This window comes from Coffea arabica, chromosome 4e (assembly GCF_036785885.1).
Source record: "Coffea arabica cultivar ET-39 chromosome 4e, Coffea Arabica ET-39 HiFi, whole genome shotgun sequence".
NCBI classification, from domain to species: domain Eukaryota; kingdom Viridiplantae; phylum Streptophyta; class Magnoliopsida; order Gentianales; family Rubiaceae; genus Coffea; species Coffea arabica.
The window spans coordinates 45,401,433-45,473,521 of record NC_092317.1 but is presented as its reverse complement, the minus strand read 5'-3'; the positions used below and the strand labels follow the sequence as shown (position 1 = coordinate 45,473,521).

At 33.9% G+C, this 72,089-nt stretch overlaps 3 protein-coding genes and 1 pseudogene across 3 annotated transcripts; all 4 read right to left on the bottom strand.

Moving 5' to 3' along the window:
- Window positions 1–34,242: 34,242 nt before the first annotated feature.
- On the bottom strand, window positions 34,243–38,332 carry LOC113741061 (galactoside 2-alpha-L-fucosyltransferase-like). The gene is made up of 2 exons (XM_027268549.2): window positions 38,149–38,332; window positions 34,243–35,714 (listed from the first exon to the last, which is right to left on the bottom strand). The coding sequence occupies exons 1-2, from the start codon at window positions 38,330–38,332 to the stop codon at window positions 34,243–34,245; spliced, it is 1,656 nt and encodes a 551-aa protein (XP_027124350.1).
- A 6,461-nt stretch (window positions 38,333–44,793) lies between these two features.
- On the bottom strand, window positions 44,794–47,102 carry LOC113741060 (galactoside 2-alpha-L-fucosyltransferase-like; annotated as a pseudogene).
- Window positions 47,103–59,330: 12,228 nt separating this feature from the next.
- On the bottom strand, window positions 59,331–62,061 carry LOC113741995 (galactoside 2-alpha-L-fucosyltransferase-like). Its single transcript, XM_027269676.2, has 2 exons — window positions 61,741–62,061; window positions 59,331–61,164 (listed from the first exon to the last, which is right to left on the bottom strand). Exons 1-2 carry the CDS (start codon window positions 61,982–61,984, stop codon window positions 59,651–59,653), a joined length of 1,758 nt encoding a protein of 585 aa, XP_027125477.1. The 5' UTR covers window positions 61,985–62,061; the 3' UTR covers window positions 59,331–59,650.
- A 2,744-nt stretch (window positions 62,062–64,805) lies between these two features.
- On the bottom strand, window positions 64,806–67,931 carry LOC113741059 (galactoside 2-alpha-L-fucosyltransferase-like). Its single transcript, XM_027268547.2, has 3 exons — window positions 67,850–67,931; window positions 67,676–67,762; window positions 64,806–66,290 (listed from the first exon to the last, which is right to left on the bottom strand). Exons 1-3 carry the CDS (start codon window positions 67,929–67,931, stop codon window positions 64,816–64,818), a joined length of 1,644 nt encoding a protein of 547 aa, XP_027124348.2. The 3' UTR covers window positions 64,806–64,815.
- Between the last annotated feature and the right edge of the window lie 4,158 nt (window positions 67,932–72,089).

Sequence of the window (72,089 nt, the reverse complement as noted above, 5' to 3'; positions counted from 1 at the left end):
GTCTAACAGGTCTATTGAGACCTCTAATATTCCAGCATACGATTCTCATTAAGAGATAAGCAGTTTGTCAACATTTTCCTTAACTTTACATTTTTTGAACTTTTTATAGTGTTGTCATTATCAACATCCTCCCAACTTGATAAAGAAGAATAATTATTTGTAATTGGTAGTGCAATTTTAATACTATTGATAGGGATTGACCTCCCATTGTATCAACGGCTAACTCACTACAACCTCTCCTTGAATTACTCTCTGGAGTCGTATTGTTGTAATTATTTAGCAAAGCAATTTCCACTGTTTTTTTTCTTCCATCACACCTTTTCATTTATCATGATTTTGCTTACACTCAATAGTAGGCTCAGTACCCTCTGCAACAATCATTCTCTCTTCCTTTTGGATAGTAGGTTTATTGTCCTCTGCATCAATCACTGTCTTTTCTTTCTTCTTGGGCACCCGCTTCTTAACCACATAAGGAACAGATGGACTACTTAACCACTTATGATCATTGAAGCATACTAATGGAGAACTTCTTGAGATCCAAAGAGTATTGGCCGGTTGTTGAATCTGGAGTAGCAAAGTCGAAAGTCAAAGTGGTGTTGTCGAAAACATAGAAATTGGAGTTAGAAGTGTTGAAGCTGAAGGACTTTAGGTCTAAAAACTATCATTTTCAAGCTATTGATTGAGGAAACTTGGAGACAATTCTTAGCAAAAATATCTCCAAGCAGATTTAGAACTCCATGAAAAAGAAGTATCAAGGGAATACGAAGGCAAAGTGAGTGTAGTTTGAAGAACTTTAGATTGAATTTGAAACTTTATGCATGAAGTCGAACGAGTCAATTACAGATTTTTTTTGTAAGAACGATGACAATCGCCCACAAGATAAGGATCCATAAAGAGAAATTGGAGGACATCACCATTATTGAGAAGATTCTTCGATCAATGACATCAAAAATTTATTTTGTTGTATGCTCTATAGAAGAATCAAAAGATATTGACGCACTTTCAATTGATAAGTTACAGAGCTTTTTGTTGGTTCATGAGCAAAAAATTAACCAACAAGAGAAAGAAGAGCAAGCATTGTAGACCTCAACAAAAAATCACTTGACATTAAATGAGGATAGAAGACGAGATAAAGGTAGAGGTAGAAATAGAGGAAACAATAACCGTGGCAACCAACAACGAAACTACCAGCACCAAGAAAATCAATTGCAAGGAAGAGAAAGAGGATGAGGAGGTTATCACTCAACTCATAGGCTAAAATCAGTATACAAGTCTAATGTTGAATGCTACCAATGTCATAGGTATGGCTGTTATCAGTCAGAATGTTGAACTGATTTGAATAAGCAAAATGGAAAAAGAACTAACTTTGTAGAAAAAGAAAAAGAGAAGTCTCTTTTGATGATATGTCTCATGAATGAAAAATCACAATAGAACATGTGGTGTTTAGATACTAGTTGTAGCAATCATGTGTGGAGATAAAAAGGCATGTTCTGAAATGGATGAATCATTCCATAACACTGTTAAGTTTGGTATTAACTCCACAGTTTTTGTAATGGCAAAAGGAAAGTTAACTATCCAAACTAAGGAAAATTCTACCAATGCTATCTCTAATGTTCTTTTTGTCCCAAATTTAAAGATCAACTTTTTAAGTGTGGGTTAGTTGCTAGAAAAAGGAGGAATGGGATTTCGATCAAAGATGGAGTTGTCGAGTTTGTGATGCTAAAATAGGCTTAATTGCTCAAGTTAACATGACAGTAAATTGTTTGTTTCCACTTTATTTGCACAACATGACTCGTTCATGCTTCTCAGCAAAATTGAAAAATATGGCATGGCTATGGCATTTTCAATATGGTCATCTAAACTTTGATGAATTGAAAACTCTGTAACAGAAAAATATGGTGACTGGTCTTCTTCAAATTTCAGTTCCTTCAGAAGTTTGTGAAAAATGTATTGTTAGAAAACAACGTCGAGACCAATTTCTAAAAGGAAAATTATAGAGAGAAAAGGAAGTAATGGAGCTAGTTCATTCTAATTTATGAGACCTATTAATCCAACATCTAATGGTGGTAAATGTTATTTTATAACATTTATTAATGACTATAATTGAAAAACTTGGTTTTATTTTTTGAAGGAGAAGTTTAATGCTTTTTCAACTCTTTAAAACTTCAAAACTCTTGTTCAAAAGGAAACAGGCGACTCTATAAAGATTCTTCACAGTGATCGTGGTAGAGAATACAACTTACAAGAATTTGTAAATTTTTGTGAGAAGCATGGAATTCAAAAGCAAATTATAGCAACCTATACGCCATAGTAGAATGGTGTTTCGGAAAGAAAGAACCATACAATCTTGAATATGGTGCGGACAATTTTGACAAGAATTGTTATGCCAAAAAACGTTTGGCTTGAAATTGTCAATGGAAGCATTCATAAACTTAATAGAAGTTCCACACTTACTATTAAAAACATGATACTTGAGAAAGCTTGGAGCGGATGAAAATCGACGGTAGATCAATTTGGAAATTTTGGATGTGCTGCCTATGTTCATATTCTAGACCAAAAGTGGACAAAACTACATAACAAGGGAGAGAAATTCATTTTTCTGAGTGTTAGTGATTAATCAAAGGCTTATTAGCTTTATAATCCTATCACTAAACAATTGTTATTAGTTGTGATGTAATTGTTGATGAGGAAAGCTTTTTGTCATGGAACAACAAATACCTGTGGATTTTGATGGAGTTAACAAGAGGAGAGGCAATAGGCAATAGAACCAATTCGACAAGACAGTCTAGCAGATGTTTCAAGCTCGCCAATAGTAGCAGAAAATGAAGGATGGCCTCAACATGTTAGAGGAAGATCTACATGGATGGTGATCATGTGGTAACTAGAATTGACCAATCTGAGGATCCACTTACACATTTTGTTTTATTTTCGACCGTGATCCTAAAGCTTTTGAAGAAACTATCAAAGAATCAAAATGACAAAAGACGATGGATGAAGAAATTGTAGCTATTGAATGAAACAACATATGGGAGTTGATTGATCTTCTAATAAAGGCACAAGACAATTGGTATCAAATGGGTGTATAAGACAAAATTGAAGAAGAATGGAAAAATTGACAAGTTCAAGGTACAGTTAGTAGCTAAAGGCTATAAGCAAGAGTTTGGGGTGGATTATAGAGAAATTTTTACTCGTATTGAAAGACATGATACAATCAAACTAGTAATTGTATCGGCAACGCAACATTCATGGCCTATCTTCTAATTGGACGTAAAATAAATATTTTTGCATGATGATTTATTGGAACATGTATTTATCAAACAACCTTCCGGTTATATAAGTTTGGAAATGAAAATAAGGTTCATAAACTCAAAAATATACAACCTAAAATAAGCCCCATACACTTGGTGTAGTCATATAGATGCTTATTTTAGAGGGATTTAAAAAATGTCCATGTAGACATACACTTTTTTATAAAGATTGGAGATGGAGAAAAATTGCTTATTATTTGCTTATATGTGGACGACCTTATTTTCATTGGATATGATACTGCCATATTTGACAAATTTAAAATCTATGATGTCCGAATTTGATATGTCTAATCTTGGAAAAATGCATAATTTTTTGGGTATTGAGGTGGTTAAATCTGTAGTTGGAATTTTTATTTCTTAAAAAAGGATGTGCAAAAAATTCTGAATAGGTTTCAAATGAAAAATTGTAACTCTGTTAGCATGCCATTTGAAGTGGATTTAAATCTCATAAAAAATCCTGAAGGAAAGAGAGTTGATAGCATCCTTTTCAAGCAAATTGTGGGAAGTCTTATGTACTTGACTGTCACAAGGCCTAATATTATGCATGCTATAAGTCTTTTTAGTATATACATGGAATGCCTAAGAGAGACACGTCTTCTAGCTGCCAAGAGGATTTTTCAATACTTGTAAGGAACCATTGAATGTGAGTTGTTCTACAAGAATAGTGAAAAGTCAGATTTGTTTAGTTTTACTGACAGTGACTATGCATGTGATCTTGATATTAGAAAGAGTATGTCTGGCTGTATATTCATGATGGGTTCAGAAGTTGTTTCATGAAATTTAAAGAAGTAATCAGTTGTTACTTTATCAACAATCGAATCAGAGTTAGTAGCTGCAACAGCCTTTGCCTATCAAGTAATTTGGCTAAGGAATATACTTGAAGAGTTGCATTTTTAGCAACAGGGAGCTATGGCAATTTATTATGACAATAGTTTGGCCATCAAACTCTCTAAAATTCTAGTCCTACATGGAAGAAGCAAGCACATAGATGTGAGGTCTCACTTTCTAAGGGACCTTGTGAGGGATGCAATAATTGAATTTTTTTTTCACTCCAAAAATGAAGATTAGATTGTTGATATAATGACCATGCCATTGAAGTTGCCTGTGTTTCAAAAACTAAGGAAGCTGCTTGGAGTTTGTGCACTTGATAAATCTTATTAAATCGAAAGCGTAACCTTATGTATATGAATATTCTTTTTAAAGTCTTTCATCTCTCTTTGTAAGGTCAATGAATGAAAATGCTTGTTCAGCTTTAGTCTTTATTCGCGGAGTAGCACTTCAAAGCTCGTAAGTGACATAGCTAGCCTTGAGGCTTAAAGAAGGACTGAGCACCTTGTTTTCCAAATGTTTGAAAACTTTCAGATGGAGGTATTGTTAGATATATTTACTCAATCTCTTAATTGACCATGCCAATTTGGAGTTTTTTTTAGTTTGTTTTGGTTTTACTTGGTCTCGTGGAATCTATTGCTTGTGTGAGCACTCTATCAGTAGTTAGTGGCTACACTTCCTAGATTCATGCATTTTTTCATTGGTTTTAACTCTATAAATAGAGCAACTTTATGTTATGAGTTAAGCATCAAATTTGCAAAGTGATAAAGTTCAGTTCTTTGTTTCTCTTTTTTTTTTTTTTTTTTGTCTTTTTGTCCTCAATACTTGTATCAGAAATCCAGAAAAACAAATAAGCACTTGTAATCTTTCACGAAACAAAGAGATAAAAAAGCAATGCAGTTTTAGTAGCCATAAGGCAGCAAAATAGACTTAAAAAAGGAAAAGATTCCAACAGCCCTTACAGATATTGATGTTGTCTTTATCAACTCATGAGTACCTAAAAAAACACTTATGAATACCTATTTCTATTTTAAATTCTATACTATTTTGGTCTGTACTATTATAATCATTTAATCTAATCCATGTTGAAGCCAAGCATTTATATATTGGCATTGAAAGGAATGTATAACTGAACCTTTAACTCTCCTACCAACTTTTACCTAAACAAAACAAATTAAAAAAAAAGACCTTGCTATGTTCACACAAACATTATTGATCACATTCCACAGATATTAAAATGACCATATAAACTACAACATTACTACTAAAATAAGAATTAATTTTTTATACACTGACTGTATATACACCATCACAATTGGATGTATGATAACTCGTTTAAATTTAAATTTGAATTTCAAATTTTGATCATGTGTTATATATCTAACAATAATAGTGTCTATACTATCAGTGTATATAAAATTTACTCTTAAAATAAAAGAAAAGGTTATTGACCAAAAGGAAGGAAAGGAAAAGATTCAAACTATTGTGTTAGCCCTATGTTTCGATAAGTGGGCGCACAAAATCTTTGAAGGAAAAAAAATTGAAAAGTACAAAGCTTCTGTAACCCCCTGATCCTCTCCTTGAAGACAACAGGTTTGATCAATCTCCCCTTTAGACTTAAAAAAAACTCCTTTGATCTTAAAAATTTTAAAAAATCTTTTTGATGCATTCCATTAATTTATTTGATTTTACTACCGTGGTATAAAACATATGTAGTGCTTGTATTCTAGTTTTCTATTGTAAAACTGGCTTATTACTATGGCCTTTGACAAAAAATGACTATTATATACAACTAAGAATATATACAAAGTAATCTAACTGAAATACAATGCTAATCTGTATCTATATATATCGCAGAGGGGGTTTTGGATAAGAAACTTCCAAAATTATCAAAAGTCTGAATGCTATTTTAATAGAATTTTACATTTTTACAATTAAGAAATGTTTATCTCTTAACTAATCCTATAACCGCTCCTACAAATTTTATAATCATGCTTACGTTTTTCCCACATTCCCCCTCACATTTCCCACTCTAATTGCCCTTGGAAACAATCTAGTACTAAAGTAATATGCTTTATCAGATGGGCAGCCACTCAGATAACGTGCTAGAAATTAATAAGAGCATGCATGCTTCAGTCTTGACGGAACCTTTTAAAGAGCAACTTACGAGCCCATAAAAGTCCCTCCCCCCAATGTTTCCCACTCCAATTAAGAGTCCTCCAATTTAAAAATTATACTCCAATTAAAACTCCTCCAAAACAAAGTAACCTCATTCAACTTTCTTACATGCTCATTCCTTATCTTTTGGTTAACGAAAACAAAAATTTATTATCTCTTTCAACTTTTTTATGGTATCGATCTTAACCCTTAATTTAATTTCACTATGAAACATACCCGTCTATAAATATTTCAACGATAGCTAAATTTCAAACTCGCAAGATTGCAAAGGAGGAAACATTTGCTTAGAAAATGAAACGTACACCGCAACGATTCCATACACCAGTTCAAAAAGTTTCAGCAACTTTGCATTGACGAAAGAGAAATCTCACATTAAATTCGAAGGACAAAATCCCAGCTATACCGATTAAAACGTCGCTCACATCAAATTAGAAATTTTGGTACTGTTTTTTCTTTAAATATTGGCATTTCCATTGTAATTTCAAATATTATTCCCAGTATTGTAATATTTTCGATTGATTATTGCTGTTACTATCTTTCGTCTTTATATAGAAGGGAAATGTTACGTAATAGGTTATAGCTCTAGACTCATTTTCTCATGATTCAATAACAACTTATTACAAATTGCAACAGTTAGAACAAAAATTTATTTTATGGTCAGAACAATAGATGTTCATCACCATTTTTATGCGGGTTAATTCCACTTTGTCCCCCCAAACTTTGGACGATTATCCACTTAAATCCCTAAACTTCAAAATGGGACACTTAAGTCCTTAAACTTATAAATACCTCCCACTTAAGGAAAATTGTTAACAAATCCTGAATGCCGTTGGTGGTCGAAGTGTCCCATTTTATAAGGGTTTAGGGATTTAAGTGTCCCATTTTATAAGTTCAGGGACTTAAGTGGGAGGTATTTATAAGTTTAGGGAATTAAGTGTCCCATTTTGAAGTTTAGGGATTTAAGTGGATAATCGTCCAAAGTTTGGGGGGACAAAGTGGAATTAACCCTTTTTATGCCATCTTTTTTCCTATGGCACAAGTATTGGTATTTGACTTCCGATGGAACCAAATTCCCTCCACATACAAAGATGATGGAAGTTTTCATAAGCCGCTTAGCAATTTTATAGATTATATTGTTAGATGCTATTTAGAATTAGCGTGGCGGTTCCTCAAGAGCACATAAAAGAAAGTAAGTCAACCAACTCTAAACTAGACTATTACCACCGAGTACTCTTAACTCTTGGACTTGCTTCGGTTACGGATACTAGAGAAGGATAAGTAACTGTTACTCCATATTATGGCAACTTATACTTGCCTAAAGGCACCGAGACTTTCTAAAACAAAATACAATTTGAACGCAAGTGTTTCTTACTTCTTCCCTCACAACTTAGACAACAATAAATTGTTGGAATTCTTTTATAGATTAGCAATTTTTCTATATCTATATGTATTGTAAAGGGGGATTTGGATAAGTAGCTTTCAAAATTGTTAAAAGTCTGAATATTATTTTAATAGAATTTTACATTTTTATATTTAAGAAATGTTTATCTCTTAACTAATCTTGTAACCGTTCTTACAAATCCTATAATCATACTTACGTTTTTCCCACATAACCCCCCACGTTTCTCACCCCAATTGCCCTTGAAAACAATCAAATACCAAAATAATATACTTTATTAGATGGACAGCCAATCGGATAACGTGCTAGAAATCAATAAGAGCATGCATGCTTTAGTCCTGACGGAACCCTGAAGAGCAACTTACGAGCCTATAAAAGTCCCTCCCTCCCAATGTTTCCCACTCCAATTAAGAATCCTCCAATTTAAGAATTCTACTCCAATTAAAACTACGCCAAACACAGCATTCTCATTCAACTTTCTTGCATGTTCATTCCTTATCTTTTGGTTAACGAAAACAAAAATTTATTATCTCTTTCAACTTTTTTTTGGTATCGATCTTATCTCTTACCTTAATTTCACTATAGAACATGCCCGTCTATAAACATTTCAACGAAAGCTAAATTTCAAACTCACAAGATTGCAAAGGAGGAAACATTTGCTTAGAAAATAATGAAACGTAGACCGCAACGATTCCATACACCAGTTCGAAATGTTTCAGCAACTTTGCATTGACGGAAAAGAAATCTCACATTATATTCGAAGGACAAAATCCCAGCTACACCTATTAAAACTTCGTTCGCATCAAATTAGAAATTCTGGTACCGTTTTTTCTTTAAATATTGGCATTTCCATTGTAATTTCAAATATTATTCCCAGTATTGTAATATTTTCGATTGATTATTGTTGTTACTGTCTTTCATCTTAGAATAAAAATTTATTTTATTGTTAGAACAATAGATGGTCATCACTATTTTTATGCCATCTTTTTTCCTATGGCACAAGTATTGGTATTTGACTTCAGATGGAACCAAATTCTCTCCACATACAAAGATGATGGAAGTTTTTATAAGCCGTTTAGCAATTTTATAGATTATATTGTTAGATGCTATTCGAAATTAGAGTGGTGATTCCTCAAGAGCACATAAAAGGAAGTAAGTCAACCAACTCTAAACTAGACTGTTACCCCCGGGTACTCTTAACTCATGGACTTGCTTTGGTTACGGATACTAGAGAAGGATAAGTAACTGTTACTCCATATTATGGCAACTTATACTTGCCTAAAAGCACTGAAACTTTCTAAAACAGAATACAATTTGAATGCAAGTGTTTCTTACTTCTTCCCTCACAATTTAGACAACAATAAATTGTTGAAATTCTTTTATAGATTAACAATTTTTCTATATCTATATGTATTGCAGAGGGGATTTAGGATAAAGAACTTTCAAAATTGTCAAAAGTCTAAATGCTATTTTAATAGAATTTTACATTTTTATAATTAAGAAATGTTTATCTCTTAACTAATCCTATAACCGCTCTTACAAATCCTATAGTCATGCTTATGTTTTCCTCACATTCCCCCCCTATGTTTCCCACTCCAATTGCCCTTGGAAACAATCAAATACCAAAGTAATATGCTTTATTAGATGGACAACCAATCGGATAACATGCTAGAAATCAATAAGAGCATGCATGCTTCAGTCCTGACGGAACTTTGAAGAGCAACTTACGAGTCTATAAAAGTCCCTCCCCCCAATGTTTTCCACTCCAATTAAGAATCCTCCAATTTAAGAATTCTACTCCAATTAAAACTACGGCAAAACATAGCATCCTCATTCAACTTTCTTGCATGCTCCTTCCTTATCTTTTGGTTAACGAAAATAAGAATTTATTATCTTTTTCAATTTTTTTATGGTATCTATTTTATCCCTTACCTTAATTTCACTATGGAACATACCTGTCTGTAAAGATTTCAACGAAAGCTAAATTTTAAACTCGCAAGATTGCAAGGAGGAAACATTTGCTTAGAAAATGAAACGTATACCGCAACGATTCCATACACCAGTTCGAAAAGTTTCATCAACTTTGCATTGACGGAAGAGAAATCTCACATTAAATTCGAAAGACAAAATCCCAACTACACCGATTAAAATGTCGTTTGCATCTGATTAGAAATTCTGGTACTATTTTTTCTTTAAATTTTGGCATTTCCACTGTAATTTCAAATATTATTCCTAATACTGTAATATTTTCGATTGATTATTCCTGTTACTGTCTTTCGTCTTTATATAGAAAGGAAATGTTATGCAATAGACCATAGTTCTAGACTCATTTTCTCATGATTCAATAACAACTTATTACAAATTGCAACATTTAGCATAAAAATTTATTTTATGGTAAGAGTAATAGATATTCAACACTATTTTTATGCCATCTTTTTTCCTATGGTACAAGTATTGGTATTTGACTTCTGATTAAACCAAGTTCCCTCTACATACAGAGATGATAGAATTTTGGTACTGTTTTTTCTTTAAATTTTGGCATTTTCACTGTCATTTCAAATATTATTCCCAATACTGTAATATTTTCGATTGATTATTGCTGTTACTGTCTTTCGTCTTTATATAGAATGGAAATGTTACGCAATAGGCCGTAGTTCTAGACTCATTTTCTCATGATTCAATAACAACTTATTACGAATTGCAACAGTTAGCATAAAAATTTATTTTATGGTAAGAGCAATAGATATTCATCACTATTTTTGTGCCACCTTTTTTTCCTATGGCACAAGTATTAGTATTTGACTTTAGATTAAACCAAGTTTCCTCCACATACAGAGATGATAGAATTTTTCACAAGCCGCTTAGCAATTTTATAGATTATATTGTTAAATGCTATTTATAATTAGCGTGGCGGCTCCTCAAGAGCACATAAATTGAAGTAAGTCAACCAATTCTAAACCAGACTGTTACCACCGGGTACTCTTAACTCTTGGATTTGCTTCGCTTACAGATATTAGAGACGGATAAGTAGCTGTTACTCCATATTATGACAAGTTATACTTGCCTAAAAGCACTCAGACTTTCGAAAACAAAATATAATTTGAACGCAAGTGTTTCTTACTTCTTCCCCCATAACTTGGACAACAATAAATTGTTGGAATTCTTTTATAGATTAGCAATTTTTCTATATCTATATATATTGCAGAGAGGGTTTTGGATAAAGGATTCCAAAATTGTCAAAAGCCTGAATGCTATTTTATAGAATTTTAAATTTTTATAATTAAAAAATATTTATCTCTTAACTAATCCTATAACCGCTCTTACAAATTCTATAATCATACTTACGTTTTCCCCACATTCCCCCCACGTTTCCCACTCTAATTGCCCTTGGAAACAATCAAGTACCAAAGTAATATATTTTATCATATGGGCAGCCAATCTGATAATATGGTAGAAGTCAATAAGAGCATGCATGTTTCAATCCTGACGGAACCTTGAAAAGCAATTTACAAACCCAAAAAAAGCCCTCCTTCCAATGTTTTCCATTGCAATTAAGAGTCTTCCATTTTAAAAATACTACTCCAATTAAAACTCCTCCAAAATATAGCGTCCTCATTCAACTTTCTTGTATGCTCGTTCCTTATCTTTTGATTAACGAAAACAAGAATTTATTATCTCTTTCAATTTTTTTACGGTATCGATCTTAACCCTTAAATTAATTTCACTATGAAACATGCCCGCCTACAAACATTTCAACGACAGCTAAATTTCAAACTCGCAAGATTGCATAGGATGAAACATTTGCTTAGAAAATGAAACGTACCCCGATACGATTCAATGCACCAGTTCAAAATGTTTCAGCAACTTTGCATTGACGAAAGAGAAATCTCACATTATATTCGAAGGACAAAATCCCAATTACACCTATTAAAACGTCGTTCGCATCAAATTAGAAATTCTGGCACTATTTTTTCTTTAAATATTGGCATTTCCATTGTAATTTCAAATATTATTCCCAGTATTGTAATATTTTCGATTGATTATTGCTGTTACTGTCTTTCGTCTTTATATAGAAGGGAAATGTTACGCAATAGGCCATAGTTCTAGACTCATTTTCTCATGATTCAATAACAACTTATTACAAATTGCAACAGTTAGCATAAAAATTTATTTTATGGTAAGAGCAATAGATATTCATCACTATTTTTATGTCACATTTTTTCCTATGGCATAAGTATTGGTATTTGACTTCTGATTAAACCAAGTTCCCTCCACATACAAAAATGATAGAATTTTTCATAAGCAGCTTAGTAATTTTATAGATTATATTGTTAAATGCTATTTATAATTAGCGTGGCGGTTCCTCAAGAGCACATAAATTGAAGTAAGTCAACCAATTCTAAGCCAGACCGTTACCACCGGGTACTCTTAACTCTTGGATTTGCTTCGCTTACAGATACTAAAGACGGATAAGTAACTGTTACTCCATATTATTGCAAGTTATACTTGCCTAAAAGCACTCAGACTTTCTAAAACAAAATACAATTTGAACGCAAGTGTTTCTTACTTCTTCGCCCACAATTTGGATAACAATAAATTGTTGGAATTCTTTTATAAATTAGCAATTTTTCTATATCTATATATATTGCAAAGAGGGCTTTGGATAAGGGACTCCAAAATTGTCAAAAGTCTGAATGCTATTTTAATAGAATTTTAAATTTTTATAATTAAGAAATGTTTATCTCTTAACTAATCCTATAACCGCTCTTACAAATTCTATAATTATGCTTACGTTTTCCCCACATTCCCCCACGTTTCCCACTCTAATTGCCCTTGGAAACAATCAAGTACCAAAGTAATATATTTTATCATACGGGCAGCCAATCGGATAATGTGGTAGAAGTCAATAAGAGCATGCATGTTTCAATCCTGACGGAACCTTGAAGAGCAATTTACGAACCCAAAAAAAGCCCTCCTCCCAATGTTTTCCACTGCAATTAAGAGTCCTCCATTTTAAAAATACTACTCCAATTAAAACTCCTCCAAAATATAGCGTCCTCATTCAACTTTCTTGTATGCTCGTTCCTTATCTTTTGATTAACGAAAACAAGAATTTATTATCTCTTTCAATTTTTTTACGGTATCGATCTTAACCCTTAACTTAATTTCACTATGGAACATGCCCGCCTACAAACATTTCAACGACAGCTAAATTTCAAACTCACAAGATTGCATAGGATGAAACATTTGCTTAGAAAGTGAAACGTACCCCGATACGATTCCATGCACCAGTTCAAAATGTTTGAGCAACTTTGCATTGACGAAAGAGAAATCTCACATTATATTCGAAGGACAAAATCCCAACTACACCTATTAAAACGTCGTTCGCATCACATTAGAAATCCTGGTACTATTTTTTCTTTAAATATTGGCATTTCCATTGTAATTTCAAATATTATTCCCAGTATTGTAATATTTTCAATTGATTATTGCTGTTACTGTCTTTCGTCTTTATATAGAAGGAAAATGTTACGTAATAGGTCATAGTTCTAAACTCATTTTCTCATAATTCAATAACAACTTTTTACAAATTGCAACAGTTAGAATAAAAATTTATTTTATGGTAAGAGCATTAGATATTCATCACTATTTTTATACCACTTTTTTCCCTATGGCACAAGTATTGGTATTTGACTTCTGATTAGAGGTGTCAAATAAAACCATTTAACTAATTTTACCCATACCCGCCCATTAATAATTGAATATGGGTATATTAAATTTTTATATATGAATATAAATGGGTTACCCAATTATACCCATTTAATAAATGGGTATAATTGGGTAACCCATCTAACCCATTTAACCCATTTAACTTACATTCCCAAACCTTTTGTATTTCTCGGGGTGAAAAAGAGCTGGCACCACCTCACCCAACCCCAACTTCCAGACTTTTTCTTTGACCGACAATTAACCCCGTCAAATCACCCATTTCCTTCCCTTCATTTCGTCTTTTCTACTTAACCAAATGCTTCTTAACTTTGACAAAAAAAAAAAAAAAAGCTTCTTAACCATGGGAAAAAAAAAAGGCTGTCAAAAATTATTTAATTATTTTCTTTTTTTTTATAAAGAAAAGGTATTGAATTTAAAACTTCCTACTCATAATCTCTTCCCATGTTCCAATCAAATCCTCCCTGCCCTGTTCAAAATTATTTGCATTTGGAGTTGGATTGCATGTTTGTTGCTAGTCTAGCATAGATCATTGCGGACTGTTTTTCCTTTGAATTTCGGGGATCAGGTTAGAAACTTGCACCACTTACATTATATATCCACTTCAACTTTCATCGAAAACAAGTAAGTAATATTATTGAAAGTGTGTCCAAAAAATAAAAATCACAAATACTAGGGGTTCAAAGTTTTGGATTAAATTTTTTTGTTAACTTTCATATTATTTAGTCCAAAATTTTAGATTCTCATTGTTCAATTATTAAATAATATGTAATTTTGCGACATGGCATGCGGATGGAAAAAAAATTGATAATTAGACTTATTTGGCATAATAAGTAAATATTTAAAATTAATGATGGGTGTAAAATGGTATAAATTGATAATTTAGTTTAAAAATGAATTTATATGAGCTTGTAAAAATTTAGAATAAATGGGTTATAAATGGATAATTGGGTTACCCAACTCATTTTTTGACTTACCCATTTATACCCATCTAATTAAATGGATATAAATGGGTTGACTCACTTATACCCATTACCCATTTTACCCAACCCAAACCCGCCCAAATCACCCATCTTGCCACCTCTACTTCTGATTAAACCAAGTTCCCTCCACATACAGAAATGATAGAATTTTTCATAAGCCGCTTAGCAATTTTGTAGATTATATTGTTATATGCTATTTATAATTAGTGTGGCGGTTCTTCAAGAGCACATAAATTGAAGTAAGTCAACCAACTCTAAACCGGACTGTTACCACCGGGTACTCTTAACTCTTGGATTTGCTTCGCTTACAGATACTAGAGACGGATAAGTAACTGTTACTCCATATTATGAGAAGTTATACTTGTCTAAAAGTACTCAGACTTTCTAAAACAAATTACAATTTGAACACAAGTGTTTTTTACTTCTTCCCCCACAATTTAGACAACAATAAATTGTTGAAATTTTTTTATAGATTAGCAATTTTTCTATATCTATATGTATTGCAGAAGGGGTTTAGGATAAAGAACTTTCAAAATTGTCAAAAGTCTGAATGTTATTTTAATAGAATTTTATATTTTTATTATTAAGAAATATTTATCTCTTAACTAATCCTATAACCGCTCCTACAAATCCTATAATCATGCTTATCTTTTCCCCTCATTCCCCACCCCATGTTTCCCACTCCAATTGCCCTTGGAAACAATCAAATACCAAAGCAATATGCTTTATTAGATGGACAGCCAATCGAATAACGTGCTAGAAATCAATAAGAGCATGCATGTTTCAGTCCTAACGGAACCTTAAAGAGCAACTTACGAGCCCAAAAAAAGCCCTCCCCCCAATGTTTTCCACTGCAATTAAGAGTCCTCCATTTTAAGAATATTACTCCAATTAAAACTCCTCCAAAATATAGCGTCCTCATTCAACTTTCTTGTATGCTCGTTCCTTATCTTTTAATTAACAAAAACAAGAATTTATTAACTCTTTCAATTTTTTTACAGTATCGATCTTAACCCTTAATTTAATTTTACTATGGAACATGCCCGCCTACAGACATTTCAACGACAACTAAATTTCAAACTCGCAAGATTGAATAGGAGGAAACATTTGCTTAGAAAATGAAACGTTCCCCGATACGATTCCATGCACCAGTTCAAAATGTTTCAGCAACTTGGCATTGACGAAAGAAAAATCTCACATTATATTCGAAGGACAAAATCCTAGCTACACCTATTAAAATATCGTTCGCATCAAATTAGAAATTCTGGTACTATTTTTTCTTTAAATATTGGCATTTCCATTGTAATTTCAAATATTATTTCCAGTATTGTAATATTTTCGATTCATTATTGCTGTTACTGTCTTTCATCTTTATATAGAAGGGAAATGTTACGTAATAGGTCATAGTACTAGACTCATTTTCTCATGATTCAATAACAACTTATTACAAATTGCAACAGTTAGAATAAAAATTTATTTTATGGTCAGAACAATAGATGTTCATCACAATTTTTATGCCATCTTTTTCCCTATGACACAAGTACTGGTTTTTGACTTCTGATGGAACCAAGTTCCCTCCACATACAAAGATGATGGAAGTTTTCATAAGCCGCTTAGCAATTTTATAAATTATATTGTTAGATGTTATTTAGAATTAGCGTGGCGGTTCTTCAAGAGCACATAAAAAGAAGTAACTCAACCAACTCTAAACTAGACCGTTACCACCGGGTACTCTTAACTCTTGGACTTGCTTCGCTTACGGATGTTAGAGAAAGATAAGTAACTGTTACTCCATATTATGGCAAGTTATATTTGCCTAAAAGCACTAAAACTTTCTAAAATAAAATACAATTTGAACACAAGTGTTTCTTACTTCTTCCCCCACAACTTAGACAACAACAAATTGGTGGAGTTCTTTTATAGATTAGCAATTTTTCTATATTTATATGCATTGCAGAGGGGTTTTGGATAAGGAGCTTCCAAAATTGTCAAAAGTCTTAATGCTATTTTAATAGAATTTTATATTTTTATGATTAAAAAATGTTTATCTCTTAATTAATCCTATAACCGCTCCTACAAATCTTATAATTATGCTTACGTTTTCCCCACATTCCCCCCCACGTTTCCCACTCCAATTGCCCTTGGAAACAATCAAATATCAAAATCTTATGCTTTATCAGACGAGCAGCCAATCGGATAACGTGCTAAAAATCAGTAAAGGCATGCGCGCTTCAGTCCTGATGGAACTTTGAAAAGCAACTTACGAGCTCATAAAAGTCCATTCCCTCAATGTTTTCCACTCCAATTAAGTGTCCTCCGACTTAATAATTCTACTCCAATTAAAACTCATCCAAAAGATAGCATCCCCATTCAACTTTCTTGCATGCTCATTCCTTATCTTTTAGTTAATGAAAACAAGAATTTATTATCTTTTTCAAATTTTTTATGGTATCGATTTTAGCCCTAATTTAATTTCACTATGGAATATTCCCGTCTACAAACATTTCAACGTCAGCTAAATTTCAAATTCGCAAGATAGCAAAGGAGTAAACATTTGCTTAGAAAATGAAACGCACGCTACAACGATTTCATATACCAGTTCAAAAAGTTTCATCAACTTTGCATTGACGAAAGAGAAATCTCACATTAAATTCGAAGGACAAAATCCCAACTACACCGATTAAAACATCATTCGCATCAAATTAGAAATTCTGGTACTGTTTTTTTTTTTAAAATAATGGCATTTCTACTGTAATTTCAAATATTATTCCCAATACCGAAATATTTTCGATTGATTATTGTTATTACTGTCTTTCGTCTTTATATAGAAGGGAAATGTTACGTAATAGGCCATAGTTCTAGACTCATTTTCTCATGATTGAATAACAAATTATTTCAAATTGCAACAGTTGGCATAAAAATTTATTTTGTGGTCAAATCAATAGATGTTCATCCCTATTTTTATGCCATCTTTTTCCCTATATCACAAGTAACAGTATTTGACTTCTGATGGAACCAAGTTCCTTCCAAATATAAAGATGACGGAATTTTTCACAAGCCGCTTAGCAATTTTATAGTTTATATTGTTCGATGCTATTTAGAATTAGTGTTGCGGTACCTCAAGAGCACATAAAATGAAGTAAGTCAACCAAGTCTAAACCAAACAGTTACCACAGGGTACTCTTAACTCTTAGACTTGCTTCGGTTATAGATATTGGAGATGGATAAATAACTGTTATTCCATATTATTGTAACTTATACTTGCCTAAAAGCATTGTGACTTTCAAAAACAAAATACAATTTGAAAGCAAGTGTTTCTTACTTCTTCCCCCACAATTCAGACAACAATAATTTGTTGGAATTCTTTTATAGATTAGCAATTTTTCAATGTCTATATGTATTACAGAGGGAGTTTTGGATAAGTTTCTTCCAAAATTGTCAAAAGTCCGAATGCTATTTTAATAGAATTTTATATTTTTATAATTAAGAAATGTTTATCTCTTAACTAATCCTATAATCGCTTCGACAAATTATATAATCCTACTTACATTTTCTCCACATTCCCCCACACTTTTCCCACTTCAATTGCCCTTGGAAACAATCAAGTACCAAAATAATATACTTTATCAGACGGGCAGCCACTCGGATAACGTGCTAGAAATTAATAAGAGCATGCATGCTTCAGTCCTGACGGAACCCTAAAGAGCAACTTACGAGCCCATAAAAGTCCCTTCCCCCAATGTTTCCCACTCCAATTAAGAGTTCTCCAATTTAAGAATTTCACTCCAATTAAAACACCTCCAAAACATAGCATTCTCATTCAATTTTCTTGCATGCTCATTCCTTATCTTTTGGTTAACGAAAACAAGGATTTATTATTTCTTTCAACTTTTTTATGGTATCGATCTTAGTCCTTAACTTAATTTCACTGTGAAACATGCCCGTCTACAAACATTTTAACGACAGCTAAATTTCAAACTCGCAAGATTGCATAGGAGGAAACATTTGATTAGAAAATGAAACGTACACCGCAACGATTCCATGCACCAGTTCAAAATGTTTCTGCAACTTTGCATTGACGAAAGAGAAATCTCACATTAAATTCGAAGGATAAAATTCCAACTACACTGATTAAAATGTCATTCGCATCAAATTAGAAATTCTGGTACTGTTTTTCTTTAAATATTGGCATTTTTACTGTAATTTTAAATATTATTCCCAATACTGTAATATTTTAGATTGATTATTGCTGTTACTGTCTTTCGTCTTTATATAGAAGGGAAATGTTACGTAATAAGTATAGTTCTAGACTCATTTTCTCATAATTCAATAACAACTTATTACAAATTGCAACAGTTAGAATAAAATTTATTTTATGGTCAGAACAATAGATGTTCATCACCATTTTTATGCCATCTTTTTTCCTATGGCACAAGTATTGGTATTCGACTTCTGATGGAACCAAATTCTCCCACATACAAAGATGATTGAAATTTTTATAAGCCGCTTAGCAATTTTATAGATTATATTATTAGATACCATTTAGAATTAGCGTGGCGGTTCCTCAAGAGCACATAAAATGAAATAAGTCAATCGAGTCTAAACCAGATTGTTACCACCGGGTACTCTTAACTCTTGGATCTGCTTCGTTTGCGGATACTGGAGAAGAATAAGTAACTGTTACTCCATATTATGGCAAGTTATACTTGCCTACAAGCACTGAGATTTTCTAAAACATAATACAATTTGAATACAAGTGTTTCTTACTTCTTCCCCCACAACTTAGACAACAATAAATTGCTGAAATTTTTTTATAGATTAGCAATTTTTTTATATCTATATGTATTGCAAAGGGGGATTTGGATAAGGAACTTTCAAAATTGTCAAAAGTTTGAATGTTATTTTAATAAAATTTTACATTTTTATACTTAAGAAATGTTTATCTCTTAACAAATCTTGTAACCGCTCCTACAAATCCTATAATCATGCTTACGTTTTCCCCCCCACGTTTCCCACTCCAATTGCCCTTGGAAACAATCAAGTACCAAACTAATATACTTTATCAGATGGGCAGCCACTCAGATAACTTGCTAGAAATTAATAAGAGCATGTATGCTTCAGTCCTGACGGAACTCTAAAGAGCAACTTACGAGCCCATAAAAGTCCCTGCCCCCCAATGTTTCCCACTCCAATTAAGAGTCCTCCAATTTAGGAATTCTACTCCAATTAAAAATCCTCCAAAACATAGCATTCTCATTCAATTTTCTTGTATGCTCATTCCTTATCTTTTGATTAACGAAATTAAGAATTTATTATTTCTTTAAACTTTTTTATAGTATCGATCTTAGCCACTAACTTAATTTCACTATGGAACATGTCCATCTACAAACATTTCAATGACAGCTAAATTTCAAACTCGCAAGATTGCATAGGATGAAACATTTGCTTAGAAAATGAAACGTACCCCGCAACGATTCCATGCACCAGTTAAAAAAGATTCAACAATTTTGCATTGACGAAAGAGAAATCTCACATTAAATTCGAAGGACAAAATCCCAACTACACCGATTAATATGTCGTTCACATCAAATTAGAAATTCTGGTGCTGTTTTTCTTTAAATATTGGCATTTTCACTATAATTTCAAATATTATTCTCAATACTGTAATATTTTTGATTAATTATTGCTGTTACTGTATTTCGTTTTTATATGAAAGAAAAATGTTACGTAATAGGTCATAGTTCTAGACTCATTTTCTCATGATTCAACAACATTTTTTTACAAATTGTAACAGTTGGCATAAAAATTTATTTTATGATCAAAGCAATAGATGTTCAACACTATTTTTATGCCATCTTTTTTCCAATGGCACAAGTATTGGTATTTGACTTCTGATGGAATCAAATTCCCCCCACATACAAGGATGATGGAATTTTTCATAAACCGCTTAGCAATTTTGTAGATTATATTGTTAGATGCTATTTAGAATTAGCGTGACGGTTCCTCAAGAGCACATAAAATGAAGTAAGTCAACCAATTCTAAACCAGACTGTTACCATCGGGTACTCTTAACTCTCGGACTTGCTTCGCTTACGTATACTAGAGAAGGATAAGTAACTGTTACTCCATATTATGGCAAGTTATACTTGCCTAAAAGCACTGAAATTTTCTAAAACAAAATACAATTTGAACGCAAGTGTTTCTTACTTCTTCCCTCACAACTTAGACAACAATAAATTGTTGGAATTCTTTTATAGATTAGCAATTTTTCTATATCTATATGTATTGTAAAGGGGGATTTGGATAAGTAGCTTTCAAAATTGTTAAAAGTCTGAATATTATTTTAATAGAATTTTACATTTTTATATTTAAGAAATGTTTATCTCTTAACTAATCTTGTAACCGTTCTTACAAATCCTATAATCATACTTACGTTTTTCCCACATAACCCCCCACGTTTCTCACCCCAATTGCCCTTGAAAACAATCAAATACCAAAGTAATATGCTTTATCAGATGGGCAGCCAATCTGATAATGTGCTAGAAATCAATAAGAATATGCAAGCTTCAGTATTGACGGAACCTTGAAGAGCAACTTACGAGACCATAAAAGTCACTTCCCCCAATGCTTCCCACTCTAATTAAGAGTCCTCCAATTTAAGGATTTTACTCCAATTAAAACTTCTTCAAAAGATAGCATCCTCATTCAATTTTCTTGCATGCTCATTCCTTATCTTTTGGTTAATGAAAATAAGAATTTATTATTTCTTTCGACTTTTTTATGGTATCGATCTTAACTCTTAACTTAATTTCACTGTGGAACATGCCTGTCTACAAACATTTTAACGATAGCTAAATTTCAAACTCACAAAATTGCATAGGAGGAAACATTTGTTTAGAAAATGAAACGTACCCCGCAACGATTCCATGCACCAGTTCAAAAAGTTTCAACAACTATGCATTGACGAAACAGAAATCTCACATTAAATTCGAAGGATAAAATCCCAACTCCACCGATTAAAATGTCGTTCGCATCAAATTAGAAATTATGGTACTGTTTTTCTTTAAATATTGGCATTTTCACTATAATTTCAAATATTATTCCCAATATTGTAATATTTTCGATTGATTATTGCTATTACTGTCTTTCGTCTTTATATGGAAGGAAAATGTTACGTAATAGGCCATAGTTCTAGACTCATTTTCTCATGATTGAGTAACAAATTATTTCAAATTGCAACAATTGGCATAAAAATTTATTTTGTGGTCAAATCAATAGATGTTCATTGTTATTTTTATGCCATCGTTTTCCCTATATCACAAGTAACGGTATTTGACTTCTGATGGAACCAACTTCCCTCCAAATACAAAGATGATGGAATTTTTCATAAGCCGCTTGATAATTTTATAGTTTATATTGTCAGATGCTATTTAGAATTAGTGTTGCGGTACCTCAAGAGTACATAAAATGAAGTAAATCAACCAATTCTAAACCAGACTGTTACCCCCAGGTACTCTTAACTCTTGGACTTGCTTCGCTTGCGGATACTAGAGAAGGATAATTAATTGTTACACCATTTTATGGCAAGTCATACTTGCCAAAACGCACTGAGATGTTCTAAAACAAAATACAATTTGAATGCAAGTGTTTCTTACTTCTTTCCCCACAATTCAGACAACAATAATTTGTTGAAATTCTTTTATAGATTAGCAATTTTTCTATATTTATATGTAATGCAGAGGGGGATTTGGATATGGAACTTCCAACATTGTCAAAATTTCGAATGCTATTTCAATAGAATTTTACATTTTTATAATTAAGAAATGTTTAACTCTTAACTAATCCTATAATCGCTTCTACAAATCTTATATTCGTGCTTACGTTTTTCCCCACATTCCCCCCACGTTTCCTACTCCAATTGCTCTTGGAAATAATCAAGTACCAAAGTAATATGCTTTATCGGATGGGCAGCCACTCGGATAATGTGCTAGAAATTAATAAGAGCATGCATGCTTCAATCCTGACGGAACTCTAAAGAGCAACTTACGAGCCCATAAAAGGCCCTCTCCCCCAGTGTTTCCCACTCCAATTAAGAGTTCTCCAATTTAGGAATTCTACTCCAATTAAAACTCCTTCAAAACAAAGTATCCTCATTCAATTTTCTTGCATGCTCATTCCTTATCTTTTGGTTAATGAAAACAAGAATTTATTATTTCTTTCAACTTTTTTATGGTATCGATCTTAATCCTTAACTTAATTTCACTATGGAACATACCCGTCTACAAACATTTCAACGACTGCTAAATTTCAAGCTCGCAAAATTGCATAGGATGAAACATTTGCTTAGAAAATGCAACATACCCTGCAACGATTTCAGGCACCAGTTCAAAAAATTTCAGCAACTTTGCATTGACAAAAGAAAATATCTCATTAAATTCGAAGGACAAAATCCCAACTACACCAATTAAAATATCGTTCGCATCAAATTAGAAATTCTGGTACTGTTTTTCTTAAAATATTGGCATTTTCACTATAATTCCAAATATTATTCCCAATACTGTAATATTTTCGATAGATTATTACTGTTACTGTCTTTCGTTTTTATATGGAAGGGAAATGTTACGTAATAGGTCATAGTTCTAGACTCAATTTCTTATGATTCAACAACATTTTATTACAAATTGTAACAGTTGGCATAAAAATTTATTTTACGATTAGAACAATAGATGTTCATCACTATTTTTATGCCATCTTTTTCCTTATAGCATAAGTATTGGTATTTAATTTCTGATGGAACCAAATTTCCTCCAAATACAAAGCTGATGGAAATTTTCATAAGCCGCTTAGCAATTTTATAGATTATATTGTTAGATGCTATTTAGAATTAAGGTGGCGGTTCCCCAAGAGCACATAAAATGAAGTAAGTCAACCAACTCTAAATCAAACTGTTACCACCGGGTACTCTTAATTCTTGGACTTGCTTCGCTTGCTGATAATAGAGAAGGATAAGTAACTGTTATGCCATATTATGGCAAGTCATACTTGCCAAAAAACACTGAGATTTTCTAAAATAAAATACAATTTGAACGCAAGTGTTTCTTACTTCTTCGCTCACAATTTAGACAACAATAAATTGTCAAAATTTTTTTATAAATTAGCAATTTTTCTATTTCTATATGTATTGCAGAGGGGGATTTGGATAAGTAGCTTCCAAAATTGTCAAAAGTCTAAATGTTATTTTAATAGAATTTTACATTTTTATACTTAAAAAATGTTTATCTCTTAACTAATCCTGTAACCGCTCCTACAAATCCTATAATCATACTTACGTTTTCTCCACATTACCCCCCACGTTTCTCACTCCAATTGCCCTTGAAGACAATCAAATTCCAAAGTAATATGCTTTACTAGATGGGCGGCCAATCTGATAATATGCTAGAAATCAATAAGAGCATGCATGCTTCATGACGGAACCTTGAAGAGCAACTTACGAACCTATAAAAGTCCCTTCCCCCAATATTCCCCACTCCAATTAAGAGTTCTTCAATTTAAGAATTCTACTCCAATTAAAACTCGTCCAAAACATAGCATCCTCATTCAATTTTCTTGCATGCTCATTCCTTATCTTTTGGTTAACAAAAATAAGAATTTATTATTTCTTTCAACTTTTTTATGGTATCGATTTTAGCCCTTAACTTAATTTCACTATGGAACATGCTTGCCTATAAACATTTCAACGACAGCTAAATTTCAAGCTCACAAGATTGCATAGGAGGAAACATTTGTTTAGAAAATGAAACGTACCCCACAACGATTCCATGCACCAGTTCAAAAAGTTTCAGCAACTTTACATTGACGAAAGAGAAATCCCACATTAAATTCGAAGGAGAAAATCCCAACTACACCGACTAAAATGTCGTTCGCATCAAATTAGAAATTCTGGTACTGTTTTTCTTCGAATATTGGCATTTTTGCTGTAATTCCAAATATTATTCCCAATACTGTAACATTTTCGATTGATTATTGCTGTTACTGTCTTTCGTCTTTATATGGAAGGAAAATGTTATGTAATAGGTTATAATTCAAGACTCATTTCCTCATTATTCAACAATATTTTATTACAAATTGTAACAGTCGGCATAAAAATTTATTTTATAATCAGAGTAATAGATGTTCATCACTATTTTTATGTCAACTTTTTCACTAAGGCACAAGTATTGGTATTTGACTTCTGATGGAATCAAATTCCCTCCACAAATAAGGATGATGGAATTTTTCATAAGCCGCTTAGCAGTTTTGTAGATTATATTGTTAGATGCCATTTAGAATTAGCGTGGCGGTTCCTCAAGAGCACATAAAACGAAATAAGTCAACCAACTCTAAACAAGACTGTTACCACCGGGTACTCTTAATTCTTGGACTTGCTTCAGTTACGGATATTAGAGACAGATAAGTAACTGTTACTCTATATTATGGTAACTTATATTTGCCTAAAAGCACTGTGATTTTCTAAAACAAAATACAATTTGAATGCAAGTGTTTTTACTTCTTCTACCATAATTTAGACAACAATAAATTTATGAAATTCTTTAATAGATTAACAATTTTTTTATATCTATATGTATTGCAGATGGGGTTTTGGACAAGGAACTTCCAAAATTGTTAATTCCGAATGCTATTTTAAAAGAATTTTAAATTTTTATAATTAAGAAAAGTTTATCTCTTAACTAATCATATAATCACTACTAAAAATCCTATAATCATGCTTACGTTTTCCCACATTCCCCCGTGTTTTTCACTCCAATTGCCATTGGAAACAATCAAGTACCAAAGTAATATGCTTTATCAGATGGGCAGCCACTCTGATAGCGTTTTAGAAATTAATAAGAGCATGCATGCTTCAGTCCTGACGGAACTCTAAAGAGCAACTTACGAGCCCATAAAAGTCCCTTCCCCCAATGTTTGCCACTCTAACTAAGAGTTCTCCAATTTAAGAATTCTACTCCAATTAAAACTCCTCCAAAACATAGCATTTTCATTCAATTTTCTTGCATGCTCATTCCTTATCAATTTTGACCATTTTATTAGTTATCCTATTTATCAATTTTCAGCAATTCGATTTTCTTAATTACCCATTTTTTCGATTCTTATAGAACACCCCTTACACAACACACTACTTCCAATGTTTCGAGATAACAAATTTACATTACATCATTGACACATTGATAGTTATACGCATCTAATATACAATACTTACTTCACTAACCAATTACATTAAATAGGTCCAAGATGATGTCCATATCGTGTCAGAAGAAAATGGATGTTTGGTCCAAGAATGGTTATCTGTTAGAAATGTCAATCTCTAATGTCAGTGGAAGAAAGAGTTAGAAATACTACAAAACAAGATCCGAAATACAATTTGTTTTGTCAAGATGGAGACGTTGTTTTACCTCTACTACCTGAAACTTCTCAGTTTCTAGAATGAGTACTTGCTACTCCAAATTTGAAGAAAAAAATTCGATTGTTGAACTCCCTATTTGGATTTACATCTATGGGAGGTAAAATAGATCATTCAGTAGTTAATTTTGTTGGACCATATTCATTTTGAATTAGTGAAGAAAATTATCATTTAATTGGATCTCTCTTACCACCTGTTGGAGAATTAGGTAGATTCATACAATTGTATATTTTTTATACCGATAATGAGTTACAAAATCGTATGAATCTTTTAGATAGTCATGATGACAACCCAATTGGAGTTGATGCATCTGTAGTTGAGAGGTTACAAAATATGTTAGATGAGATCAATCCATATGTACAAGTATTTCGGAATGCTAGAGACATGCTCCGAAATCAAAATGTTTCGAATCTTCAACTACAAATAATTTATACTCGAGGTGATAGACAATATAACCAACCAACTGCTAATGAAGTTACTGTTTTGATCGTAGGTGAAGATAGTGGGCATATTACATATCGTGATATTGTAGTTGTTACTCGAGATGAAAATTTGAAAAGAATCAAGGAGACTCATCCATCTTACATGTCACTATAATATCCTTTACTATTTTCCTACAAAACAGATGGATGGTGATGTGGCATAAAGTTTTCACGCTCTTCTACTATGAGGAGACAATTTGTTTCAATACATGAATTTTATACTTTTCCAATTCAGTTTCGATACAATGAAGGTCACACACTTCTAAAATGTGCTAAACTATTCCAATAATTTGTCGTTGATTGCTAGGTACCAATTGAACACGATAGATTAAATTTCATGAAAATCTATCAATCTACATTGCGGGCTGATGTATATCAAGATTTGAAAGATGTCGTTGTTGCCGAAGATACGGATGCATCGGTAGTTGGAAGGAGAATTGTTCTACCACCATTATTTCGGGTGAAATTTGAAATATGGTACAATATTTTTGAGATGCAATGGCAATTTGTAGGAAAATTGAAAATTCAAATCATTTTATTACATTTACCTACAATCCAAATTGGCCAGAAATTAAATAAGAGTTGACAAAAATATCGGGATAAAAAGTTGAAGACGGACCCAATATTACTGCTCGAGTTTTCAGAATAAGACAAAAAATTAATGAATGTTCTGAAGATCAATAATCTATTTGGAAAAGTACTTGCAGGTAACAATTTCACTTTATTTTAAATTAAATTTTTTTCTCATTTTATTATTCTTATATATACTAAAGAACATCTCTGTATACGTGTAGACATTTCTGTCATTAAATTTCAAAAACATGGTTTGCCACATACTCATATTACTCTGACATTAGCTTCAAATGATAAACCACTTACTCCAGAACAAATTGATGACATCATTTGTGCTGAAATACTAGATAAAGATGCTGATCCACTTGCTTATAATACGGTTATTAGGTGTATGTTTCATGGATCCTGTGGTGATGCTTATCCAAATGCTTCATGTATGGCGAATGGAAAGTGTCCTAAATACTATCCAAAAAAATTCTGTAATGAAACTACAATCAATGAAGATGGATTGTGTCATACAGGCATCCAGATAATCCATCTAAGAGGGTGACCATCAATGGTTTCACATTTGAAAATAGATGAGTTGTTTCTTATAATCGAGATTTAATTGTCATGTTTGATGGCCATATCAACGTGACTAAAGTCGCACGACTGGAGATCAATAAATTTCTATACAAATACATGAATAAAGGGGTTGATAGAGCAAATGTGCAGATTGAGAATAATGTTTTTACACTCAAATGAAGGTGGGTATCATCGTTATAGAAGTGCTGACAAGATTAAACAATATCTCGATTATCGATATTTATTGCCAATTGAATCATGTTGGAAGATATTTGATTTTGAAATGCAAAGGTAATATCCATCTGTGATTAGATTGCAATATCATCTTCCAGATTATCAATTTGTGATTTTCAATGATGATGATCATTTTTATGATGTTCTTGATCGTGAAAATATACATGACACCATGCTAACCAAATGGTTCGAAACAAATACAAATAATATTTCGATTAGAAATTTAACATTTGTCGAGTTTTCAAGTAAGTGAATTTGGAAGCAAAACATACGACACTGGGAGCTCAAATTGAGTGATAAGTGCATTGGACGACTATCAGGAGAATGCTACTATTTGCGAATGTTACTTCATAAAATTCATGGAGTTCAAAGTTTTCAACATATTCGAACTATTGATAGATTTGTACATCCAACTTTTAAAGTAGCATGTGCAGCACTTGGTCTTCTTGATGATGATAATGAGTGGAATGAAGTTTTGACTGAAGCATCTATATGGGCATCCGCAAAAAAGTTGCTAAGCATGTACCATACTATACTTATGTATTCTGAAGTAAGTAACCCCTTCAATATATGGCAATGTCAATGGAAAAATATGATAGGTGATTTACTTTATCGGATCAGAAGGGACATGAAAAATCTTCAAATTCGTATTGGTGACGATGAGTTACAAAATTTGAGATTAGTTGAAATTGAACTTATTTTAAACAAAAGTAGTTTCTCTTTACAAGATTTTTCACCGATGCCATTACCATCTTTTCAAAATGCTCAGTTCTCCATGAATAGGTTGATAAGAGAGGAATTTGATTATGATTTTATATCAGAACAGCAGTTATTCGATGATTTGTATGCTAGATTAAATGAGGATTAATTAAATGCATATGATATTATTATGCAATCCTACACACAAAATCGCGAAGGACTTTTTTTTTGTATATGAAAGTGGTGGGACCGGTAAGACTTACTTATGGAGAACATTGATTGCTCGAGTTAGATCTCAACGAAAAATTGTTCTTTCGGTTGCATCGTCAGGCATTGCTACAATACTGTTATCCGGTGGAAGAACAGCACATTCACGATTCAAAATTTCCGTTAATTTGGATGAATTATCCAGTTATTCGGTTAATAAAAATTCTGATTTGGCTAAACTAATTAGAGAGGCATCTCTAATTATTTGTGATGAAACTCCAATGGCATATCGATACAGATTTGAAACTGTGGATTGTACATTAAATGATATTCTGATATTCGATGATAATCATTCTGAGAATCAGATTTTTGGAAGAAAATTATTTATTCTTGGTGGTGATTTTCGGCAAACATTACCTATTGTTCCCAAGGGTAGAAGAGAAACAACAGTATTAGTTACCATAAAATAATCTCCTATTTGGAATCACTGCACAATGTTGTATCTCAAAACAAATATGCAAGTGATGGGTTCAAATTTTTCTCAAAATATGCGCAGACAATTAACATGATTTCCAAATTGGTTGCTGTCAGTTGGTGAAGGAAAGATACGAGGAATTTCACTTACAGAATTTGGGGAGGCAAATTGGATACAGATACCATCTCAATTTCTCATAAAAATGACAGTGAATCTTTAACAAAGTTAGTAGATTCTGTCTATCCTAATTTGAGAAATTCATATAATGATAGCAGTTATCTCAGAGAACGTGCTATTTTAGTTCCAAAAAATAGTGATGTTGATAAATTAAATGACAAGTTGATGTCAATGCTTCCCAGTCAATTCCGCACATACATGAGTGCTGATACTTTTTGTGCCATCGAAGGAGACATTGTTGAAAACATGAATCCTCCTGAAGTTCTGAACTCATTGAATTTTCCTAGACTTCCAAATCATCGTTTGGAACTGAAAAAGGGAGCACCAATAATTTTTTTGAGAAATCTTAATAAGTCAAATGGTCTTGCAATGGAACGCGACTTATCATTACCAGGTTGGGAGATAAAATCATCGAAGCAGAAGTTATGACAGAATCCAATATTGGAGATTTAGTATTTATATTTTGAATCTCTTTAACACTTCAGAGTATACACACTCCGTTCCCAATTAAAAGGAGGCAATTTCTAGTGAAAGTAGCATTTGCAATGACTATTAATAAAAGTCAGGTCAAACATTGAGCAATATTGGCGTTTACCTTCTTGAACCTGTTTTTTCTCATGATCAACTTTATGTTACTCTTTCCCATGCTACTTCTCCATCTGGATTGAAAATACTCATTGTTAATAGAGATAGTGATCCATGAAATTACACAAAAAATATTGTATATCGAGATGTTTTTGAGAATCTTTCATAAATTGTACACATTATTTTATAATAAAAATTTGTACTATATTGCCTTAATATTTTATGTATTGTAAATAAATGACACTTTGATATTTAGTTTTAACATTTGCATTTTATTTTACTGTCTGCATCAGCTATAGTTTTTAAATAATTAATCAGTATATTATATAATATTTAAAGATATTCGATATACACCTCTGATTTCTCTGGACCTTCAAAGATGTACATGGAATAAATAGGTTAGATTTTTTAGATTGATTGATATGATGATATCTAGAGTTCTTCAGCGTTCAGGGTGCATCAAAATGCTTTTTGTTGATGATCAGGTAATCATTCAAATCATATCTTACTTATTATGTTGAGTTTTAATATTTACTAATTTTTTTTTAAAAATTATCAAAAATTTGTCATGCAAGGAATAATAAGAGCCGGTAGTATGTCCAGTATTTTCGGAGAATACCTCCGTGAAGGTAAGATATATTTGTTTCAGAATATACATGTAATCTCAGCAAATACCGAGTACCGGATTGCACCACATCAGTGCCAGTTGTCATTTGAAAATGATACAAAAATAGTGAAGATTTTAGATGATTGTGCAACCATCCCCCGTTTCAAATTTAATTTGGTCAAATTGAGACATATAAAACAATACATGAATAATGATCTGCAATTGATAGGTACGTCCTTACAATTAATATCATTTGTATTAAATCTATGCATTTCAAATGCTATTAATTAAAATTTTTTACTTATTACAGATGTGATTGGTTTAGTTGTATCTGTTGGTTCATACGATTAGACATCTACTAATAACAAAATTGATCGGGAGATACTATTAGTTGACAAAAGGTTAGTTAACAAATCCCAACTTCTTTAAAATATTTTTTTTTTAGAGAACTTAAATTTACACTTAACAAAATTTTGTTAACACAGTTTGAGAGTAGCTCGATTCATATTGTGGGATAAATTTGCCTAATGATGATGGTGAACAATTATATCAGTCTGCTACAAAAAATAATATGTGACTAACATGTGATGTTTGTGTACGGAATTTCAGAGGTAAATCAATTGCTTTTAGTTATACTCTATATAATTTGAATAGTTTTTGAGCAAATATAACCATACTATGCAAGACCATCACTTTGTATAATTGGAGCTAACAAATTGTATATCAATCACAATTTAGATTTTGCTCGATACCTGTGTGAGTTCCATCAGTAACACTCTATCAAATTATTAATGTTGTTTTATACTCTTATCAACATGTATTTTTAAAAATTGTAGGTTTGAAAATGATACATGTGCTCGAAAGTTAGTTACGTGGTTGAGGTTAACCAATTTTACAACATCACAAGCATTGTTGATATCAAATTCAAAGAGAATATGGATATCCAAATATACAATCATGCCTACGGTAAACTTACTCCATTTTAGTTAATTACTGAACAATTTTTTTTAATTTATAATCATAACTTAAATCTTCTTTCATTCTTACTAGGTTAAATATTTTCGAATACTTACTTACATTCAGAGCATTAACATAGAAAACATGTTCTATGAGCTATGCAAAAATTGTGGACAACTATGTAAAGGTCATTTTTCCAAAACAGTGTGTATGCATTGTAATGACGTGGTCGACACTGTTGTTAGGTAATTAATTTCATGTACCTTTAATTTCAACATATTTTTCTGTATTGTATATAACATTTTATTTGTCAAACAGGTACAATCTTAACATACAAATCAGAGATTCCAGTAATAACATGCATCTTAATCTACAAGATAGACATGCATGATTCGTATTTTGTTGTAATGCTTCTTATCTCAGAGAATTACAAAGGAAGGTAGAATTTCTTGATATATATTTATTTTTTATAATACTATTTATAAACTATGTAAAAAAAAATACAATTTTGAATTTCGTACATACTTAATTCTCAGGAAAATTGTGATAGATTGTTCAACCAACAAATCAATTCATGCAAAGATTGTACATTTTCATTTGTAGTATGCACTCCACAAAATTCAATAGAGTTAATTAAATCATCAATTTTGGCTTTCGTACTAAAAATTGATTGGTGTGAAGAGTGTTCGCACCTTCATGCAAGATTATCAAATTGAATGCATAATTTTTGTAAGTATTTCAATTTAACAACATTCAATTACATTCATTTTTATTCATATATCATTCATTTTCTAATATAAATTTTATTATTTTTTCAGGATCTATCTTCCGAAAAAGGCAGTTCTTGAATGATATACACATTCTATCATATTTCAAGCTATTGTTGGACAGATATTACATTTTAATTGTGTTGGTACAATTTTTTAACCTTTTTTATTCACCCTTTTATTTTCATTTTTTTCAATAATGTCAACACCGTGCGTAACATGGATATTCACACTAGTTCTATGCTTATCATACAACGTTAAATTTATCCTAATCATATAAGAATACAAAACTAATTCTATCCTAGTTGTACAAAGAAAAGATAGGGACATAATTAATGCGGCTCATGCTCTTAGATTTCAAAATAACTTGCCCGTTAAAAGGGGGGGAGGAGGGGGGGAAGGGGGGGAATGTGTTTTACTTGCTACATATATCATCAATCCTCTTCCCAACTTAGCAGTTGGAAATAAAATCCCTTTTGAAGCATTTTTTGGCAAAAGCATAGGAGAGAAAAAATAGGAATGGTATACGCTAACAGCCTTAGTGCAATCCATTATTTTAGAAGAGAACGAAATTCCGACTAGATTGCTTTAATTTTTTTTTATTTTTAAAAAAAGGATGTTCAAGAAATACAATTTTGACTAATTTGATTTGACACCTTTCCCCCATCTTCAAAACGCTAGATATGGGAACAAGCTTAGCTATGTCAATCTCAAATTAAAAATAAATAAAATAAGGACCATTTTTCTAATAATAAATTCATGTTGTGCAAAAGCTTCTTAATTTTGTTATTACTTTCTTAACTTGGCTTGGTAGTACATGTTTCTTAATGCTCAAAATTAAGGACCTCGATTCCCCTCAAAGATTCATGTGATCTGGATCTTATCCTCTCATTTGCTCGACTAAAATAAGGATCATATCATCGTACTAAAATAAGGATCTCATTTGCTCATAAGGATCATATGTGGAGATTGGTTAAATCATACTCCTTTTGACTTTTAGCGCAGTTGGAGCATCAGTGAAATTTTTAAAGAAAAGTTGCAAGGTAGAATTTATAAACTTTCAAAGGCTGTATTGGATAAGACAGCAAAAGTAGGGATTTCATGGGCAAAGAGCTCGACAGGACAAATGCTAAGTTCTCAAATGAAAAGATAATCTCCAATGTGCTTACACTCTCAAAAAATTCAATGCATCATTCTCGTTTTACTATTAATGCATCAATTTCATTATGACAACTTGAATTTTATAGCTGAATGCTGATCCTTAATGTGATTGTGATTTTCGAGCCTGTTTGAGGCCTGTTTCCTTTGTTTGCCAGTTTAAAGTACTACAGTTCCATTACTCAAGTCTCCAGCACATGAATCCCTCCTTAAAAAAAAAAAAAAAAAAAAAAAAAATTAACGTAGAACACTGGTTGCTTGATTAAACTATATAACAACAACCAAATCGTACAAACATTGCAACCATACCTGCCCTAGTTCTGATCTGGTGGAATATGATTCTTAGACTTGTAAGGCGTTAAACATTCAAGACTTTTTCTCTCAGGTACAATGTTCCCAGACTTTGGGAACGCACCGAAAAGCATGCAAATCTTGGCATTGGAAGGCATGCAAAACTAAGCCCCTGACTCTTCTATCAACTTTATTAATGCAAAACCTCCTCCATGTGCACTCAAAAACTTTTTATTACACTAAATGATTTTTTAAGCAAAATAAATAAATTAACTAAATGAATATATGAGTTAAACAACTGGTAGCCCTATGTTCCAATATTTGGGGCACATGAAATCAATTTGAAAAGGATAAAGGTCCTATGTTCCTGGTTAGAACATGCGTAATTTATAATTATAACTAAGAGTTCCTACAGTCTATTTTATACAGGCATGGCTTACTAGAATGGGTTTCAGACGACCCATATTAAAAGAAGCGAACTAAAATCCTACTAGATTACTGTAAGAAACCTGAATATAAAGAGTGAGCATTCCAGAGTTAAAATGTTTTCTGATTGACTGATTGTGCCAGGAATAAACAAAATGGTCACAAGTCTTCATTTCTATCAACAAGTTTTATGCCCTTCTTCCTATCTTCACAATGCTGGACATGTGGAACAAGTTTTCCTGTGTCAATGCCTTTCTTCCTTTTGCAATCGTAAGATGGAGGGGAGTGGAAACAAGGTTCCAATGACACAGCACGCTGACACGGTGGATCTGGGGCCTTAAGCTTTTCAGGCCTATAAAGAATCCATGGCTTCAGACCTCCAAGACTCTGAGCTACATAACCGAAAGTCGAACAAGCACTTGTAACCAACTTATCAGAGAAGCTCAATAGATATATTTCTGCTAAGGCTTTCCTGTCGTGCATCTGCTTCCCAGTTTGTTGATATTTTTCTTGACTTGGCTGGTGTACTTGAATCACTTCTCCTGTGACTGTTGGATGTTGCAAGTACATGTTTCTTATTTGTTCGGAGTACCAAGAGGTTAAAGATGTCATCAGCACAGCTTTAGTCTTGGGTTTTTGATCGTCAAAGGGAATGAATATGGATTTGCTTTGATTGATTCGTGGTAGAAGATGCTCCTTTCGTACACAAGCCAAAATCTGATCTAATACGTAAGGGCCATGATTGCGCCAGTTAAAGATTCTTATCTGGATGCCTATCCTTTCATCTGCTCTGGCTAAATAAGTATCATAATTTCTGGTGATGAGCCCCCAAACAGAGTTGGTTGGATGGTAGAGATATCGACCCAAGTAATGGAAAACCAATTCTTTCTCAGGAAAGAGATTACTTAATTGTTGCTCAAACGATGGGATCAGAAAAAGAGATGGGACAAAATAGATATCTGATTTTATAATCAGCCAAGTTACTTTCTGCAGAATAGATTGGTGCTCATCACAAAAGAAAAGCTGGTCATAATCATTATAGCCACCAACTAGATTGAGAAACACATAAGGTGGAAGGGTTGAAGTTGAATTACCAAGAATGTTGTTTTTCAGCATATTCCCATAGCTCTGAGGAGAGTTCTTACGGAAGGCATTGAACTGACGAGATGTTACAGGGAAATTAGAGGGAAGTGACCAGGAAACCTCAGGAAATGGTTCGCACAAAAGATCAGCAATCTTAGCTCCAGGATCAATGAGTAAGACTCTGTTTGTGAGGAGAGCATAAAGAAAAGCAGATGCCAGAGTAAGTAATCTGTTTCCTAAACCATGAATTGCAGTCCACACAACGTACTTACAATCTGTGGAATTGGTGTATTTGCCTAACTTCATATATTCCAAGGTTCTGTTGTAGGATTCTGTAAATGGTCCACATTTTCTATGCAGGGATTCATATTTTCTTAACCTGTGGATGAGATGGGAAGAAGGCCGGCGCATTTGCTGTTTTTGATACATGACTAATTGATACCTACTTAGACATGAGTTTTCATCTAATCCTTCAGGCAGCAGGCCAGCAAGAAGCTTATCCTTCGGTACCTCAACGCTCTGGGAAGAATTGACTCCCAAAGCATCGTCTGGCAAAAGAAAATGAATCAAAAGAGGAAAAATGAATGAATAAGAATATAAAGCTAAAATCCCAGTAAATGGCTCTAATGTATCACTGTTAGCAAGTTACGTTTGAAGCATCTGATCTCTCTAAACAATATTGATGCTGTTAAACATGAAAGCAAGAAGAAGAAAAGAAAAGAAAACAGGAACCATGAATTTCCTCCAGAAAGACAATCAGATTCATTGATCTTCTAAGAAAACAGAAGTCCTGAATTATAGAAAGCCTAATTGAGTGATTTGTAAGTTCAAAGCAGTTACATCTTGGGTATGTTTTCATAGATTAGATTTGAAGGTTTGATGCATTTGTGACAGGTTAACGGTTGATTACTTAACTAGAGGGAGGTCAAGTTAGACGCTGGTAACAAATCAAACTACTGGTTACTTTTTTGTAAATTATACTGGGGCCCCATAAACTTTGCCATCTGTTACTTCCAAGCCCCCCAAACTAAATATCCAAAAACCTTGCCTCTATATTCTATACCCTATATTTTGTTTGAAATCTTCCCAATATAGCCTATCTTTCATTTTTATTCCCAGTATCACCTATGTTTTTGGCATGACTTCTGTGAAGCAAGATGTAAAGCTAATGTTTTAGGCTTATGCTATTTCCTTGTATAATTTTAGATGTATGGAATTTTAAGAGGCAAATAGAAATGGAAAAGAAACTGAAGAAAGCAAAATCAGAGAAGTAACTAGACAAAATGGACAAAAAAACTAGAAAAATGGAATAGAAAAGGAAAAAATATAATAGTTTGATATAAGCACCATCTGAGATCATATCAAAGTTTTTCATGCAAATGAAAAATGCCTTCATGAAAGCTTGACGGTGTTATCTTTTGTTTTACTTTTTACTGCAATAGATTACTACTATTTTTACTGCAATAAAGTAATATTCCAAGTAAGAAAAGAGATGATGTCAAGATGTTTTTAATAATTCTTTTCGTGTTCAATATATTTGCATAATTGATTTTTGTTAGTTAAGTTTTAAAAAATGGATGCAAATGCACAAAAAGAAAGGCAAAAAAAAAGATGGGGAGAGAAAGGTAAAATACAAAAATAAAGAAAATTTTTTACTATCAACTAATTCAACATATCAAAAAAAATTATAATAACTTTAACTAAGATATCAGGATAACTTCTCCTTAAATACACTAGTATGTAGCAACTTGGTCCCTCTAAAATTTGTTAGGCATGCAAGGACATCAAGTTATAAAAGCTTTGACTTTCATCAAAATTCTATATATAAAAATCATAGAGTTTCTTCCTTTTCCTGTGAAGTGACTTATTAGTACACTTGAAAAACCTTAGCGGATAAATAACAAATAAACTGACCAAACTAGCGCCAGATTCTTACCCAACATTTTCAAATTTGTAGTTCATTGCTCCCTTCAACTTTGTGAAAACACCCTATTTGCCCCCATCTCCCCGTTAAATTTCTCACATTGACCCCTTCAAAATTTAGGAAGTTCATGTCTTTATTACTTTTTCTTTTTGGTAAGTAGAAGGTCTTGAATACAGGATCTTTGACTTACAATTTCTTTTTCTTACCATCCAATCCAATTCTTACTCCCTTACTTCTTAGTACTATAGTATTATTTTTCTTTCCTGTATGTAAGAATTCTAGTACTTTTTTAAAAAAATATTATGGAATGTATTCTAAATTAAATATAGATGTCACTATATGGGGGAAAATGTTTCAACTTTTCTGAATACAGATAGGCTAATTAACTCTATTAGTGATCTACAAGTTAACAATCGCACCCTCAATACGTTGAGTCCATTTCTGGCATGAAGGTACGTAATTCTTGTGTTGCTATGTTAAAGGATGTTAGCCCTTACAACCCAGAATTACAATTTCTTGTTAGCCATTGAACTTATAGATGCAGCATATAATAGAGTAGTATCAATGTACCTGGCCTCCATTCAACCAAAGAAAAAAAAAACACACACACACACACACACACAGAGATCCTAAATCCATGTAACGATGCATACTGCTGCACAAAGTTATAGTATATACACTATATATAATTTTTCTATCCCTCTTCGTATTCTTAGAACTTTTCTAGCTAATTTCATATATAATTTCTAGTATATATAAGATTAACTCTAGATTCTATCTCCTCAGAGAAGTATATGCTTACAAGCTTCTGTAGTTAAAGTTGAAGAAATAATTTGTCTAATACAAGCAGGCAAAAAAAAAACCCTTTGAAATAGAGCCTTGGTTCTAAGAATCAAAGTAAACCTTTTCCTCCATAGTGGAGATGCAGTAGTCAAACACAAGTAGGTTGGAGCCACAATGCAAGATCGAATTGAAATCAAGTGTTTGAGCATCAACATATGGCCAATCAAAGAAACAAAATGCATCTAGTAAGTAGCATATGAAGAAAAGTGAAGTACCATTCTGAGAAGTACTTGTAGAATCAAGACTCCATAAACTATAAGAATACGGGACGCCCTTGAATGCTGAAAGCAAAGCAAATAAGGCGATGAAGAACAAAACGAAAATCCCAAGTGCTTTGATTGGATTGTCGACACATATAGCCCCTGCAGGAACCCTTGAATAAACTGTGTGGCTCGTCATCTGTCGCAGATACTTAGGCAGCTTTTCTATCCAAAATGAAAAATATGGTTCCAAGAGAGATGCAATTTCTAATGTGAGAATAGTATACTTGGTAACTTTTTAAGATGATGAGGTGTTATGAGAATGAAAGATGAAGAAAATCAACCAAAAATTGGGAGAAAAAAGAACTTGCATTCCTGTTGTTCAATTTCGTCTGTACAATCAGCCACTACTGAATTCTATATTTCAAATGCAACATTAGTTTCGTTATTACACCTATTCTATTGATGCCGCAAAATTGAAAGCGTGATCAATGTTGTCAACTAGCTAGTGCGGCTATATACTACTAACACCCCATCAAATTTTTGGAATATTTTTCTACGTGGAGTGATTATGTGGATTTTATTATCTTTCCTACATAAAATAGATAATGAAATCCACGTGGGAAAATTTTTAAAAATATATATTATTTTTTCCATTTTATGGAATAATGACAGGGCAATTATAGTATTAAATAAAATTATTTTAATGAAATTTATAATGCTTAATAATTCTTTCTGATCTCATAAATACTCCCTATAAAACCTCAATTAAAATTTGACTTTTGTAAATTTCTGGATTATTGACTTGTCACTGATTTAAGATATTTCTATATAGGCTTATGGTTAGTGTATTTTGGAGCTAATTATGTTGGTATTTTGCCTGAAGATCAAATCAAATTAAATATACTTGGCACCTGTTTCAAAAGTAGTTGTATAATATGTAGACTTAATTCATCTGATTGTTAAAAATGCCTATTTCATATCAAGTCCTAAGGAATTGGAGTCTCTCCCTTTGAATAAAAAAAATAGAAATTATGCTTTGAAGAGTGCCTGTCACATTAAAATGACTAACTTATATACAATTCGAAAATGAGTACTTAACTTCTTTTTTTTTTACCAATTTGATTTGAAATAACATTTATTTTTGCACAGTAGTGGTCTTAATAGTGGTGTTATATATTTCAAGGAATGGTACTAATCAAAATTGCTCATATCAATAACATTATTGTCTAGTGGTCTGGTTACTGTCTTATTAACGCTATCAACTATTCATGCCATTTCTCAACTTGAAATAAAGACACCAATAGATTACAAGGAGCAAAGTCATTAACCATTAAATCTTAAAAGAAATAGCAAAGAATTTATATAAATAGCAAGCAAAGAACACTGTACATTGGCAGAGCACCACTAAAAGAAATTGACTAAGGTGCAACATACAAAGAGTCTTAAATCCTTAGTGACCATATCCACCTAATAAGATTTGTTCAAAGTGGCCAAAACAAAAACTATAAAAAAAAAAAAAAAAAAATTCTGTTTAAGAGTACAATTATTAGCAATTTCAAATCAAAGATTTCTTGTGTAATAAATTTCTTCATCAACACCAATATATGTGTAGAGTTCTGACAATACGAAAAAATGATTGAATAAAACAAAGCAAAAGCTGTAAACTTTAACCAGCTGCAAATGGAAGAATTAACTAGATCCCTAGATCCTTTGTTAGCACTTGCTTTTGAAGTGGAGAACAATTCTATCATAAAAGAAATCCCTTTAGTGAATAGGGAATGTTTAAAAAGCACCAAATCTAGAAGATAAATTCGAAATTGAAGTCGGTATAGGAGTTCACTACATTTCATGGAAGAAGGTGGAGTGGTGGATGGTTGAGGCAATAGATGTATATAGGACTTTTCTAAACTACCATCCATACGTACAAAATTCAGTGAAACTAGAAAATTTTTAAATCCAAAATTGAAAAATGCATTATTTAAATTTGAGAAAACAGTTATTAACATGTAGACATCCAGGTAAGAAGTGACACACAGTCGTATCTATCATTATTCCTAAATTAATAGGATAGGGACCATGGATTTTTTTGGCAAAATACCTTACTCCTAAATTAATAGGATAGGGACCATGAGAATTATGGAGAGGAACAAAATTCCTTCGGGAAAAAACTGACGCCAGTACCTTCTCGCAGGGAAAGGATAACTTTCACTCAACTAGGAGGGGTTCACCGCGAAAATGCGCGGTAGCTAAATGCCCAGTTATACCCATTTAATTTGTAAATTGTTATAACAGTAGTGGATATGAATGATAAACAAAATATTCAGAGTTGAGTGAAATCTCATACTTAAAAAGCATTTATATTAACATATTTGCATTGCTCAACATAATTCAAATAATGGATCTGCAAATAATCAATTATAAAGCTCTCAAGCATGTCACGGACAGATTGCTACAATAAAGGTAGATTAGCATGGATCCATATGACCATATCCAACTTACTTGCAATCAGCTCTACTTTAGGCAGCTCTTCGTTGGATTATAAGGCTGATCACATGTTCAGATTTCAATTATGCAGCTCTGTCCGCAAAAGGCTGCTTCTTCTATTCAAAGCATTTGCAATATCAAAACCTTGAGAAATTGATATATTATTTTCTGGATTAACCCTTTTTTTTAGGGCAAAGGAGTGATGTCAAACATAAGTCTTATTAAAAATTAAAAACAATACACAACATAAGAGGGAAATATAGACCTAACATCCAAGTAAAAAGAGTATTACTCCTTGTAGCGAATGAATGTACATAAGGCAAGCTGATACTATCTAAATGGATTAGTGTCCTAAGCTTGGAAGGAAGCTCGAATTCTGAAAGAGAATAATATTTTCTTCTTTAAGGGGGAGAGGAACCAGAACATCTGCAACTGGATCTGCCCCTCGATATCGACCATTAACCTTGCATTTCCACTTCAACCGTTAACCTTGCATATCCGCATCTCGACATATGACATATCGACCATTAACTTTCTGTACCGAGTCTTCTATGAATGGCACCCCCTTGTAATGTCAGTATAAATATAAATTTTACGCTAACAGGTTTAAATATGGTATACATGATTCCCATCATAATTTTAAGTTCTGTCTCTATGCATGCATCCGATCTCGCCAGTGTTTAAAAAAAAAAATTACACTAAGAGTACGCACCAAAAAAAAAAAAATCGATTCCTTATTTTCTGTACTGTGCCATAGACTCTAGCTTACCATATTACCACAAATTTCTTTACGTCTTGGACTTCCATATTCTATCACCCTCCTTTGCCACCAAAAGAATTCGAAAATCAAATATTCATGTCAAACAAAACTAAACAAATGAGGCATGTCTCAAGTTTTAAACAAGGGTAAATTACTTATTACCCCCTTGTGGTTTTACATAATACCAGATGACTCCCCTAAAGTTTAAAATAGCAACATAATTCCCATGTAATTTTATGTAAAGTGAAAAATGGACGGAACGTACAATCAGTCACGACATTTGTACCAAACACGCTAAAATCTTAATATTCACGTAATCCTTTTATGATTTGTATAAATATTCACTTTACCCCCTATGATTTTTGCATATATCCGCATAATCTCCCTACACATTTATACAAGATAGTTAAGTCGTCGATTGATTTAATATTTAAATAAGGGCGCTATTAGTATTTCAACTAACGGCGTTACATAGGTTATTTTCTGTTAAGTTTCCACTTTATATAAATAAGGGAGTGAAATAGACATTTTGAAACGTTAGGCGATTTATGTGGCAATGGACAAAATTACAGGGGTTTGTATATAATTTAACCTTTAAACAAGGGGAGAACACAAGATAACATCAAAACACTCTTAAGAGGTAAACTTTTTTTTTGAAAGATTTCCTCAGTTCTTCCTAATACATGTCAAGCCACAAGTTATCAATCACGTGAATTATAAAGCACTCCTACCATACATTAAAATGAAATAAAGCAATGACAAAATAGCAACTGAAAAAGTGTGATACAAATACTGTAAAGAGGCATTAACTTCAAAATTCACAAATAAAACAAATCCATAAAAGAATTCAAAGAAGCCACTTATCCAGGTAGGAAAATGAATTTCCTAAGTGGCATTAAGGGTAGGTAGAGTTTGTGGGAGGGAGAAGATTTGGAGGGACGTGGGTAGGTTGAGTTAAGAAGGTGAGGAAGAGGATAATGAAAAGTATGTAAATGTTAAGGAGAAGTGCCACAAAGAGGGAGAACGTGTGGAAGGATTAGAAATATTGGTCAACAACAATCAATGGTTGTTGGTTGGTGTGTAGTAGTTGCAACAGTAATTAGATGTGATTAGAATATTGAAAATGATCAAAATTATGTCATTTTGAGTTAGATTTCATCAGAAGTAATGGTCAAAACTGATAAAAGAGTTAGAAATATACGTTTTAAAAAGTAAAAGAGCTTAAAGTATATGAATGATAGTTGAAAAACTAAAAGTGTACAAGGTTAATAGTTCGAAGCTCAACCAGTTTTTTGCCCTTTAGAATTACCAAAAGCCTGTGGTTTTTGATTAAAAAAACAAAACCATTAACTAGTCTATCATATTTATGCCAATGTTTTGAAACTCGGACCGTTGATTGAACCAGTGAAGTGTTTGGGTCGAGGTCCAACCAGACGGACCGGTTCAACCCTTGTTCAATAAATTTTTTCAAAAATAATTTATATAAATATATATGCCCAACAAAATAAGACATGCATTGGACTAATTTAAGACTTTATATGATGAAAACTTTAATAATTTCAAAGAATTTGGATTTTCACAAATAAAATTTTAAAATTATAAGTTGAAATAAATAAATTTTATCTCAATCTTAATTGAATTTACCAAAAAAATAATCTTATATCCAACCCAAAAATACCACAATATTCTAAAATTATACAAAATTCATGTCTATGGGAATTAGACATTGTGAGTTTAAATTTTAAATCACATTTTTGATATTTAAAGATTGCAACTTAAAAAAAAAAAGAAAATTGGAGCTTGAAGGAAGTTAGGAAAATGGAAAATAGAGATACAAACTTGATATGAGGCAAAAAATGAGAAGAAAGTGAGTGGATGTGGCATTTAATAATTAGTCTTTAATGGTAAGAAAAACCTATTCTTTTTTTTAATTTCTTTCAACTTAATAGACAAAAACAAAAAAATCGCTAGTTCAACGGTTCAATCCGGTTTTAAGTCTAGTTAACCCAAAATATGAATCGGACTGAATCTACAACCGGTTTGCAGTCCAACCAATCGAACAGGCCAATCCGGTCCAGTTTTCAAAACATTGATTTATGCAGCCCACCTTGTGCACGTACATCTCATGCAATTTTAAAGAGATTCAACGGTTGACTTTAGGCCATGCAATTAAATATCAAATTGGAGTATAAAATGACCAACTGTGAAATATGTAACAAAATGAATGAGTTTGAAGAATATAATTTGTAATGGATGATTTTGCAAATGATTTAATAAACTAAATTCCTTGTTCATCTAAAAAACATGAACAACATTTTGTGATCTTAGAACATAATCTAACATAGCAATAAGCCTGAAGGTAAAAATCCAAAGAAACTTAGTTGGTTTTTCAATAAGGAAACGAGCAAAAATGAAATTAAACAAAGTAATAAATGGCAACACAAACATTTACAGCAAACAGATTTTCAATGGACATGGATAACCTAATACGACTGCCATTATTGATCTAACGTATGCGAGTCTCTAAGCACTCGTCCAAATCCTATGTTCTTTATGGCTCTACTATTTTTCTTTAGATACTAAAAGAGCGTAATAATTAATTAATTAAATCCATTTTGAAGTTTAAGCATGCAAATTTTTGCATATGTAGACTGAAACTTTAACTCATCTAGACATCGTCCCACAAAAAAAGAATGAAAGAAAGAAGAGAAATAAGTCCAAGTGCATTCAACCACTATTCATCACGTTCCACAAACATAAATAACAATAACAATAATAACAAATAATAATAATAATAATAATAATAATATAGCAGCCACAACAACAACAATAATAGTCATCATCATGATGACAACAAACAATAATAATAACAACAATAATATTAATATCAACCGTATTGATAATGATAATAATAAAATGCACTAAGCAGAGAGGGGAGGGTTGGGTTGAATGATATGAAAGAGGGATTGCAAGGAGGAGATCCTGAATTTAACCCCTCCCACTTACCCGAAAAAAACACTAAGTAATTGCAATGAAAGAAAAGAGAAATGAAATATGGTAGGAGAAGAAGTTTAGCTAAACAAAACTGATAATCACCACCCATGTTTAATAAATCTACTTTTCACTTTACCATATTTGGGATATCAGTAAGTATGTTAACAAGAAGTTGTAAAGGTGGATTTTATAAACATAAAAGTCTGTATGGGCGTAAATAGGAAACATGGGGAGTTGATGGGCAAATAGTACATTTGGAAGTTTAGCTAATCACTGTTTTCTTTGTTTGCAGCGTTTGAAGCCGTTTTGCAGAGTTGGAATACTACATTGGCAGTTTATCCACTAGATTACAGCAACAAATGAGACTAATCAAGAGCAAATGAGGTCTGATTGTATTGGAATGGAAATGAATGCAATGGTCACAAACTGTTATCTCTAGCAACAAGTTTAAGGCCCCAGCTACTATCTTCACAGGCTGGACAATAGGGGAATGTTTACTAGTGTGCATCCCTCCCTTCCTTTTGCAATCATAAGTTGGAGCTGCATGGACACAGGGTTCCATTGACACAGCACGCTGACACGGTGGATCTGGTGCGGTATGATTCTGAGGCTTGTACATTATCCATGGATTCAGACCTCCAAGACTTGGAGCAACATAACCAAAAGTTGACCATGCGCTTGTCACCAACTTATCTGTCATGCTCAGTAGATAAATTTCTGCCAATGCTTTCATGTTGTGCATCTGTGTCTCAGTTTGTTGATACTCTTCATGACTTGGCTGGTATATTTCAATTACTTCTTCTGTTACAGTTGGATGTTCCCAGTACATGTTTCGTACTTGTTCGGAGTGCCATGAGCTCAAAGATGTCATCAAGATGGCTGTAGTCTTATTAGGTCTCCTATGTAGGACGGTCGGAGGTTCTTTCTCGTTGATTTGTGGCAGTAAATTCTCCTTCATTACAGAAGCCAAAATCTGATCCAAGACATGCTTAAAAGGACCAGTTCCTGTTTCGAGGGCTCTTATCTGAATGCCTATCTTTTCATCTGCTTTGGCCAAGTAAGTGTTGTAATACCTAGTAATTAACCCCCAGCACAGTTGGTTGGATGAAAGAGATACTAGCCTAAGTAATGGAATACAGCTCCTTTCTCAGGAAAGAGATCATTCAGTTCTTGCTCAAAAGACGGCATCAAAAAGAGATATGGAATAAAATAGTTATTTGATTTCAAAATCAGCCAAGCCACATCTTTGAGAATATTCTGTTCTTGATCACGGAAGAAAAGCATGTCATCTTTATCATAGTCATGAGCTAGATGGAGATAGATAAAAGATGGCAGTGAAGACAGAGTTGAATTGTGCAAAACATTATTGTTTTTCAGCAAATTACCATAGCTCTCAGGAGATTTTTTTTTATCAAAGCTTTGATCTGCGATGGGGAAATCAGAGGGAAGTAACCAGGAAACCCCAGGAAATAGGTCGCAAGCAGCACTCTATTAAGATCAGGCATGTAACCACCAGGATCAACAAGTAGCACTCTATTTGTTAAAAGAGCATAAAGGAAAGCAGAAGCCAAAGTAATCATCTTGTTTCCTAAACCACTATAAGAAATCCACACAAGATAGTTTCAACCTGTGTAACTGATGTTGTATTGGCCTAACTTCAGATATTCCACAGATCTGTTGTAGGACTCCGTGAATGGTCCACATCGTTTATGCAAGGCTTCATAGTCACGTAATCTAAAGATAAGATGGGAAGAAGGCTACCCTGTTCTTTGTTTGCGGTACAAGACAGACTGGTACCTGCTTAAACATGAGTTTTCATCTAATCCTTCAGGTAGAAGACCCCACCAAGAAGCTTATCCTGATGTACCTCAACAGGCTTGAATATTGTCTCCCCCAACCATGTTCTATTTCGCAAATTAAACCTGAAGCAGCATATGGCAAAGGATAGTCACAAGAAATGATTTATCCCTCTGAGAGTCTATACTGAGCCTTCGCAGTGTAATGAGCTCAAGGAAATATGAAAAATTAACATAGATCAGATCAAAATAAGTTAAAGCAACATTGTCGGCAAAAGGCAATCAGAGTCGATAACCTTCTGAAGCAACTTGTGTCAATGAACTGCAGACAGGCTAGCAAATGAATACTATGTAAAAGCAATCAATAAGCATCTACATTAAACAAATGAGTACATTACATATCACATCTTATCTAAAATAAACTGAAGACACATTCTTGTTCTTCCTTTTTTTTTATCTTTTTGCTTTTTGTGGTTCCATTTCCTTATGGTTTCAGGCTTTCAGCTTTAGATTCTCCTTTCTGCATCTGAGATACTATTACTACACTTTGTCCCAAAAAAGCACCAGTTAGTCTCTTAAAAGTCAATTTGATTGAAGTCTAGACTCTAACTCGCTTTAATTTCATTTAGTACCTTTTAACTTTGGAGATGAACTATGACTGAATTCCAAAATAGTCCTATAAGAATTGGAAATGATGTTGTACCTTTTCCAAAAGGTTTGAAATCCAGAAGCCTGGCTTCAGAAGATGAAGGGCTCTTTAATGCAGAGAACAAAACAAATAATCCCAAGAAGCAGATGACGAAAATCACATACATTTTGATTGGATTCCCACAGCATCTTGCTTCTAGACCCCTCAAAATGGTGTAGTTCTGAGGACCTTCATGGGACTTTATTTGATCATCAGTGATGAAGTTGCTCTTCAACTTTGTCATTTCTAACAAATCCATTATGCAAATCAAGAAATGGGTAAGACTGGAGAGAGGAATGCAATGTGTAATCTCGCCAGAAGATCCTTGGGTTTAAATCAAAACACAGGAATTGTTAAGATATAAGGGGAGATTAGTTATTTAATCTGGATTTAAGTCCAGATCGTCTAGATATATTGCTTGTTTAATCTGGGTTTAATGCTAGGAAAGTGTTAAGTTACCGTTAATATGGGCGGGCAATAGACAAGGCTGTTAAAATATGAATTTTAGTGTCCTTTTAAACAATTTTCCTTTTCCACTTTTACTCCTTTACCTTTCAATCTCAAGGCAATTTAGATCTTAAAGTTTCTTTTACAAATTAATCGGTGCCTATGTAGAAAATGACAATTTTAAATTGACCTAAGATTTCTACGTTAATTCTAAATTTATAACAAATTTTACATCAACGAAATCACTAAAATTATGTGTTCAAGATATACTACGGCAATCAAGGCTTTTATTGCAATTAAGGGACTAGAATGATCCTTTAAACAAAGTTTGAGGACTTAATAGGACTATTGAAAAAAAAATTTTGAGGAATTTTCCAAAAGGTTATGGCCTTCATAGACTTAAAAAATATTTGAGGTAGAATATTGCAATTTTCCATAGAAATTTTGACCAAGATCCAAGGTTCCGATATAAATTTTTTTTAAGGACAAAAACCAACTGCATATTTATAACCAAGATACCAACGTGTGCTTAAGATTGTGTTTGACATTTTAAAAGACTAACATATTCTAAGTTAGATTGAAAATCCGTTTTGTTGTTTTTTTCTTTGCACTAGTTATACTTGTAAAAACTATGTATTAAATATAAAAGCTAACATAAATCTGACATCATTATAATTGACAAGAGATATTAAGATTCTTAAATTAAACAGAGACATTTATGCCTCATATACAATAATCAATGAAATTATTTTTCTTGTGGAAAGTCGACACAAATTGGTCAATAAAGATCAATGTTCTTGGAATTCAGTTAAATATTTTGTAATACTGCTTAAAAAGATATTGATCCACATCGCAACAAATTACAATTAGAGTTATCAGAACTCTTCATTTTTAGACCAAAATTTTATGGATCATACAAATTAGAATTCAAACGGAATATCTCCCAAAATATATGTATTCAAGCTAATGTGTGAAGCCAATAAGTATTACCCAAATTAGATTCGTAAAACAAAAGCATAATACAGGTTCCACAAAGGAATAATATAAGGAAACAAGGCTCTATTTGATCACATTTCTAGATCAAAGTCTTAATGTTTTTGAATTACAAATCAAAGTAGATAAAACTTATACAAGAATAAAGGATTCAACTACAATTTTGATAACATAAGGGCCCAAAATCTATTTCCCAAAGTTATTTCTTTTCTTCCTCTTTTACTCTCTCATTTCTTCTTGGACGAACTTCACTTTGCGTCTTCGAACTTGTATCACTTTTCTACTTTGCACCTTAAACTTCAATTTTGGATACTAATTAACCTAAACTCTCAATTTTGTCCCGTTTTGAGTCTAGTCAACGACAACTTATAAAAATTAATGGCAGACAGGACTCAAACAAATCATTAATAATATGCTAAAAGTAATCAAAAGGTGCCAAGGTATCAAAGCAAAAATAAAACAATATATTATCATTAATTTGTGCCCTATTTTATCTCGTTAATTTTGCTAACAATGTTAATAATTGAGACCATACAAATAAATGATAATGTGCTAAAATTGGTCAAAAAATCTAGGAGATCATAGTTGGAATAAAAATGATACATAGTCATTAATTTTCACCACCATTTATCTCATTAATTTTGCAAACATAATCATTGATTAGATTTAAATGAGATAAACTTAAAAGTTTAGGATGTAAAGTATCGAAAATTAAGTATTTAAAGTGCAAAGTGTCGAAAATTGAACTTTAAGGACAAAGTCAAAAAGTCATACAAGTTTAGAGGTGTAAAGTGGAGTTAATCCTTTCTTCTTTTCCGCTCATTTACTTCTTTGTTTCAAACTCGTTCAAGGTTCTTTTCATTGGTCTCAAACAAATGAGTATGAAGCACGCCTTACGATCACAGAGACCAGAGTGATGTATAATGGCTAATCTATTATTCTATGAAGTCTCGACCACCTAGATTTCATCTGGTTCAAAAAAAAAAAATACAGTAATGGATTATTAATCACATGTCATCCTTGCTCTGTTGCTCTTAACATATGGGATAATATATTCCAAATCCCCAATTTAGTTATATGAGTTGACAAATTCAAATTTATATCCAAATTATATGAATTTACATCAAATGTAATAAAAACTATATGAATCGATTTGAACTAGACAAAACTTAACTTGTGAGGCCCTTATCGACCCCCCACCGCACAATTTTTATCTAAACTAGTCTCTATATTTAAACAGTCATTAAATTCACACATTGTCTTGTATCAGAATAATCACTTAATTAATCTGATAATTGATTGTTAACTTCTTTACCTTCCCAAAATATTTTCTTGCATTCATGCTTGTAATGCCCATTCTTGGTACAGTTTATAATTATTTCTAATTGTCTTCTTTTCTTTAGAAGTAATATTCAGATTATTTCCTTTTCTTAGAACTTGTATTATGATTGTTCTTGAACTCTAGAGCTGAATTCTGCTGATCTTCAATGTCAGCTCTGTTGCATTTGCACAAACATCCTCAGCACAATCTGCAAATTCTTGCAGCTTTAATTGACTTCTGATCTGCAAATACTTGTGAACACAATGCACATTCATCGCTGCTTTGAGGCCTTTGGTTTTAGTATTTGGCTTAGTTACTCGATTAATTTTTCCAACTGTGCAGGCAGGCTATGCAACAACCTCATCTCTTTCCAAGCAAAGTCATGGTAGCATTCAAGGTTTATCTAACCTGGGTTGCAACTATGGTGTTAGATGAGATTCTTGAACCATGGCATTTAATGCTACTACAAAACAGGAATTGGGAACCAAAGCCAACCCTGTTTCCTTCCTTTGTCCGTTTTAGCTACAATAGTTCCAGTACTCCGATGTCCAGCATTTGAAGCCCTTTTGCAAAACTGGCACACTTTACACTAAACTGGCCTGGACACTATTCTTAGTATAAGAAGAAAGCTGATATCCCACTGGATTAGAGTGACTGTATTGACTGATTCAGCTAAGAAATGTAGAGGAAAGTACGGAAAGAAAAGGAAGGGAGAAGAACGTGAGAGGGAAGTGGGGGATAGAGATCATGCAGAGGGAAGAAACTGAATTTGTTGTATCTGATTGCATGCCTTCTTCACGTCCCCCTTAGGCTTATTTATACAAGATCTCCCTCTAGATCCTTCTATGCCTAACCAACCTCTCAACAAAATGATCATGCATGCATGCATGCCGTGTAGCAAATATCTGACTAACTAACTACCTGAAATGCTAACTAACTTCCTAAAAAGGAAAGCATGGCAGATACATTTCTGCTGAAAATATCTAGTGAAAATATCTAGGGTCATTACAACACCTCCCCCTTAAGAATCCTAGTCACTAGGATTGAGTTAGAAATTTAGAAACTGTGATTGTATCACCGTGACATCCTCCCAAGTTGAGTCTTCAGTGCCTATGTTCAACCATTTGATCAACACTTGAGTCACCTTCTGTCTCTTCCTCATGATTTCATGAGTAGCAATCACACTTTCAGGGGCAATTTTAAACTGTCCATCCGCAGTAGTCAAGGGTAGCTCCTGAGTCACAACATGATTCTTTGCAGAGGGTTTAAGCAAGGAGACATGGAAGGTAGGATGTATCAAAGAGCTAGCCGGTAACTCCAGTCTGTAGGCTGCATTCCCAACCTTCTGAAGGACCTTGTACGGGCCATAATACTTGGAAGATAACTTCAGATTCTTTCTGACTGCCACTGAAGTTTGTCTGTAAGGCTGCAGTTTCAAATAAACCCAATCTCCCACCTGAAAACTCCTTTCAATTCTGTCCTTGTCAGCAAACTGCTTCATTCGATTTTGAGCTTTGATTAGATTTCCCTTCAGCAATTCATTCCATTTCCTTCTGCCTCCTAGCCATTGTTCCACAGCAGCTATTGGAGTTTCTAAGGCATTGAGGCCTAATTGAGAGGGTGGATAACCATATAGAGCCTGAAAAGGAGTCATCTTCAAGGCTGTGTGATGGTTGGTGTTGTACCACCATTCAGTAGCTGCTAGTACGGTCTTCCATTTGTGAGGTTGTTGGAAACGAAAACACCTCAAGTATGTCTCCACACACCTGTTCAGCCTTTCTGTCTGCCCATCTGTCTGAGGATGGTAGGCAGTGGAGTAGTGCAGCTCAGTACCTAGCTTCCCAAATAGCTCCTGCCAGAACATGCTAGTAAACAACCTATCCCTGTCTGATACAATGCACAGAGGTAATCCGTGCAGCTTATAGATGTTATCAAAATACAAGTTAGCCACTAACTGTGCTGTATACTAAGATGGTAGTGCTAAGAGATGACAGTACTTGGTGAACCTGTCAATGACAACTAGTATCCCTTCATATCCTTGAGATTTGGGTAATCCCACTATGAAGTCCATTGAGATATGCTGCCATGCTTGCTCAGGGACAGGTAGGGGTTGCAGTAAGCCTGGTGTCTTGCAATTTTCTACATTGCTCCTTTTACAAACATTACATTGCTGCACCCACCCTTCTACTTCTGTCTTCATCCCTGGCCAGAAGAATGGCCCCTTCAACCTTTGATAAGTTCTCAGATTGCCTGAATGTCCCCCAATGTGAGAGTCATGAAAGCAGGCTATCAGCTTCTGTCTCAAGTTCCCTGATGCTCAATGTACACCCTGCCTTTATGCCTAAGGAATCCCCCAATAAAAGAGTAATTTGGAAGAGAGTCAGGTGTAATAGTCAGGGTTTCAGTTAGCTTAGTCACTGTACTATCTCCTTGGTAACTTTCCAGGACTTCAGACACCCATGCAGGTTTCATGACTGAGATGCTGCGTGTAGAGCTGTCTTCTTCATAGCCTCTTCTGGACAGTGCATCAGCCACAAGATTTTCCTTCCCCTTCTTGTACTGGATTTCATAATCCAGTCCTAACAACTTAGTAAGCCACTTTTGCTAAAGGGGGGTAGTTATCTTCTGCTGCAGTAGGTATTTTAGACTCTGGTGATCTGTTTTGATAATGAAATGATTTCCCAACAAGTAATGCCTCCACTTAGACACAGCTATGATAAGGGACAACAGTTCCTTCTCATATATTGATAACCCCAAATTCTTAGGCCCCAAAGCTTGACTGAGATAGGCAATAGGTCTCCCTTGCTGCATGAGTACTGCTCCTATGGCCTTATGATTAGCATCTATTTCTAGAACAAAAGGTAAGGAAAAATTAGGAAGTGTCAGGACTGGTGTGCTACTCATCAGCTGTTTAAGTTTTTGGAAGGCTAGCTCAGCAGGTTCACTCCACTGGAAATTTTCCTTCTTCAACAACTCAGTAAGTGGCTTGGCAATGAGTCCATATCCTCTCACGAACCTCCTGTAGTAGCCTGTAAGTTCCAGAAATCCTCTCAGAGCCTTAACTGATATAGGTGTAGGCTAGTCCAACATGCTCTTGATTTTTGAGGGGTCTGCCTGTACTCTATCTCCACTGATAATGTGTCACAAATACTCTACTTGAGACTGTCCAAAGATGCATTTGGAGATCTTGGCAAATAGGAAATGAGATCTGAGTGTTTCTAGGACAGTTTTGAGGTGTAAAAGATGAGTGTCTAGATCCGGACTGTACACAAGGATGTTGAGAATAGGTATTTTGGGAGGAAAACATCTAGTCACTGTATTATGAATGACTAACTAGTATTTAAAGGAGTACAAACCTAACAAACTATTTACAAAAATACCCTTACTAATTTATTATCTACAAGAATACTTATATTCTCTTAACACTCCCCCTCAAGTTGGAGCATATATATATCATAAGCACCCAACTTGTTACAAATGTATTTCACCCTAGAGCTCCCTAAACTCTTGGTAAACAAATCAGGCAGTTGATCTACAGACGATACATGAGATGTCTTGATGACTCCATCAAGCAATTTCTCTCGAATGAAATGACAATCAATTTCAATATGTTTTGTCCTTTTATGAAACACTGGATTAGACGCAATATGAACAGCCGCCTGATTATTACACACTAAATTCATAGGCTGTTTATGCTCAAACCCAATTTCAAGTAACATGCTTTTCAACCAAACCAACTCACACACAATGTGAGGCATAGCGCAGTATTCAGATTCTGCACTTGATTTGGAGACAACTGTTTGCTTCTTACTCTTCCACGACACTAAATTATCACCAACAAATACAAAATATCCTGTGGTCGATCTTAGATCTGACGTAGAACCAGTCCAATCTGCATCACTGTATCCTTCAATATGAGTGTGTCCATGATTTTGATACAGCAACCCTTTTTCAGTAGCACTCTTAAGATACCTGAGAATCCGTATAACAACATCCTAATAACTAGTACGAGAGGTCTCAAGAAATTGATTCACGACACTCACTGGAAACAAAATGTCAGGTCTCGTTACAGTGAGATAATTTAATTTACCCACAAGTTTTCGATATTGCCTAAGATCATCTAGTAATGCACCTTAATCTCCTACTAATTTCACATTAGGATCCATAGGAGTATCCACAAGTCGGCAACCTAACATCCCAACTTCATTCAGCATATCAAGTACATATTTTCTTTGACATAAATAAATTCCATATTTAGATCGAACTACCTCAATACCTAGAAAATACTGTAAATGACCTAAATCTTTTGTCTGAAAGTTTGCCTGCATATTGGATTTAAGTTTCTGGATCCGCACAATATCATCACCTGTAATCACAATATCATCCACATAAACAACTAATAAAATCTTACCAGCATTAGAATGCCGATAAAATATAGAGTGATCTACTCCACATCTTGTCAGACCGAACTCCATGATAACACTACTAAACCGGTCAAACCAAATCTTAGGAGACTGTTTCAATCCATATAAGGATTTTTTCAAGCGACAAACCAACCGCGAATTCTCTCCCTGAACAACAAAGTCAGGAGGTTGTTCCATATATACCTCTTTTTCCAAATCTCCATATAGAAATGCATTTTTCATATCCAACTGATGCAATGGCCAATTATAAGTTGCTGCCAAAGAGATAAGAAGACGAACCGAGGTAATCTTTGCAACAGGAGAAAATGTTTCTAAGTAGTCTATTTCATACACCTAAGTAAATCTTTTAGTTACCAGACGAGCCTTCAATCGATCAATAGAATCATTAGACTGCACTTTTATAATGTACACCCATTTACGACCGATAACAAACTTATCAGAAGGAAGAAGGACAAGATCCCAAGTACCATTTTGTTCCAATGTAGATATCTCTTCTTGCATAGCTAATCTCCAACCAGGATGATTAAGAGCATGGGTAATAGACTTAGGAATGGAGACAGAATCATGTGAAGCAACAAAAGAAAAATATGACATAGAAAAATGAGAATAAGAAACAAAATTAGAAATAAGATGAGAAGTACAATGAGTTTGTTTGGATAAGAGTTTATTTGCATGATTTATTTGAGATAATTACTGTATCACTTTTTGTGATGTGATATATGTGAGATAAAAAGGTGATTGAGAAGATAAAAATGTAGTTGAAATTTGTGAAGTAAATTTTTTTTATTTGAAATCAAGTCTATCCAAACAAATCCAATGCCTCCTACCTTTGCGTAAAGCAATATGAAGATCTAACTCAGAGGAGGGCGTCAAACCTGGATTTGAAGATTGAGAGTTAATTGGTGAAATGCGTGGCATATCAGGAGCTTTCTCAATCATGGAACGACGAGAATAAACTTGAAAATTAGGACGAGATAATCGAGCTATGGAATATGGTGGACTCGATAACTCAGGTAATAAAGCGAAAGGGACTGGTAAAACAGGAAAGAAAAAAGAGGGACACTGGTCTAATTCACAAGACATACCGTGTTTCATAAAAGATGGAGTGGATTCAAAGAAAATAACATCAACACAAGTAAAAAATTGAATGAAAACTAGACTGTAACATTTATACCTTTTTTGCACTCGTACGTATCCTAAGAAAATACACTTAATAGCACGAGGATCTAATTTATCCATCCCGGGAGCAAGCTGATGAACAAAACACACACATCCAAAAATATGAGAAGGTAATTTAAACACAGGTTCATGAGAAAAAAGAATGGAATGAGGTAATTGGCCACCAAGAATATTAGATGGCATGCGATTAATTAAATAACATGCAGTTAGAACTGCATCACTCCAAAATTGTTTGGACACATTCATGTGCAACAAAAGTGTTCGAGCAATCTCGATTAAATGTCCAATTTTTTTTTCAGCAACTCCATTCTATTGTGGAGTGTGAGGACAAAAGAACTGATGAATAATATCGGACTTAGTCATAAAGGTATTAAAAGGAGTGAAAAAATATTCTTTCGCGTTATCACTGTGAAATATACGTATAGGCACATCAAATTGATTCTTTATTTCTGTAACAAATGCACAAAAAATGGAATATAGTTCTGAACGATATTTCATTAAATAAAACCATGTAATTCTGGAAAAATCATCAACAAAGATTACAAAATATTTAAAACCTAACGTTGAAGTGACTCGACTAGGACTCCAAATATCAGAATGAACTAACAAAAAGGATTCAGAAACCTGTTTATTGACTGTATGAGCAAAAGAAACATGATGATACTTTCTTAACTGACAAGACTCACATTCTAACGAAGACAACTGACTCAAAGTAGGAACCAACTTTTTCAAATTTTGTAAAGACGGATGACCCAAACGACAGTAAATTTCAAGAGGAGAAATAGTAGCAAGACATGCAATCGGACCATTGGAGTTGAGAAAATAAAGACAATTATGCTCATGCCCTCCACCAATCGTCCTCTTTGTCTTCAAATTCTGAATGACAACAAAATCAGGAGAAAAAGTAACTAAACACTATAGAGATTTAGTGAGCTTACTAACAGACATTAGATTAAATGGCAAATTGGGTACGTAAAGAACAGAAGACAGCGGAAGAGATGGGTTAATTTCTACAATGCCTAGTCCATCAGCTAATGTAACATGAGAAAAGGAAGTAGACTCTTGAAAATTAGAAAAATTTTTAGTGGTACCTGACATATGATCAGTAGCGCCGGAGTCAATAATCCATGAGTCAAAATTAGAGGATGTGGAGAGACAAGCCATAGCATTACCTTTTTGTGCTAAAGAAGCAGAGGGAAGAGATGCGTGATTTGTAACTTGGTACTGTAGGAATTTAACATAATCTTTCTCGAATATAGTAAAAGTCTTCTGGGACCCATGTGCTGAAGAACTTGATTCAGCTTGGTCAGTGGTAACCGCATTAGCAAAACTTTCAGCCATAGCGAATAGTACTTCAAACAAAAAAATAGTCAAAATTTGCGATGAACAGTACCTTTGAACAGTAATACGTGAATAGTACTTTGAACAGTACGCGTGAACAGTAACACGATGAACAGAATCACATGAACAGCACGCGATGACCAATATCGTGTGAACAAGACTTTTGCTAGATGTTTAACCCTAACCCTAAGACTTTTGCTCTGATACCATGAGAATAGGTATTTTGGGAGGAAAATATCTAGTCACTATATTATGAGTGACCAACTAGTATTTATAGGAGTATAAATCTAACAAACTATTTACAAGAATACCCTTACTAATTTATTATCTACAAGAAGACTTATATTCTCTTAACAGATATCATCAAAGAATAATAGCACAAATTTCCTCAGCTAAGGTTCGAATACATGGTTCATTAGGCTTTGGAAGGTTGCAGGTGCATTGGTAAGACCAAATGGCATGACAGTGAACTCATACAGTCCAAAGTGAGTTTTGAAGGCAGTTTTTGGAATGTCAGCAAGGAACATTTTGATCTGATGGTAACCAGCTCTTAGATCAATCTTAGAGAAGAGCTTAGCTCCATACAGTTCATCGATTAAATCATCAATGATTGGTATTGGAAATTTATCCTTGATAGTCAGGTCATTTAGTTGTCTGTAATCAACACAAAATCTCCAAGTTCCATCTTTCTTTTTCACCAATAGAACTGGAGATGCAAACGAACTATGGCTAAGCTGAATAATGCCACTAATGAGCATGTCTTTTACCTGCTTTTCTATTTCATTTTTCTGGTTGTGAAGGTACCTATAAGGTGCTAACTTGAGTGGTTTGGCATTTGGCACTAAGGGAATTTGGTGGTCACAGTTTCTGGAAGGGGGAAGGGATTTTGGTTCTCCAAATACATCCTTGTAGTCTGCAAGTAAAGCATCTAGGGATTGTTGAAAATTAATATCCAACTGAGTTACAGTGTTGTTCCATTCATCTTCAGTCCACAGGCATGCTTCCAAATTCTGGTGCTCAGTCCCTCTTTCTCAGAATTATTTCTAGGAAATTTGAGAACGGCCTCCTTAGACTCCCCTTGTAGCAAGATCCTTTCCCCTTTCTCATCAAATGTCATGTTCAACTGCCTGAAGTCAAAGGTGATGGGGTTGTGTGCAGCCATCCAGTCTATTCCTATAATCATATCATAAGGCTCCAAGTTAATGATAAACATGTCATGAGTGACTTGTTTACCTTGCATGTCCGAGCTCATGTTTGGAATCATCTTGTTACAGGTCAAGTACTCCGATCCCCATTGGCTACCTTGACTTGAAAGGTTTGATAGACTGAACTATCCCTGGATAGAGTTGAGCCACAGTATTTTTGACAAAGCTATGAGTACTTCCTCCATCCACCAGAATTGATAGGCGAGTTCCTTTGAACAGCCCTTGCAGTTTGATGGTATTGTAAGTCATCTTCCTCGTTAGTGCATGTATTGCCATTTCCACTCCTTTGGCAAATTGTCCTTTGGTACTCAATCACCTCTCATTTCTCAAAATCATCAGGACTATCTTCTATTGCTACAATCAGATAGATCTCTTTCTATCTGCACTGGTGGTCTAGACCAAACTTTTCCCCACACTTGTAGCAAAGATGGTGTTCCCTCCTGTACTACAGTTCTGTTGGTGTGGTTCTCTTGAAGTTCTGAGGTGACTCTTTCTTGACAGCATTGGCAATGACAGGTTTGGTATGCGGCATAGTGTACTGAGCAGCAGTCTGTGTGGTACTCCCCAAGGCAATGGCCTTCTGATGAGGTTTGTGCTTCCTGTGGTAGGCTTCAAAGGCATTCTCCTGCAGTTTGGCCAACTCAAATGCTTTGGATAATGTCTTAGGATTGTGAGTTTTCACCATTGATCTCAATTCATCTGGCAGTCCACTCAAAAAGCAGGAAATGTAATAGTTTTCTGGGAGTTGTGGGGCTCGAATCATTACCTCTGATAGCAGCTCTTCAAATTTTTCTTGATAGGCTAGGACTGTGGAGGAGAGTTGCAACGTATTAAATTCCTCCACTGGATCCATTTGTCCTAAGGCTCCAAACCTCTTACACAATTCTCCAGAGAACTCCTCCCAATCCACCTTGTTACCCCTAGTAGACCTGAATCCTTGATACCACACTTCAGCCCTCTCCTCTAAGTGGAATTCTGCCAACTCCATCCACTGCTCCCTGGGAATGTGTAGAAGCTGGAAATACTTCTGAAGTTTCCTGATCCACTCCCTCGGATTGTCTCCTCTAAATGCTAGAATTTCCAATTTATGTGTGCTAGCATAGAAGGTACTCCTGACATTCCTCTCTCCTTGCTCCCTATTCACCATTTCTGAGCTCCTAGAGTGACTTACCTCTGGAGAACCTAATATTCCTTTCTCCTGATTTCCACGGTTCAAATTGGAGAGCTGCTGAGAAATGGCTGCCATGGACGCATCGAGCTTATTGCTTAGCTCAACACTTACTGGATCCAACCTATCCTCCATGCTTTGCTTGTCTACTGCCATGGATTCCAGAATTCCTTGAATCCTGTTGTCTTGCTTGTGGAGTTGTTCCTCCATTGTCTTCATCCTTGTTCCATCTGCCATTGTGATGTGTCGATCTCAGCTTCCTAGTCCAAGGACCAGATGCTCTGATACCACTTGTAGTGACTGATCAGCTAAGAAATGTAAAGGAAAGTAACAGAAAGGAAAGGAAGGGAGAAAAACGTGAGAGGGAAGGGGGGATAGAGATAATGCAAAGGGAAGAAACTGAATTTGTTGTATCTAATTGCATGCCTTCTTCACGTCCCTCTTAGGCTTATTTATACAGGATCTCCCTCTAGATCCTTTCTATGCCTAACCAACCTCTCAACAGAATGATCATGCATGCATGCATGCCGTGTAGCAAATATCTGACTAACTAACTACCTGAAATGCTAACTAACTTCCTGAAATGGAAAGCATGGCAGATACATTTCTGCTGAAAATATCTAGTGAAAATGTCTAGAGTCATTACAGTGACAAATGAGACTGATCAAGATCAGATAAAGTCTGATTGTATAGGAACAAAAACGAATGCAATGGTCACAAACGATTGTCTCCATCAACAAGTTTAAGACCCCAGCTCCTATCTTCACAATGTTGGACATGAGGGGAAAGTTTACTAGTGTCAATGCCTCCCTTCTCTTTGCAGTCATAAGTTGGAGGGGCATGGAAACATGGTTCCATTGACAAAGCATGTTGACACGGTGGATCTGGTGTAGTACGATTCTCAGGCATATAAAGTATCCATGGCTTCAGACCTCCAAGACTTTGGGCAACATAACCAAAAGTTGACCATGCGCTTGTGACCAACTTATCTGTCAAGCTCAGAAGATAAATTTCAGCCCATGTTTTCATGTTGTGCATCTGATTCTCAGTATGTTGGTACTCTTCATTGCTTGGCTGGTATACTTCAATCACTTCTCCTGTGATAGTTGGATGTTCCCAATACATATCTCTTATTGCCTCAAAATATCCAGAGTTTAAAGATGTCATCAAGACAGCTCTAGTTTTATTAGGTCTCCCATATGGAACCATTAGATCTTCTTTCTCATTGACTTGTGGCAGTAGATTCTCCTTCATTACACAAGCCAAAACTTGATCCAAAACATACTTAAAAGGACCAGTTTCTGTTTCAAGGACTCTTATCTGGATGCCTATCTTTTCATCTGCTTTGGCTAAGTAAGTGTTGTAATACCTGGTCATTAGCCCCCAGACAGAGTTTGTTGGATGAAAGAGATACTGGCCTAAGTAATGGAATACAGCTCCTTTCTCAGGAAAGAGATCATTCAGTTCTTGCTCAAAAGATGGGATCAAAAAGAGAGATGGGATAAAATAGTTATTTGACTTCAAAATCATCCAAGGTACTTCTTTGAGAATAGCTTGATCTTGATCACAGAAGAAAAGCATGTCACCTTTATCATAGTCATGAAGTAGATGGAGATAGATAAATGGTGGCAGTGAATACAAAGTTGAATTGTGGAGAACATTGGTTTTCAGCAAATTACCATAGCTTTCAGGAGATTTTTTGTCAAAGCTATTGAACTTTTCTGCAATTGGGAAATCAGAGGGAAGCAACCAGGAAACCCCAGGAAATGGTTCACAAAAAAGATCAGGTATGTAGCCACCAGGATCAACAAGTAGGACTCTATCTGTTAGCAGAGCATAAAGAAAAGCAGATGCCAAACTAAGTATTCTGTTTCCTAAACCTTGGATTGGGTGAATCCAGACAATGTACTTGCAACCTGTGGAATTGGTGTCTTCACCATGGCTGCTTGACTTGAGATATTCCAAAGTTCTGTTGTAGGAATCTGTGAATGGTCCACATCGTTTATGCAAGGCTTCATATCCGCGTAATCTAGAGATAAGATGGGAAGATGGCCGGCCACTTTGTTGCTTGCGGTACAAGACCGATTGATACCTACTTAAACATGATTTTTCATCCAATCCTGCAGGTAGAAGACCACCAAGAAGCTTATCCTGTGGTTTCTCAACAGGCTCGGGAAAATTGTCTCTTTTAACTATATTCTGTTTCGGAATATCAACCACAGCATCACCTGGCAAAGATAGTTACAAAAAACAATTAATTTCTCTGAAGTCTACCGATACTTCGCAAATCACAATGTGGTGAGCCGAAGGACATATGGTAAAATTACTGCAGATCAGGTGCAAATAACTTAAAAGTAATATTGCCTGCAAAAGGCAATCAGATTGCATAATCTTCTGAATCAACTCATTCTAATGTATAGACAGGCTAGGTAATTTAATAATGTGTAAAAGCAATCAATGAGCATCTATGTCAAATGAATGAATACATTGCCATATCACTACTTATCTAAAATATGATGAAGACTGTTTTTGTTCTTCTTCTTCTTCTTCTTTCTGTTTTTTTCTTTTTGGGGATCCATTTTCTTATGGTTTCAGCTCTAGATTCTCCATTCACCATCTGAGGTACTACTAGGCTACTACTGCGCTTTACCACCAAAAAAGCACTAGACAGTCTCGTAAATTCAACTTGAATAAAGTCTGTACCATAACTTGCTCTAACTTCAATTATTTACCTCGAACTTCAGCAATTAACTTCGATCAACGTCCACAGTAGTACTACAAGAACAGGAAAAATGAAGTAGTACCTTTTCCAAAAGGTCTGGAATCAAGAAGCCTGGCTTCAGAAGATGAAGGATTCTTCAATACTGAGAACATAACAAAGAATCCCATGAAGCAACCAACGAAAATCCCAAATACTTTGATTGGATTCTCAGAGCATCTTGCTTCTAGACTCCTGAAAATGGTGTCTTTTGCAGGACCCTCGTGAGGCTTTATTTGGTCATCATTACTGAAGTTGCTCTTCAACTTTGTCATCTCTAGACAGTCCATGCTTGGCTTCTGCAAATCAAGATATCGACTGGACTTTGGAGAGGGATGCAATGTGCAATGTCGGCAGAGAATTCTTGGGTTTAAGTCGAAATTCAAGAATTATTAACAGAAAAGGGAAATTGACTGGGTAATCTGTGGGGTTATCAGGGGTCTAATGAAGGTTTTGGGTGGAAAAGTATTGAGATTACCGTTGATATGGGCACGTTTCGCGGGTAGCGGCCAAGTCTGTTAAAAGTATCAATTTTAGTGGTCCCATGAAACAATTTTCTTTCTTCACTTTTGCTCGGTTGCTCCTGTACCTTTCAATGTCGAGCCAAATTTAGTTGTTGAAGTTTCTTTCACAAAATAATAGGTGCATAAAAAGAAATGACACTTTTCATTTGATTTGATTTAAAACTTTATCTTAATCCTAAGGGTTTTTCTAACAGGCGTCGTTGGACACCCATTAATATGCTTTGAATTTCATCTAACTTATCATGTGTATACATAAATTAATAATTATTATTCTCTCTTATATTTATACACTTCTCTAATTAATTTTAACAAATTAAGCACCCGTTAGACAAATCCCTAATCCATTCTATAACAAACTCTTTATCAACTTATTTTAGGAATATGTATAATATATTCCAAAAGTTTATGTACTTCAAAGAGCTGAATTATGGGAGCTAAAATTTGCAATTTATCCTGACCAAAAGTTTAAACACTTTTTTATATATAAAAACATCATCATTTTAATAAACTATGTTTATGACTTACCAATGCAAGGAATCTTAATTATTTAGATGGTTTGGCTAATGGTGGTGCCCAATGGGCACTCTTCAAGAGAGGGATTAGGAATTAATTTTTTAAGAAAGTGTATTTATATTTGAGAAAATGTCTAAATGCTGAGGGTGTGTTAATTATGAATGTGTCTATTAAATGGTAAGTTAAGTGTTATTTAGGCATTTTAACAAGTTTCCATTGGAAATCCATTAGAAAAACCCTTATTTAAATCTGACATACATTTAACATTTTAAATTATGTAATTGAATCTAAATTAGATTGGAAAACTATTTTATGTTACTATTTATTTTTTGCAATTTGTATTTGATACATACAAAAGCTGCCTTTACTAACATGATATAATCAATGGGAGATATCCAAATTTTCACAATCCAGCAATGGCGACATTGATGAAAGGGTTCTTTTTTTGGATAAAACAAAGAACTTTATTAATGAGATTGCTAAAATTGTCCAGCATGATTTACTCGACAAAACATAGCCAAAAAAAGGTTAATTGCGAAGAATCAACACAATTTGGGATTTGATTGTGAAAGTTATGGGCATGCAATTTAGAACTTAGTGCTTAAATGTTGCAATGCTCCTTTGATAAAAAATAAAAAAAAAAATCATTAGAATAATCACGATAAATTACAGTAAAGCCTTTATAAAATAATGCTCTTGGAACTATACAAATTCTATTAATTTAAAGTGGTATTAATTAATTATCGAGTATACTTACGATTCTATCTAAGAAATATAAACCAATCCATTATTCTATTATCAAGATGTCAAAAAGATTTAGAAAACTAAATGATATTGATAGATGTTCACATGCACGTGGGATGCTCTCTACTATACTCACTCACATAATGTTTTATGCATTTGATCAGACATGGTTGATTTGATGAGATTCAGTAGATTTAAATTTTAAGAAAAAATAAACAATAATAAACTCATATTTTAGGAAAATTTAATATGTAATATTAGTGAATTATTAACTTATGATATATGAATGGGACCAAAGGATTATATAGAGTTTTCAAAAAAATATTATCTTATTATTTTATAGAAATTATTAATTTAGCTCGTTAGCCCAAGTTGGGACTAGAAAAATTATTAGTTAATATAGATTATTAATTTATTGAATATTATCTTGTGGAGGTTTTACTATATAGAGTTTTAAAAACTCATCATTTCTAAACCAAATTCTATGGATCGTGCAATTTAGATATCGAACTATCTTCCCCAAACTTAAAGTGATCAAGCTAATATCTATAACCATTAAGTAACTCCACGAATTTGTAAAGCATAATACAAATTCAATCCATAAGAAAATTAGAATTTACCTGATCATATTCAGAAAATTTTTGAATTACAAAATAAAGCAGGCGTTCCTCTGCCATAGGATAATGAACAAAAGCCTTCTACTTCTATCAGGTGAAAGTAGAACAAAATTAAAATTTACGAAGGAAAAAAGGTTACCACTCCACCAAATATGGGGGTAAGATGTCTATTTCCCAAAATTATTTGGGGCCTTTGAGTTATTTCTTCTTCTTCTGTTACTCTACCAATTTCTTCTCTGCCCAAAAAATTATAATCCTCTTTTCAATTGTCTCATATTAATGACTAGTGAGTACCCCTTGTGGCCACACAAATACAGTGATGTACAATTGCTAACCTGTCAAGCAGTGATGTCTCAGTCCTTTGTTTGGATTGCATTTTTCTGAATTTTTTTGTGGAAAATTATTGTAACGATTTGATATATGTGAGGTAAAAAGGTGATTGAAAAATGTGTTCATGGAAAACGTAGCAATTTTTTTTGGAAAATTGCAATCCAAACCCAATCAGCCATGTAGAACTGCTACAAGAATTTAGCAGTATTGCAGGAACTGGATTGCAAACCCAAGCCAGGTCCATGGTTTCCAAATTCTGATTGTATTCAACTACAGGCTATGCATACATAAGAGAAATCTGAATTTCCAAATGATCACAGCAAAGGCTGAGATAATTCAGGAGGGGATTTCATACTTCCATACCATAATAAATAAATATGAGATCAGAACCCTTTATCCGTCAAAAAGTTTAAGACACCAGCTCATATCTTCACAATGTTGCACATTAGGAACAATTTTTCCTGTGTCAGTCCCCATTTTTCTTTTGCAATCATAAAAAGGTGGGGCATGGAAACAAGGTTCCATCGACATAGCACGCTGACAAGGTGGATCCGGAGCCGTCTGATTCTCGACCTTGTAAAGAATCCATGGTCTCAATCCTCCAAGACTTTGAGCAACATAACCGAAGGTTGACCATGAGCTTGTGACCAACTTATCCATCAAGCTCAGCAGGTACATTTCTGCCCATGCTTTCCTATTGTGCATCTGCTTCTCGGTTTGTTGATACACTTCATGACTTGGCTGAAATAGTTCAATGATTTCTCCTGTGATAGTTGGATGTTCCCAGTACATGTTTCTCAGTGCCTCAAAGTATCCAGAACTCAAAGATGTGATTAGCACAGCTGTAATCTTTGGTTTTCCAGGTGGATTGATGATAGGTAGGTTCTTATTGATTTGTGGTAGCAGATTCTCCTTGATCACACAAGCCAAAATCTGATCTGACACATACTGATATGGACCAGGACCTGCTTCAAAGACTCTTATTTGTATGCCTATCTTTTCATCTGCTGTGGCTAAATAAGCATTGTAATACCTAGTGATCAGCCCCCAAACAGAGTTTGTTGGATTTAAGAGATACCGGCATAAATGATGCAAGACAGTTCCTTTCTCTGGAAAGAGATTATGTAATTCTTGCTCAAAAGATGGGATCAGAAAAAGAGAAGGGATAAAATAATTATCTGTTTTCAAAATCAGCCAAGGTACTTGCTGGAGAACAGTTTGATCTTGATCACAGAAGAAAAGCTTGTCATGTTCATCATAGTCATGAACTAGATGGAGATAGACATATGCTGGCAGTGAAGAACTAACTGAATTGGCAAACACATTATTTTTCAGCATATTCCCATAACTCTCAGGAGATTTCTGATTGAAGCTACTGAACTTATCAGTAAGTGGGAAATCAGAGGGAAGTAACCATGATACATCTGGAAATGGTTCGCAGAAAAGATCTGGAATGTCTAATCCACGATCAACAAGCAGAACTCTATTTGTGAGGAGTGCATAAAGGAAAGCAGATGCCAAAGAGAGTATTCTGTTTCCTAAACCACTGAAGGAAAGCCAGACAACATAATTGCAGCCTGTGGAACTGTTGTATTGGTTAGAGTTAAGATATTTCAAGGTTCTGTTGTAGGACTCCGTGTATGGTCCACATCGTTTATGCTGTAATTCATAGTTTCGTAACCTAGAGATGAGATGAGAAGAAGGCTGATGTATACTTTTTTTGCGATATAAGACTGATTGATACCTACTAAGGCATGACTTTTCATCTAATCCTGCTGGAAGAAGGCCACCTAGAAGCTTATCTTGAGGTACTTCAACAGGCTGCCGAAAAGTGGTCTGTTCTATAATGTCCCCTGAAGCAAAATTCACTGCAAAAAAGTTCAACAAAAAACCAAGTAGAAAGCATGAGAGAAACCAAACATTAAGCAAGTGGCTCTAATCAGCTATTATGATCTCCCAAACTCTAGCCAAAAAATCAAGACTAGGCCCTTAACATGCATCTGTTTGTACAGAAAATATATAGTCTAAAACGATTCATTTAAAAAAAAAAAAACTTTGGAACATAATTATGCTACCAAAAAGTGCCAAGACTTCAATCTAGGTCAGCTGTGTTATCTCACCATTCATTGCTTGATTTATTTGCACAATGTTATCTTGGCAGTCTGAGTATCCCCACTCCCACCCCGGCGGTTGATTTTGAGAAAGTATCTACTTTCAAAGAAAGATGGGGACTGAATTTCGAGTATCAGTCAAGGAGGTACAAAAATGGGGAAGGAGTTAGAAAAAGTAGTGCAAAATTAAACGAGGGGCGTGATAAACAGAACAAAATGATCTAGCAAATAATGTTACACTGTTAAAAATGCATGTTAAGCGCCAGTCTGTGTAATGAACATCACCTAAACAGGAAATCCAGGTTCTGTGACTCAAGCAAATCCATCCCTCTAAAAGGCTTATGGAACTTCTAACACAGCAATAACCAAAAATTGAAGCAACAAAAACTAGGATGGTAGATACATAATGCCAGTGATAATTTTCCATAATATGGTCATGTCAATAAGCTGCTTAAGGAACTAATAGTAGTATACCTCACCAAGTGATTTTTAAATTTAGAGAAAATATATAAATAAATGAACGTCTATAATTAAGTAAATTATGGTATCTAAAACATGTTGCAGACTAGGTGAATGACATGCTAATGAGCTAATCTTCAACCATAAACCCCATCAACCTTAGCTATTTGATAGCAAGTGGAAGAAAGTTTGCCTTTGTTTTTAAAGTGGCTTTTCTCTACAGTTGAAAACTTTTCTTAGATTGTAGTCACGTTCAAGTCACAACAGGATAAATAACTGGAACTCACCCACCAACCTAAACATATGAAATTGAAAGAAGCACAGGACATCCCTAAATTCCAACAACACATTCTACAAAGCCAACCTCTTTTCCTGTCCCCCTTTTCGTCTTTCCTGGCTTCATTTCATAGTCAAAATGGGAAGGTAGGCAAGAAAAGTACATCCATGTCGTACAACAATATATCTGGATCAACCCCCACCGCACCTGTAACCTATTCTCCATCTGAAGAGCGATCAACTGTTCACTTTATTTAAAAAGCCATTAAATTCATATATTATCTTGAATTAGAATAATCAAGAAAAAAGATTAGTTTATTAGTAACTTCTTTAAGTACCAGATAAGTCCAAGAAATAAACTATTCATTCAGAATAACAAGAAGAATAAAGATTTGGAAGTGAAGTACCTTTTTGGGGTGGTTTAACATTAGGAAGCCTAGCATCAGCAAGAGTCCAGAAGCCATCAGAAGAAGAATCCTTCAAAACTGAGGATACTGTAAAGAAAACACAGAATCCCACTAAGCAAAATACGAAAATTCTCAGCATTTTAATTGGACTGCACATGCATTTTGCTTCTAAACCATCCCAAAAAACAATGTCGTTTTGAGACTCCACAGGATTGGTTTGATCAGTAGTGGAGTTGCCCTTAAACCTCCTGATCATGGTTTTCTGCAATTCTCATGCAAAATTAACAAAAAGGGTTGTGAAGAAATGCAATGTTTGATGATGATGCAGAAGTATATATAGTTTGGTTAAATCAAAACAAAATCTCAAGAAATATTGCCAAAGACGGAGTGTGTGTTGAGTGTGTAGGTTTGTTTTGGGAAGGAAATTAATTATGGGGTGCTGATAAAGCGAGAGGTCGCACACTTGCATTTAACAAACCCTTTGAGCATGGAACATGGGGGATGTTTGCCCAGAAATAACACACAACTTTTTGTTTGCTACATATCAATCCCTAGAGATATACCATATGCTACATTCACATTAGTGGTTATGGTTGATGTCCCAAAGATTAGACGACTTAGGTTCTAATCTTCTTCCTCTTTCCCTCTGCCATTTGGACGAGAGAATTTATGGAGGATTCACATTAGAATATCATACCTATGTATGGTTCAATATGATAACAATTTTGGTTATTTTATCTAAGGGGCATGAGATTTAAAAAGAAATCAATTTTGACATCATTTTGGACCAATGGTGGCACGAGGGTTTTTGGTTGGGGCAAACCTATATGCATAGACAATTATTATCCTATTTGAATTAATTTTTTTTATAGATGATATACATTATTAGATTTGGATGAATGTTAAGTACGTAAAACTTGAATTTCAAATTCAAATTAAAACTAGTTGTCATGCTTCTAGATTTGATAATATATACCTTGTCAGCATGTACAAGATTAATTATTTTATGAGTGTCATTTTTATAGTTTTGTCTTGCTTGTTAAATTTTTTTGTTTTCTTTCAATTAATTATCAAGGCTAGATATCTAATTACAATTCAATGTAAAATATTTAAACTAATATCTTGTATCAACAAGTTTCTTTCCAATCACTAGATTATGTCAACGGAGCAACAACAATAATCAAGTTAATAGAACACAATAATATGTATTGAATGATTTCTCCATCTTCTCATTCTTACTATCCTTGCGGCGTAACTGACTATTCTCAAATATCGAGAGAAATTTTGGACAATAGTCATAACTCAAAGTTCAGTTTGGAAGTACACAAGCAACATACCCAATTAACTGCCAAATGATCTAGAACCAAATACTTAACTTTAGTTTTTGGAAGATAAAAAAAAAATGGAATAATTAATTGAATAGTATGCATAGCTAAAGCAATTAACAAGAAAAATCTTGTAGATTAACTAAAAAATAGCATGCCAAAGATACTTAAAGACGATTAAAATTGAACTCTTTTGCTAATATGAAACCAAACCAAACTTGACTATTCTTTAATATCAATGTCGCGCCCCATTTTTTGATAAATAAATAAATGGTTTAAAAAATGTATTTTTTGATTCAATTGGAAAATGAATTGTGATTTAAAGAAAAAATGGGTCTAAATGGGGGGTTGAGAATGCGACGATTTGACCCAAATTTATAGTTTAAAAAGGGTTTTTGAAATAAAAATTGGAGTCGCCACTTGGTAATGAGTTAAGGTGTACCAAGTCACCAAAAAATGAATTTTTAAAGAAAAAATAGGAAAAAGTAGTAAGAAACCCCTTTTAAACGACTCCTAGTCCACGTAAACCAAAGAAAAAGGTTCGGGAGTCACATTTAACGAAGGGGAAGGCAAGGATAAAAATCCAAGGCACCCCTTCGACCTAGCCAAGGCTAGTTGCGTGATTTAACCCTTATTTTCCTAAACTTTTCTACCCAAGGTATGTATTGCAAGTTGGATATGACTAATGGATGAGAAATGCAATCCTAAATCTAAGAAATGTCTCTTATGAGGCTTTTGGTCCCATTCACATGAATTGTGACGGCCAAATAAGGAAAGCCCTCATAGAAATCGCAAATAATGCAAATGAAGACTCAAATATGTGCAAGTGTGAAAAGTGTAAGAAAAGTGCATGTGTGCAATTTGAGAAAAGTGTTTGTGTGCAAATGGATGAAAATATAAGTGCTCGTGTGTAAGTGAACGAAAATAGTAAATATAAGTAAAATGGGTGCAATGTGTGAAAGGACAAAATAAAGAAAGTGAAGAAGTGTGTGATTATGGCATGTGGATTTAAGATATATATTTAGTGAGAGAAATAGTGAGAAAATGATATGAAAATTCAAAATGCATGAACTTAGAGGAATGCATCAGGTCGGGTACGGGGATGACCTCTATTTTTTTGTGATTTCAATTTTCCCTTTGATTAGAAGGGAAAACTAGCGTGCTAAGGCTATTTTGAAGCCACACTCGCTCGTTTCCCTTACCCAAGGGGGTTTTCACGCAAATGAACCCTATAACTAGCATGAGATGCAAGTCCTAAAGTGAAGGGGAAGGGGTTTGAGGAACATACCAAATGATAAACTAAGGAAAAATGCGTGATATGTGGTGATCATGCACTTCATGAAAAAGGAAAAAAAAGAACCTATTGGGTCTAGCATTGGACTAGCCCTTTCTATGACATCCTACTATCATTAGATTAGTGAAAAAGATGAACCACAACTAGCGTTGGACTAGTGTGGTGACGTACATTCATCCATCACACTCATTCAGGTTATGAAAAAGCGAGTAGACATGCCAAAACACTCATAAACATATAGCACATAACACTTAGCATGCTCGACTAGATGCAAGGACGTAACAAAGCAAATTAACACATAGTAACTAAGCATGCAAGACAAATAAGACGATTAAAGCCCTAACTATTACATTTGCTAGCTAAAACAAAGGGGAAAGGGAAAATGGACCAAATTACTTGCTATGCCCTATCTATTACAAGCCAAGAGGTGTACACATACCCCATAAATGAAAATAAAAGAAAGATTTAAAAATGAAATAAAAGTAAATAAATGAAAGGCATTAATAAACATTTAAGAAAACCAAGTAGGCATGCAATTTTCATTTAGCAAGTTGGATCACATAGGGAGATACAAAAAAAAAGATAAAAGAAAGTATACCGTCCCCTTTTGTGGTGCTAATAAGTTGGAAAAGGTTCTAAATTGGAGCTAAAACCACTAAACAAAGGATTAATGCACCAATTTAATAGTAAATCAAACAACACAAATTCTTCAAAAACAAAAATTAAAGAACCACTAATAACTATGAAATTGAACCATTAGATCCCTTTAGATAATCAAACAAGTCCATATTCATCAAATGAAATTCCAAGTTAAAAGGGAAAGGAAACTCGAAGGACCCAATTGATTAATCTTTTCAATTGCTTAGGCCATGGTAGAATAAGAAGGGACTTGAGGGGTTAAAGAGTAATTATTGGAAATTATTCATGCAAAATGCATGCAACTCACGTAGGAAACCTGTTTCTGCCACTAAAACATAAAGACTACTGCATTTTTGTTTCCAAACTTGTCGTTTCATCATGCCAACTGATTTATCAAAACCAGAAATTACTGATGACCTTCGGTACCAAACTACCAATCATGCACAGGACATTTCAGTCAAGCTACAAATCAAATCAAACGTTTGAAACAAAGCCAAAGCTTCGGCCATCTAAGGAAAAGAAAAGATATTTGCGCATACTGCTGCAACAGGACCAAGAGCTTTGAGCTCATTGCAGCAGCTTTTATGCACAGGCTTCCGCAATTAATTTGAGAAAGAAACCAGCTGCATTTCGTTCCCAACATCACAGTTTTAGGCTAAGGAACTAACCACATAAACACCCCAATCCAAACAAGCAAAACTCAGCCAAATATCATAAAAAAAAATCTGGAAAGCATGCGTGCAATGGCAAGAAACTTCAGCTTCTGAAATGTTTCATTTGCTGCCATTCTCTGTCATGATTTTCTATCCCTTTCACCATAGCAAATACCAAAGCTTCAAACTATCGATTAAATGAAACGCATGCTCTTGTTGCAGAATTGAAACCACACATTTAAGTTGTCCAAAAGCGAGGAAAAAAGGAATTTTTCGTGCATTTCCAAGCATTATTTTCCAGAGAAAAAAAAAAAACCCAACAACAACTGCAAATTCTAGTTTCACTCCCTCGGCAAATCACATAAATTTTCCAGCACTTGGTTGGTCTTAAATCCGAATTTACCTCGGTTGAATCATTGTGTTAAGAGCTTTCTATTTTCATTTCATTTTCTGGTTTGGACATGCTTATAAACTCTTAAATTCCTTATGCACGTATCAAGCTA

What these genes read in the sequence shown, in the direction of transcription:
- LOC113741061 (XM_027268549.2), bottom strand. Translation starts at nt 38,332, where the DNA reads ATGACGAGCCACACAGTTTATTCAAGGGTTCCTGCAGGGGCTATATGT. An exon ending in TACAAGTACTTCTCAGAATG is followed by an intron (nt 35,715 to 38,148) that starts GTACTTCACTTT and finishes TTCTTTTGCCAG; the next exon opens with ACGATGCTTTGGGAGTCAAT.
- LOC113741995 (XM_027269676.2), bottom strand. Translation starts at nt 61,984, where the DNA reads ATGGACTGTCTAGAGATGACAAAGTTGAAGAGCAACTTCAGTAATGAT. An exon ending in TTCCAGACCTTTTGGAAAAG is followed by an intron (nt 61,165 to 61,740) that starts GTACTACTTCAT and finishes TATCTTTGCCAG; the next exon opens with GTGATGCTGTGGTTGATATT.
- LOC113741059 (XM_027268547.2), bottom strand. Translation starts at nt 67,931, where the DNA reads ATGATCAGGAGGTTTAAGGGCAACTCCACTACTGATCAAACCAATCCT. An exon ending in CGACATTGTTTTTTGGGATG is followed by an intron (nt 67,763 to 67,849) that starts GTTTAGAAGCAA and finishes TTTTCTTTACAG; the next exon opens with TATCCTCAGTTTTGAAGGAT. An exon ending in TGTTAAACCACCCCAAAAAG is followed by an intron (nt 66,291 to 67,675) that starts GTACTTCACTTC and finishes ACTTTTTTGCAG; the next exon opens with TGAATTTTGCTTCAGGGGAC.